The sequence below is a fragment of the Vicugna pacos genome, chromosome 31 (genome assembly GCF_048564905.1).
Source record: "Vicugna pacos chromosome 31, VicPac4, whole genome shotgun sequence".
Lineage (NCBI taxonomy): Eukaryota > Metazoa > Chordata > Mammalia > Artiodactyla > Camelidae > Vicugna > Vicugna pacos.
This window is the reverse complement of record NC_133017.1, coordinates 22550519-22622157: the sequence shown is the minus strand read 5'-3', so window position 1 is coordinate 22622157 and position 71639 is coordinate 22550519. Positions and strand designations below refer to the sequence as shown.

The following is a 71639-nucleotide window of genomic DNA, read 5'->3' as shown; positions in this document are numbered from 1 at the left end:
TTCAGAAAAGTACCTTGTCTTCTTCGGGTTTATGTCCCCAGCAGCTAACACAGTGACCATCACAGGACAGGCTTCGACAGTTTCTTGAAAGAGTAAGGCAACTGGCAGCGAGGGTCCCCACAAGTGTCCCTTTTCCTCTTGGGTATCCTCCTGTTCAGGCTGAGAACTGGGCTCCAGGGATAGGTTAAAAGGAAGAGTGCTGCACATGCACCTACACTTTTTGGATGCTCCGTCCCTTTTCTGGCAACTGCCTCACCCTGCACTCCAGGGGGCATGGACCTGGGTGGCCAGCTTATAGCAGGGATCCGATCCATCCTTGTCACAGGCAATAGACCAGGTTCAGGGGTGGCTCATCCCTAACCAGTGGGAATGTGAGCTAACGTGGCCCAGGTCCATGGTTAGTCTGTACGTGGCTCTAGGGTAAGCGGTCTGCAATGGGAACCAAAGCAAGTCAACATGAGGGGAGCATCGGTGTGCCAGGGCCGCCCCAACAAAGCGCTCCCAATCAGGGGGCTTCACGTCAGTGTATTGTCTCACTGTTCAGTCAAGGTGTCAGCGGGGCCAGTTCCTCCTGAGGGCTGTGAGGGGGAGCCTGCCCCTGCCCTGCCCTCTCCTCTAGCTTCTGGTGGCTTCTGGGCCAGCTTTGACATTCCTGGGCTTGTAGAAGGGTGGCCCCAATTTCTTGCTTCATCTTCACCTCGTGTTCTTCCTGTGTGTGTGTCGGTGCCCAAGATTCCCCTATTTTATAAGGACACCAGTCCCATAAGTTTAGGGTCCACTAAAATGACCACTTAATTAATTGTACTTAATAATCTTGCCTTCAGATAAGGTCGCCTTCTGAAGTACTGGACGTGAGGACTTCAACAATGTTTGTTGTTTTTTGTTTTGGAGGGGTGGGGAGTTATGATTCAACCCTTGACAAGAAGGGAGAAGAAACTATAACTAATCAAGGGGGGTGGGTGGCTGGTGAGAAATGGGACAGACGTGTCGAGAGAGAGGAAGGCCCAGAGACACTGCAGCCTCAGAGGAGACAACGTGACAGAGAGAGAGGGAGAAGTGGGGTCTTGATTCCCAGCTCTCCACGAGATTCCTCTGAACCCTCCAGGAACCCTTTGCACTTGACCTGTTCCTAGTGTCAGAACGGCTGCCCTAGGGCACGGGGCATGCAGAAGCTCAGCTTTCACATCCTGTGTGTTCATCCTCACGTGGTGACTTAGGAAGAACCACAGTTCTCCTCCAAACAATAGGAAGAAAGGGACAGAACTAGGGAGCCAGGAAAAAGCAGCAGGCAAAGATCACAAATCTCCGAGTCTACTGGGCAGGACTCCCAAAGCCCCTCCTTCCTCTTTTCTGCCCCCACAAACTCACTTTGATCCCTTTTTCATCACCACCCCCCCTCCATTGACCTGGCTGGCCCCCCTTCTCCCTGCTTACTCTGCACTTCCCACTGGAATTCCATGGAGGCCCTGCTCCCCTCCAGGGCCCTCCAAGACCGCCCACCGGGGGTCTGTTATCTGGGCCAGACACTTGACTTGCAACTTATTTGATGAGAAATTATTTCCAAAGGCTTTCAACTGTGCTGGCATCTCGTTTACCCAGCAAGACTGCAGATTCCTTTAGGGTAGAAGACCTACGCTCCATGAAGCCCTGTAAACATTAAAGGAATAACAAAATGATTGCACACTGTCTTCTTTAAAAAACAGGTAATTTACCATGGTGCCAGATTCAAGAGGCGGATGAGAACACCTGCTATAAAGCTGCCCGCCCATCCCTGTTTCTAAGCTACCACGTTGTTCTCCCTGGAGGCAAGTTTCCAGAGATACTTTCTGCATCCGCAAGCAAAGACCTTGATTGTTCTTTGTCCTCTTGTTACGTATGTTAATAGCCTGCCATACAACTGCCCTGTGCTTTGTTTGTTTGTTTGTTTGGCTTTTTGTTTTGTTTTGTTTTGGCTTAGGAATCTGTCTTGGCGCGGTGATTGTAAAGATGTATCCGCTGATTCTCTGATACTTGCCTTCTCAAGAGGTGGAGGCGAACTCCCCTCCGCTGAGCTGTGGGCTGGAATTGGTGACTTGCTTCTACTGAACAAATGCAGCAGAAGTGATGGGGCCTCACTTCCCAGAGTAGCTTATAAACGAACAGCCTCTTTTGTCTGGGGAGCTCTCCCTCTCGCTTCCTCTCTCTGTTGACTCACTTATCTGGGGGAGCCAGCTTTCTTATTCTGGGGACACCCAAGCAGCCTAGGAGAGATCTTGAGCTGAGGGACTGAGTCCTGCCCGGGGAGCGTGCAAGCTGCTCTACTGAGACCTGCCGGCAGTGATGGGACTAGACGAGGAAGCAGGTCCTGGATCCTCCCTAGTCAAGTCTTGAGATGAGCCCAGCCGCAGTCAAGAGCTTGACTCCAGCCTCGTGGGGGACGCTGAGCCAGAAGCACGCAGCTAAGCCGCTTCCGAATTCCTGCCCATGGAAACTGTGAGATAGTAGATGTTGCTTTAGGCTGACAAATTTTTTACGCAGCAATAGATAATACACTAGGAGGTCCTTCCAGAAGAGGACGCAGAGGGCGTGCCTATGACTTTTCACAGCTGTTTTGTATTCCATTGTTTGCATACAGCATCGTTTATTTTATTTTATTTTATATTTTATTTTATTTATTTAAATAAAATCCACCCCCCAAATGACATATTTTTAACAACTTCCTAACACATTTCATTAATGCTCCTTTCCGTGTCGTTTATTTTAACCAGTCCCCTATGGATGGACGGTTCGGTTATTTCCAAAGTGTGTTTTTTAAACAATGCTGCAATGAGAAATTTGATAAATATACCGTTTTACGTGTATGTGATTATATCTGTGTCATAAATTTCTAGAAATGGACAAGCCATGCCAAAGGATTCACATGTTTGTTATTTAGGTGAGTTCTGCCACATTGCCTTCATTGAGGCTGCACCAGTTTAGCCCCGTTACTGGCCACACCCCCTTACTGGTTTGCCCACATCCCCACCATCGTCTGTGGCTCCTCTGGAATAAGGCACAGAGGACAGGTTTAATGTTTTTGGTGACTGACTATCTTCTCCATCTCACCAGGAAATGAATCAGGTACCGCTGGTTTCTTTAGGATCCTGGCGCTTCTCCGGCCTCACCCAGCAAATTCAGCCTCTGCAGTGAGCATGAATAGCGGTAAAAGCAGCATGAGGCAATGGCAGCAGCCTGGCATGTTGAAAAAAAAAAATACAAAACCGGACCAAGCCTTGTCTGTTTCAGTTCCTGCTCCAAATAAGAACGGAAACACCCAGGGGCCTGGAAATCTGCGCTGTGGCGCTGCAAAGGGAGATCGGTAGGTCTGCAGGTGTCTGGTGACCCTCGAGTCCTCGTAGGGAGTGTGGGAAGGGTGCTGCCGGCCACCTCTGAACCTGGCCGGGCGGCAGGGCCTTCAAACACTTCCGCCCCAGCTCTTCTCTCTGAGCCTCCGGCCACCAGGGGCTCACGCAGCGGGCGGTGCCGTCTCCCGGCTGCAGGAGGGCGCCTGCGAAGCCAGCTCAGAGCTGCCTGAAGCTGCAGGCGCTGGCTGTCACTCGCGAGCCCCCCACGTCTGCTGGCTCTTGGCTGTTTGGCACCGGGGTCTTCTCCCAGCCCTGGGCAGGCCTCCCTTTCCTTGACCTAGGAGGGTGGAAGAGAAAAGAGAAGGGGAGCAGCTTCTCAAAATTCTGAGGGAAAGAGAACTTCCTGGGTGCAGAGTTTTCAGGAAAGCGGGAACTCTATATCCAACGGGAAGTGGGTGGCTTCCTCTAATAGACTCTTTCGTGCACTCACTCACTCAGCCACTATGTCCTGAGCATCTACTGTGTGCAATGCACTTGCCAGGTGCAAATCTCCAATCTCTAGCTCTCTTGGGAGGTAATCCCACCCAGAACCTGGGATCTGGGTCCATCGCTAGATGCCAAGTGCAATCCTCTGTGTGCCCATCGTTGTAGAAGGAAGCCCCCACCATAGCCCTCCCTCCCCTGCTCTCCATCATTCTTAAAACATGTCCAAGCTCCCCCACCTGCCACTGCCTCCACCTGAATGGGTGGCTCTCATCTCCCTCGCCAGCTTCCTGTCTGGTCACTTTTTGCCTGCAGATCTGCAATCTAGCTACATCGAAGCTGTTGCTTTTTGTTCATTCATACATTCAGTCATTTAGTCATCCACTTTTATCACGTACAATACGTCAGGCACAGTGTTCTGTGCTACAGGTAAATCCACGAAAAAGTGGTAGGGTCCCTGCCCTCAGGTAATGGGGAAGAAGAAAGCTGACTCCATACAAGACCTGCTCCTTTGGCTCTAACCCAGCGCTCTGTGTCCTGGGCTCAGTCATGCCGGTTCTGCACCTTCTGTAAAAGAATGTTGCCGATAGCCTGAAACAGACAGGAGAGCCCCTTCTCAAGACTCTAACCTTTAAGGATTTAACATTTATATAGAGATACAAAGTTGCAGAATGGAGCATAACACTTGTTTTGTTAGAGGTTTACAGGAACATCATGAGCTGACCCACGTGGACAGCTGCAAGAACAAAGGATTCTGAGCCAAGAAGTTTGCAACAATCACACCCCCTCCCCCTTTTTGTATAAAAGGAGCCTAAATTCTGACTTAGGTAAGATGGTTCTCCAGGCCATTAGTCTGCCATCTTCTCTGTCTACTGGCTTTCTGAGTAAACATCGCTATTCTTTGCCCCAACACATTGTCTCCAGATTTATTGGCCTGTTGTGCGGCGAGCAGAACGAGTTTGGACGCAGAAACAGAAGGAAGACACTAACTGAGCGAGTGGTACCCACTGCAGGTTGTGAGGATGACTTGAAGGGAACAAAGTAGGCTGATGGATAGAGAAGGGTGGATGAAGTCTGGCCAGGGAATGTCTTTCCAAAGAGGTGATATTTAAGCTAAGGTCTGAGGACTGGATCTTGGGGACCTGCCTCTGAGCAAAGGGAGCAGTGGGCAAAGGTAAAGACTGTGGTCTTTGTACCCCAAGACTTTATTTTTTGCTGCTTTTCTACTCTGGCGCCCTCCCCAGGCTGAATCCTGCTCATTCTGTGCAGATGCCTCTTCCTCCAGGAAGCCTTCCCTGGTCACCACACTCTGAGTAAACTGCTTATTCTTGTGTTCCACTCATAGGCCATACTTCCTCTCCCATCCTACATGGTACTTGTTACACTGAACGTACCTGCCTGTTTACTTAGTAAACTCTGGACTGGCCAGAAGCCTGTGTGAGTCATTTGTTGTCGGAACCTGTTGTGGGTTGACTTGTGTGTCCAAAATGACATGTTAAAGTCCTGATCCTAATCCCTGGTGTCCGTGAATGTGACCTTATTTGGAAATAGGGCTTTTCAGATGCAACTTAAGATGAGGTCAGACTGGATTAGGGTGGGCCAGCAATTCAACACCCTGATTTCAGACTTCCAGACTCCGGAACTGTGAAGATAAAATCCTGTTATTTTAAGCTACCCAGATTATGGTAATTTATTACAGCAGCCACAGGAAACTCATACAGAACCCAGGCCCAGGAGGCTCCTGGTCTAGCACGTTGCTCGGGTCAGTGGATGAGCATCCTAATTTCCCGTCACCTCCTGTGTCCAGTGTGACCTCCGAGTCCACTGTGTTCAGCCAGGGGCCGCCAGGCAGGAGGGAGGCCACATGCCTGCCTTGTGTATTCCACAAGTCCTTTCTGGCATGTCTCGGGGAGATTTGTGTCTTTGTTTTTTCAAAAATTTTCTTTCCTTCAACTCTTTTTTGAAATTCATTTTATTTTTTGAATGTCTTTAAAAATTTTTTTTAATGGACGTACTGGGAACTGAACCCAGGACCTTGTGCATGCTAAGCGTGCTCCCTACCACTGAGCCATATCCTTCTGCAAGATTCGTGTTTTTGAATCCTGAATCCTGAGAACAATTAGTCGAGAAATCAGGAAAATGGTAAAAAGTGTTATAAGTCTTTGCAAGAAGTAAAGCTTACAATCAACATATAGACCTCACAGCTTGGAAGGAATCCACTGAGCCTGAGTGGAAAGGATGAGCAGGAAGCCCCGAGGTGCGGAGTTAAGGGTTAAGGTGGACATTCCCGGGGGCTGGGATGGAGCAGGCGGAAGAGATGATGGGGTCACGCTCCGTAGTCACTGCCAAGCTGAAGTGTGTGTTGATGGTCCTGTCTGCTGCTAACGGTGAGTCACCCGTGCAAATAAAATCCATATCACTCAGTTTAGGTAGCTTGTATACAGATACTCTGAATGGTGTTCCAATAAATAACAACTTTGGGGAGCAAAATAAGTCCTCAAATTGGCAATTTGACACATGATTGTGTGTGATGCCGTTAGCCTGGCTGGGAGACCTGGACATCACATTATTCACAAATGGTCTCTGGTGTTTTCTGGCAACTGGATGTTCCCTATAAGTTACAGTTCTTTGCAAATACTGTTAAACTGAATGTTTCTTGTTTATTAAAAAGTTGTCTTAAGAAATATATTCCTAATAATAAGAGTATGAAGAATGTTGGAAATATTTTAAAAATAACATGATTTAGGGAATTCTGATCTGTTGCTTCCAAAGCTGGAAAATTAAGATCTGTTGGGAATTTGGAAATCCGATCAGTCCCATCTTAGAAGTAGCTTATTTACCTTGAGTAAATGTTGGCTCAATCTCACGCCCTCACAGTCCTTTTCTTTGGGCTGCAAATGGGGCTATGGTGGGGTCCAGTCTACGTGATGGAGCGGGAGGCCGGCTGTGTGCCCTTGGGCAGATCAGGTCATCTCTGCGGGCAGTTTCCTCATCCCCCTCTGTACACCTGCACACCTGGCCGCATGGTCTTGTAGGTTTGTCCAGGCCCTGCAATCTCTGATCTAAACCCTCAATTTAGGCTACATTCCCAAGTGAAAGTACTCTGTAACCTGCTTCCAGCTCAGCTGGCGGCTGGGCAGGCTTTTCCTTGTGTCCAGGGAGTGTGGATTAGAGAGGATTTATTCGCTGCCTGACACTGTGCACGCCCCTTGTGTGTGTTACGCAGCTTCGTCCCCATCACGACCCTAGGAGGGAAGCTTAATCCTATTTTACAGATGATACAGTGAAGTCTCAGAGTGGTCACGATTTTGCCCAAGGTCACACAGCTGGTAAGTGGTGGGTCACGGAGAAGGGGGATGGGGTGGTCCTGTGAAATGCCCTCTGGCCCCGGGTGGAAACAGGTTGAGCAGGGAGCCCTTTTCCTCCCCTTTGCTTTGTTTGCCTTTCTTGCCGCCTGCAGAGAGGAAGTCTCCTATGGAAGGCACTGTGGACCAGAGAGAATGTTACATCATGTTGGAAATGCTGGCTGCTCTGACACTAACAAAATCTTGGTCTCAGATCTGAGGAGAGAAAAATCTTTTGGTGCAGATTAAAGCATGGGGTGAGGGTATGGGCTGCTGTGTCCTCTTCCCACTCTGTAGGGGCTTGGTGAAGGGGCCTCGTGGGCCCGCCGTGTGATGAGGGAGGCAGGTGAGGGCGTGGTCCCCTGGCAGTGCTGGGTGTGGCTGGAGGACCGCTGAGGTCTGTGGAAACATCTCTCCCACTCTTGTGCCTCAGTGTCCTCATCTATAAAATGAGATGTGGGGGATGGCAGTTCCTTCCTGATTTGTATTTCCCAGATGTCTGATCAAAATAAAGCTGTCTTTATGCTCCCACTTTTAAAAAGTGCTTAATGCCACACATTCAAAGCTATAGAGCAAATGGCTATGATACGTACATTACAAACTGATTCTTCACTTGGCCAGAGGATCAAGGCAGGTATCTTTGCGGGAGGAAGCGTCCTTCTGTTTTGGACTGAATTAGGTCCCCACCCTCCTCCACCCCACCCAGTTCACAAGCTGAAGCCCTGACCCTCAAGGGGACTGTACTGGAGACGGGGCTTTTAGGAGATAATTCAGGTTAACTGAGGTCATAAGGGCGGGGCTGTAATCCCACAGGATTGGTGGCCTTATAAGAAGAGAGAGAAACCTCTTTTGCACCCAGATACCAAGGAAGCCTCCTGAAAAACAGCAGGAAGGCAGCCGTCTGCAACCCGAGGGGAGAGGTCTCACCAGACACCAACCCTTCTGACACCTGGATCTCGGAAAACGAATTTCAGGATTCAAACCACCCAGCCTGGCAACCTAATGCCCTGAGTCCGTCTGGACCACCGTAGCAAGATACCGTAGCCTGGGTGGCTTACTGAAAGCAGAACTTTATTTCTCACAGCTCTGGAAGCTGGGAGTCCAAGGTCCGGATGCCAGCGTGGTCGGGTGATGGCCCACTTGCTGGCTCGGAGCCGGGGCCCTCACGTGGTGAAGGGGGCTGGGGGGCTCTCTGGGTCCTCGTTTATAAGGGGACTAATCCCACTGGTGATCACGTGGCCTCACCACTTCCCACAGGCCCCACCTCCAAACACCTTCAAATTTTGAGAGGTTAAGATTTCAACATATGAGCTTAGGGGGACACAGACATTCAGACAACAGTGTACGCTCTCCTTGTCCCAGCAGCACGTAGATGTGCTTTCTCTTTGTAATGATTAATATGAAGCAAAGGTGTGTGTGTCTGTGTAGAGGGGTGTGTGTAGCTGTGTATGCATGTAGGTGTGTGTGCAGGGTTGTGTGTGTGTAGGGGTGTGTGTATGTGTGCACGTACATTCTGCCACTGTAGACACTCTGAGAAACACATCAGGTAACGAGTGAGAGGCTCCTCTCTGACAGCAAGAGGCCCCCTTGTCTGTGAGGTAAGGTTCTCACCACGGAGGACCCCCCATCTGAGACCCTGACGGTATCTGAGATGAGACCTGGAGGCGACGAGCTCCGTTTCCTGGCCCTCCCTGCCCTGTTCCCCCGCCCCAACGTGGACAGGCAATGGTCGGGTCCAGCTTTATCTCTGTCTCCTAGCAACCGCGCTCGGGAGATGGAAAGCGCATGGCGAGGTCTGGAGCCTGGGCTGGGTTAGGAGGGCAGGCGGGAGAGCAGGGACCTGGGTGCTTCTCCGGGAAGCCTGTGTCCTCGGCCTAGACAGATGCTTTCCTGCTGGTGTCGCTAGCGGTGGGGTGGAGCGGCGGTCATTATTTGACTGTATAATTTGTGTTGACAGAATGGATACAAATGTTTCATCAAGCAGTTACACAAAGGAGTCTGACTTGTTCCAACACACAAAGGCGACAGCCGGCAAAAATTAATGTGCACGTGCGCTGATGCTTAAGTGTGTACCGCCTCACTGAGTGAGGGAGACACCCCCTCTCCCTGCAAACTGAGCACAGTTCAAGCAAGAAGCACCTTCTCCCTCGATCACTCACCCCAGGAAGTGTCCCCTGGGGTCCTGGCCGAACCACATGCCCTGGGAGCCTCTTACTTCAGCTGCCTCCAGTAGAGTTGGGCTCAGACAATCATACCCTGCTTCTCTCTGCCTTTGATGTTCATCTTAACTGGAGGTCACATGGATGAAGATAAAGGTCCTTGGACAAAAAACAATGTCACAAAAAGCTGCCTGCATCTGAGGGTGGAAGGAGCAGGTGGGGCTTGGAGAAAGGATGTCCTCTTGTCTGCTTTGCCTAAGTCATAGGAGGAACCCTTCTCACTTTCTTTTCTGTTCTCTCTGCTTCCCTTTAGTGTCCTCCCCTGGCCCCCCATCACCTTCTTCTCTTCTCTTTTTTGAAGAAAGGTTTGGGGAGGGAGGCTCAGTGATCACATGCAAGTTCATGGACACGAGCAGCTGCAAATGAGAGAGACAGACCTGTAGGGGGGAAAGGAGCAGGACCGGGAATCCACCGGCCAGGGCTTCTATTCCTGGCTTTGCCACTAGATCGCCGTGCATTCCTGAGCAGCTGGGTCTCAGCGGGCTCATGTCTAAAGCACGGGGGTTGGACCAGATGGCGTTCAGGGCCCCTCGCAGTCCTAACTTTCCAGGACACCCCCCGGCTGTTCCATGCAAACCTCAAGCTTTGGTGCCGTGGGCCTCCCAGAGTGACCGCCTGGCACCATCGCAGCGCCGGGAATGGGGAGAAGGCGGCGGCAGGGCTGACGCGTGGCTCAGGCTCTCCCCTCGGACTGTTGGAAAACGCAGGACCAAGTGCAGGACTCACTCTTCTCCTGGATCCCTCATCCCTGTGCATTTTCCCCAAATGAAAACATCTTTATTATTGGTATTTTTACTGGATGACTAGAATCCATATACCTGTTACAAAAAGAAATTCAATTAGAGACATAGTCCAGATGAAACCCCGCCCCCATAGCCAGATTCACCCCCGATGTTTATGTTCCCAGAAGTTTTCAAAACACAAGTTGATATGTGATCTATGTGTCTTGATTAGTGGAATTTTGATTCTTGCTTTGATTTTCTGATCTGTGGACTGCCAACATGGTGGGCGGTCATAGCAAGAGGAGGGAAGGAATCAGTGGCTTCCGAGGGGAGGCAGAGAGGCCAGTGGTCCCCAGTGGTGAGCTAAGGCCTGTCCTCTGGGCACCAGGAGTCTCCCCGCTCTCTCCCAAGGTAGGTTGTGTGTGTGCAAGGTTCAACCTGGAGGAGCTTCAGACTTTGTGATGGTTAATTTTACGTGTCTGGGCTAAGGGATGCCCAGGTAACTGGTAAAGCATCATTTCCGTGGGTGGACCTCATTTAATATGTCAGCGGCCTGAATAGGACAAAAAGCTGGAGGAAGGATGAATTCATCCTCCTTGCTTGAGCTGAGACATCCGTCTTCTCCTGCCCTTGGAGATCAATGATACTGTTTCTTGGGCTCTTGAACTTGGGCTCAATTACATCACTGGCTTTCTCGGTTTTCCAGCTTGTAGACAGATGGTGGACTGTGGGACTTCTTGGACTCCATAATCATGTGAGCCAGTTTCTGAAATAAATCTTCCTGTATCTACCCTATTGGCTCTGTTCTCTGGAGAACCCTAGCACAGACCTGGATACATTTCCACAAAAGCATAGGTGAGAAGCTTCTTAATCTTCGCAAGGCAAGTGTAAGGCCATCTTGTTGTTAGAACAATGGCAGAACCTCCAGGGACGGCTGTTTCTTTCTCTCTTTCTTTAAGAAACTTAAATTACAAAATATATGCTTTTTATTGTGAAAAAGCTAGAAAACAGGTACCTACAGGAAAAAAAAAATCACAGTGTTCCTTTAAGGACGTAGTAAGTATTTTTATCAAAGAATATATACACTTTTTGCACCCATGTATTTAAGCAGCCTTTCCAGTTGGCTTGATTGCTTGCTATTTGGAGACAGCCTGAGGGATATGACTCAGGGACCTAGACACGGAAGTCACACTTGGTCAACCAGGCCCTTGGAACACAGAGATGAGCATAGTCTGGGTTCGTGCTCTGAAAGTTCTCACACTGTGTCAGGAGAATAGAGGGGGGCCCCCTTCCCACCCTCACTCACTGTGGCGGGCTGCGGTGCCCGCTAACATTTAGAGATAACACTAGGCACCACGGGAGCAGAGAGGAAGAAGTTGCTAATTGAAGAGATGTGTCTGTGAATTTCAAGGCCATTGAGGTAGTTTAGAACATCTTCTTACTCAGACGTTAACCCTATTTACTCCCCTTATGAGGGAGCTTCAGGGGTGCTGGCGGGTGGATTTGTGCAGAGGGGGCTCCAGCTTTTCCTTTCAGCTGTGTGAGGCAGAGATGTGGGCGGTAACATTTTATTTTCTCTCTGCAGAAGCCCTGCGTTGCTTGCCCTCCACCATCTAAGCCTGCAGTCTTCCATATGGTGGGCGGGCGCATATGCATCTCATAGTCTAGGGCAGCAACACGGGCTTCATTTTTAGAGCCTGCCAGACTGCAAGCCTTGTGATTCTACCGAGCTGGAACAGACTTCCCTGTAAGTTCTTAGAAATCTGTGTGAGACTAGCCCTCAGTCAATTCTCAGTCATTCTGGAGGAAAAGCGTGGGATGGGTCAGGGCGTTCATCATGCCGTTACGGGAAAGTGAACTTGATGTCTCTTCAAAACCACGAATGATATGTACTGACTTAGGTTGAGTTAACTGGAAACAGATCTTGAGACAGAGAATTGTATATGGAAGAAGAAGGAGGAGGAGGAGGGGGAGGGAGAAGAGGAAGAGGAAGAGGAGGAAGAGGAAGAGGAATAAGAAGAAAGAGAAAGGGAAGGGGAAGGGGAAGGAGAAGGAGAAGATTTCTTGTAGATTGTTCTTAGAAGATACACTCGTAAGAGAATGAGGACTGGATTAAGCAGTGGAAGAAATTAACTGATCAGCAATGCTGCTGTAACTGAGGTTTCAGCTGATCCTGCAGACAGAGTTGCCCAAGTGGAGGCAAGGGTGTGGTGGTTGTACCCTCACATCAGCCCATCACTGGCCATAGGCTCCCTCCTGGAGGAAAGAGGAACTTTGGATGGACCAGTTTTCTGCTAGCCAAGGGTGCTTCCCGTGGAGGGACACAGCTATAAACTGTCAGCGGTGATATTCCCAGGAGCAGAAGCACGGATGTTGGGAGAAATGGGGACCTAGGGGGACACCAACAGTATCCAGTACAGTCCATTTTTTTGTGACACTCAGATCTACTTACTTCTTATATCCCAACTGGAAGCAGGTCCTTCAGGATTCAGATTGGTCTCATTTCCTAGGGATTTATAGGCCAAGGACTGGCCAGCTCATGTAGCTTTCTTGCAGACCAGGGGTCCTACCCATGCCCCACCCCAGATGTACTTCTTCCAGCTTCCAAAGCTTCATGCTGGGTTGGCCTAACTTTATGACTTGGTGGGTATGACCGAATTCAGCTCACGAGGGACAGGGCTGGCCACACAGCCGCTGGGTGCTCACGCTCACATCGTCCGTCTTTCCTCGGGCTGCGTGGCATACCAGGTCCTGCCTTTCAGATGGACTGTCTACTGCAGATGGCATCATCTTGTTCCCAAACCCTAAGGGTCAAATTGTGATGCTTATTAGGGCTTGCCATCAACTTTATTTGATGTCTTTTCCAAACACAGACACATCTAACACTTGTGCACACCTCCTGCCTCCTCCTCTCCCTCCTCCCACCCACAGCTGGACGCATTCCACATCTGAACACCAATGTCCTTGGCGGTGCCCTTTACATTTTCCTGCACACCAGTAATGGCTCTCCAGCTAGATTGTGAGCTGCTTGAGGGGACAGAATGCCATATTCTTCTTTATCCTGGTAGAGCCTCTAACACAGAAATGGGCAATGCCCTCTGCTCTCCAGGTGTTTGTTCAGTAAATTAATAAATGAAGGTTTACAATTCTCAGTGGCATAGAGAAGGTTCCACTTTGCAGGTGGAGACCTGTTAGAGTCATGACATCAATTTTGGAGGCTGTGACGTGAAAATGAAGCTAGCATGTGTAAGTAGTGTTTGGGGAAACTTCTTTTTTGAATACATGTTATGGGCTGGATTGTGGTGTAAAAACATAGTTCTTACTATACACCATGGTAGGAAAAAAAAAAAAAAGGAAAGAAAAGATGAAAGAAAAGAAAAGACAAACACCGGCAGAATGCCTGTCGCAAGGTTCCTTGTGCGGGTGCTGATGCCCGTGTGGACAGAACCAAAGGAGACACTGGGTGCTTGGACCTCTGAGTGGGAGAGGCAGTGACTGGGTTCAGAAAGGCTCTGCTGGGATTGGTGAAGACTAGAGAAGATGGCAGTCAAAGGAGGGAGCTCTCAGGGTCCCCAGCACAGTCACTCAAACTTGTTTTTGCCTGAGGAACAAACAGGCACCCCAGGTGCACTTGAAAACCTCAAGTGCGTTTCCTTCAGAAAGACACAAAGCACTTAATACCGTGTAATTGCTCAAGATTTCCTCCGGGATCCCTGTTTCCTCTAGAGCTTTCGGATTGTAATAGAAACATTATCGCCTCCATTCTCTCCCTACTTATTAACCCAAAAAGGTAGCCGAAAATCGTTGCCCTCCAGAGATTTGGTGATTCGCTTCTTGATGCAAAATTTGTCCACACAGCTTGACAATTATTGAGGGGACCACAGGACCACATCCTGGAAAGTGAAATGATGCAGGGAATTCTAGGACAGATGGCCTCCCGGTCCCTAGGAGCTTTGGGATTGAATTCAGAGTGTCCTTGGCCCAGGCACCCTCCGGAGTAGGAAGCATCGTACTCGTGGGAATGTGCAGCCTTGCCCCTTCCCGAGTCTGCAGTGACGCAGCTGGGATTCTGTGCTTTATTCTGCACAAATCCTTCCCACCTCTCTTCCTGGAGTCCAGGCCTAATGCCTGGCTGGTTGCTATTTGTACTCTGAAAAGTGCTTTAGTTGGGAAGGTAAAACACAATATCAAATGCCTTTTTTTGTGTGTGCCTTGTGAAAGGCCTCTAAAGCTTAGCTTAACTCAAAGAGCTTAAATCAATAGCCCCGGCCCACTTTCTAATCACAGAGAATTCAATAATGATCAGAAAGGCCACTGTCAGTCTGATCTGTGGGAGCGCTAGGACTTTAACTCTTGGAAAACAGCTCCCTGTCAAACTTACATACTGTTATCATATTAAATGCCACTCAGAAGGGCATTAAAATCCTGCTTTGGTGAGAAAGCTTTACAGGGGTTCTATCAAAATTACTCTGTGTGCTGATGAGCTGGCTGCTGGGGAGAGAGCTAAGACAAGCCCGGACGTGGAAAGAAGGGAATTGTTCCTTTACCAGAATACAGCAGAGTCAGGAAGGGAGGGGCTGCGTGTCTGTGTCTCTGGTTCTGGAAGCCCCTTGGGATGCCTCAGCCCAGGTGCTAGGAAGTTTACTCTCATCCTGTGAAGCCTGGGAAACTCCTTGAGGCCCGGAACGGGGGGAGCAGCTCCTGGAGTGTCAGCAAGCGCATGCCTGGACCCCCAGAGAAACCTAAGACCCACCGGCTCCAGCAACGTAAGCTCGTTCATTGTCAAGGTCTGGGCCATGTGCATTCTGGAAATGCTGCAGAGGGTTCCAACTCCGACCACCCATGAGAGAGTGGGGCCTTTTGTGAATGGAACCTGGTGCTCCCAGGAGTCCGGGGTCTTTCCCAGGCCACTGCCACCAAGGCCAGCAGAGGACCCGCAGTGAAACAGCCGCACAGCCTGCACCCTGCGGCAGCAGCTCTGGGGATGGCATGCCCACTTGACACAAATGGAGACCCCATCTCCACTTTGCTTGCTTTAAGTCACTGAGAGTAGCACTTCACAGATTTTAACCTCTTCCAGCTCTTTGAAGGCTTAAGCCTTCTAATAAACTTTTAACCCATGTAGCACAGAGGCCAAACCACCGATTTGATAAATTTAGAAACTCAGACCTTGAGGTGGTATGTGAACCCAGCTGCGGCAGCCTGTGGTCAGGAGGCTGGTCTGGGGCCTCCTCGCAGCCTGTGTGCTGTCTGTACAACCTGCCTGGGCCTGCAGGGGAGCAAAATGCAGCACCCTAAAATGTCTCTTTGGCATGCAATTGTTTAGAACTGAAAAGAATCAAGACCCAAAATGCTCAGAAGGAAAACTCTGACTTTCCCATTCAGTTGCCTGTAGAATTTAGACAGAGAACCTGTTCTCAGAACAGAGCTATCACCAGAGTTGCCTGCAGAGAATATGGGCTAGGCAGGGAGGTACTGCACAGCACAGGGAGATACAGCCAGTCTTTTGTAATAACTTTAAATGGAGTACGACCTACAAAAGTATTGAATCACTATGTTATACACCTGAAACGACTATAAAATTATAAATCAATATACTTCAATAGAATGTAGGCTAGGTGTGGTGTGGGAAACTTGAGTAGGGCCTAGGGATTGAAGTCCACTCTGTGCTCCATTGTCTCTGCCTGGCCCAGCAAACATTTGTTTGCTTTTTCATCATCATGTAAGTTGCCTTCCTCCCCTTTGAAGTCTCAAACCACTACCCCCAACATCCTCTTTTGTCTTTAGCTGAAGATGGTATTTTAGGGGAGGACGTCAGCCATTTTGGTGAGTTACTCAGTTTTCCTGGGTCTTTCCCATGTATAAATGTTGTTAAACTTTTATTTGACTTTCTTCTGTTAACTTGTCTTATGTCCATTTAATTCTTAGAGCAGCTAGAAGAATCCAGAAGAGCAGAGGAAAATTTCTTCCTCACTGATGTATCCATGTGCAAAGTCAAGCCTCTGGTTCAAGCTTTGTCACCTACAAACTAGTGGTGACCCAATGTCACCATCCCTCTGATCCTTTTTCCTTCTGTAAGATGAGGATAATCATGTCTAATTTAAGCCTTCAATGTATGTCATGTTCCTAGCACGAGATCTGGCACATTACATATTCAGTGAAACTGTAGTTTTCCTGAAAAACTACAAGAAAAAAATGGATCTGGAAAGAAAATTGGGAACACAAAGGAACAAGGAAATACGAGCCAGGTTGGAATGTTGGGCTCTTATGCAGACAGATGCTCGGGAGCATCAGGGCTCTCGCCCCTCAGAGCTGCTCACGCGCATGGCAATGGTACCTAGGTGGACAGGCCAGTGATAGAGGTACAACACTTACTATATATAGAAAGGTCCAACCTTAAGCAAAACCTAGGTTAGAGTTGACTGCAGATGGCCTAAGCCTTCCTCAGCCCCAGGGGCAACACACAGCCTTGAAATAGCAAGTTATCAATGAGGGCAAAAAGTTTGTAACCTACTATATCAATGTTGATGAGAGGCAGCAGAGGTATTGATAATTCAAAGTAACAATCAACCAAAATACATTGTCTACTGTCCATCTCCTCCCCCAGATAAAAGCTTGGGAGGGGCTCTGTCTGTCCCCTTCTCTGCTGTAGCCCCAGAACCAGAGTGCCCGTCACATGGTAGGTACCCAGTGAACATTCGTTAAGTGGACCAGTGTTGAATGAATTCATGAAGTAGACCGGGTAGGGCTCATCAAGATTTGCTTACTTGATATTGAATGTGTTGACTAACCTTGCAGTCTTAGGGTCCTAAAGACACGTGCACGTTTAGTCTGTTCTAGAACATTCCGTCTGTAGTCTGTACATGCTTCTAGGTCATCACCTAGCTCCTCTCTTATTGCTCATTGGCTGCCTGATTTTTTTGCCCACTTTATTTGTTTGCAACTTATTGCCATGGCCAAGCAGAGTCCAGTCAAAGCCAAGCAATGATGTGAAGTCCTGACTATTTATTTATTTATTTTTTATGTTTGGGGGGGGGTGTCCTTGATTCTTTATGTTATTTTATGTTTTTACTTTTACTTTTAATAGAGGTACTGGGGATTGAACCCAGGACCTCATGCATGCTAAGCACGTGCTCTGTCATTGAGCAATACCAACACCCCGCGAGTCTTCACTCTAGAATGAGTTGGGATGATGGAGCACGTGGGGTTTGAGGTGGTTTGTATCTGGCCTTCTAATTGTTTTCCTGGGTTCTCACAGCCCTTGTAAAATTGAAGAAGGGAGCAGCAACCCCTCTTTCCTCAGAACCTTCCATGAATTGAGAGCGCTGGCAATCTGTCTAGGGCCAGAGTAATTGAAATTAATTGGATTTTAGAGATAATAACATTTATGCTAATATGAGTATTGAGAGGAGACAATAAGTCCGGGAGATAAGTACCTTGCAGAGGGTGGGCGGGAGAATCTGCAGTCCCAGCAGGAGAGATGAGGAATCCTGGCCCGGGAGCTGCTGAGGGTGGGTGGGATGAGGGACTTGACAATTGTAAAGAAACTGGGAGGTTTTAGGGAAGCAAGAGAGAGGAACAAGGGGTGAAGAGCAATAGAAGAACCTTTCTGAATAAGGGCGATAGTCATATAAATAGTGTCAGACGCCCCTTATCAAGTTCTTTCTACGCGAGTGTCTTACATTTATGACATCATTTTATCCTCACAAAAGGCTCCTGCGTTGGTACTATCTTGTTTTCCTTATTTTAAAGAAGAGGCGTAGAGGGGTTTAAAATAACTTATCCCAGGTTGCTCGGCTGAGGGGTCTGCAAGATGAGCGCTCTTAACCTCCTCTCAACACCACCTCTCATTTGTCCAGAGCAGGAAACAAAGGGCAAAGGGGACCAGGAGAGGTGAGGTTCTGGAACAGCTCTGAAGAGCGTGGTTTTGACAGGGGCCTGAAGGGAAGACCTGGGGCCTGAGAGAGTGAAGATCTGATCCAGGCAGTCAGCCCTTCACAAGAAAGGACCCTGGCTTTTAGGCTTCCCTGGCCCTTGCGTCACCGTGGTCTGTCTGTCGGGCTTTCCACGAGTGAGTGGTCCGTGAACAGAAGTTGGGCTGCAGGGCTGCGTGGCCAGCTGATCCTGCTAATAAAGCAGGTGCTGCTGTGTAGGACCGTGAAAACCACCGCGCCATCCTGGTCTGTATGCCGATAACCAGGGTGACTGACTTCTGCAAACCTCATCGACACCAGGACTTTCACACTCCGAGAAAACGCCTGTGAACTTTGAATGCTTAACTGTCTTGAGCTGGGAGGGGCATAGTGAAGAAGACAGAGACAGAGAGAGAGGGGCTGGAGAGAATGGGATCTTGGAAGAGAGACCCCAGATCAATGAGGGATGGCAATGCGAGGGAGAAGCCTCACTGTGAGTGCTCTGCCTGGAGTATGAGTAAGCGAGTTAGTCAAGTGTCCTCGAAGTTTAGGTAGCGGGATAATCAGCCACCTTGGAGAGAGACACCTGGGCCCTTGGGCACATGCTGGCACTGCTTTGTGTGTGGTAGCGTGATGGGTATGGAGAAATTTTGGAGACAGGGCTGAACTCAGTTGCAAACTTAAGCATCCACTAGCTGAGTGGTCCTTAGGTAAGGTCCTCTACCTCTCTGAACTCTGGGATGCTCAAATGCCAAGTAGGGTACCAATACCTGGCTCCCGGAGTTTTTTTTTTTTTTTTTTTTTTTTTTGGCATTTCCAAATAGTGATTCAAACCCCTGGCCCATCGCAGACATGCCGTGAACAGCGTTTTTGTGCATGCGTTTATCCTTTGACCTGGTTGGGGAAGTGAACCTGGTTTTCAGCATTCGTTTCTGTATTATCAAGTCCCCTGAGATATGAACGTTGACTTCTCAACGCTATTTCACTCAGATTTAAGTCCGCATTGAACTTTGTTTTTCCCAAATAGAAGTCTATTTCATTATTAATCCATTTGGTCATTTCTTTCCTCCTATTTTGAGCCTTTTTTTAGTTGCTTATGCTTGAAAAGGTCTGAAATGTACCTTTAATCTCCTTGTCATACAGCAAACTGCCACTTCCAGCTTTCTTTTTATAATGTAAGGATTCTTTATTCAGTATAGTTTTATGCTATGGCAATATGCAAATAGTTTTTTTTTTGTTATCTAGGTCGAATCATGAGAGAAAGATGACATATTTGCATATTTGAGAGAGATGACAAAATTAGAATTGTAGTGAAATTAACAAACACACTCAACCTACCAGATCTAGTCTCAGGCTGAGTGACGTGTAAACCGATTCCAAAGTCATAGAACGTTTAAAAGGCATGAAGTCTTCTTGGCTTGACTCCCAGGTTATTAGGGAAGCCATTCAGCTCCCTACTAATCAGTCTCAGAAGTCTGGAAACGCCAGCACAAATGCCTGCCGTGCCCTGCACCCCAGCACCACGCCACCACCCCCTTCTCCTATTTCTCCTGGTCTTTGTTTCTGGGACACTTAACACAGGCCTTGTACATCTCATTTGACCTTTCTGAAGCATAAACACAGCACCGTAATGACGGTCAATTAAATAAAAAGGCTGTCTCTCCCGACATTGTGGTGCCCTGAAAACAGCGAAGACTACAAGTCACTTAGAAGCAATGAAAAGCATCAAACTGGGTAGAAATCGCAGTGCTGCTCTTAAGTTCAATTTCCCTTGCTGCTCAATTTCCTAGCTTTACACTTTCCTGGGAAAATCACATTAATAGAGGAGGAGGGGGGCGTGGGGAGATCAGTGGCAGAGAGGCAGACGGTCCTTTGGAGTAAGAGCATCTCATCCTGAGCCACGGGGGACAGGAAACAGGCACTCTTGACAAGCATGCATTCAGCGGTGTGAGAGTCATTTACATAAGAAGCAGGAGTAGAGGTCTTCCGCTGGCAAGGAGTGTCTTCATTATTGCTGTCCTGGTGCCCGCTAACTATCCCCCATCTATCATTTGTTGAGTACCTCCATGAAATTAGCCAACTGCATGTTACAGCAGAGCTCTGATGTGCCAGTCTCCCTGGAAAGCATTAAGCTGTCTTCTGTTATGCATTCTGCCCACCCTCTACCCCTTTTTACTGCCCATTAATGAACTTTCATTTGCATCATGAAACAATGAAATCCTTTGGCCAATTATGTGAAATTACAGGTGCTCTGTAAGCGCCCTTTGTCACCCGTTTGCCATCTTTGTTGAAGAAGTGGGCTGGAGTGGATTTATATTTCAAACATTACTTGACTTCTGCCCATTTCTGGATGGAAGCAGTACACTGGTAGCTGGCACAATGAGCCTCGGCTTTTGGCTTAATAAACTGGCTTGTGCCCAACTTGGATGAAACTACAAAGTCAGTCTTGACAGATCCCTTTAAGGGATCCTTTCAGCTCATAGATTATAAGGGGAGCAGGACATCTTGGAACATAACAAACTTGCCCTTTCTCTCCCAGGAGACTCTGCTGTAGCACATCCCGAGATTACTTTTGGCATGCCTCCTCTGGGATGCTTCTCTTACCACAGAACTATTATTCCAATTGTTTGGATTCAGGACAAAATGTTAGCTTGTACTTTTGAGCTATCATCTAAGAACTGACATACAAAAGTAGGGGAAACCAACACTTACAGAACATTTATTATCAGTCAGGTGCAGCGCTACATGCCTTTATGTCAATTCTCAGTTCAACCCTGTAAAACAGGTATGAAATCTGGTTTTACAAATGTGAAGGCTGAAGCTTTGACAGGTTAAGAAAATAATCCAAAATCGAAAGTACAAAACTATTCCTTTCCTATTGCCCCTAGTGCTTAGCAAACTGAAAGGCATGCACTCAGGTCCGGGCTCTGCCGCTGGTTAGCTGAGTCACCACTGGAAAACCATCTAGCCTCTCTGTGCCCCTAATTTATCATCTGTATAATAAGGAGAGGAATACTGTTCAGCTCTAGGATTGTTATGGGATTAAATTAGACATTATAACAGCCTTAGGCCCAAGGAGGGTACTCAGCGATTGTTACGATGTTTCTTTCCTTTCACGTGTGCTACTCAGGGAGAAAGTTGAAAAAAAAAAAATCTCAAGAGAGAAGATGAGATATACTCCTGTGGAAAAAAAAAAGTGAGATCATAAAAGCACTAAATTTCACAACACCATTTATTGGTATTATATCCATTTAAGTAGTTTGGTATAACACTTAGTAGAAAAACGTATCATTAAGGCAGTACACGGGTATCACCAAATGCTAAAAACCAGAAGAGTTGGGTGATGGAGAGATAATGCTAAAGTCCTAAAGAATCGTCTTTCTAAGATAGCTTTGATTTTAAAAAATCTTCTTAAAAATAGGCAATACATTTACAATGGCTCAAATATTAAAACACCTAAAAGCTAACTGGAGGAAGTCTTTCCCCACACCTCTAACTTTCAGTCCCCCAATATTCCTCCATAGAGGCCACCAGTGTTGTCGGCTTCTTATCCTGCAGAAGCACAGTGTGTGTTTATAAGCAAATTGATGTAAATAATCTCCCTTATCCCTTGTTGTATTCGTCCAGGGCTATTATTTACATCATTATTTCACTTAAAAGATATTTTAGAGATGATTATATATCAGTATATAGAGAGCTTTGTTTTTATACCAGCATAACATTCTATTGTAATGCATACATTTAATTTATTAAATCTCCATCGATGGATATTAATTTCATTTCCAATCTTTTTTTCCACCAGTAAAAATGTAATCATAGGTGTATATCATTTCACATGCATGTGTATGAGACTATCTATAAGATAAACTCCTAGAACTCAGCTTCTGGGTCAGAGAGTTTGTGCATTTGTAAAATTGATAGACATTGTCAAATCTTCTTCTGCAGAAGTTGTAATTTTCCCTCCTTCAACATCTTATAAGGGTATTTGTTTCCCTGTAGCTTTCCCATCCTAATATTATACCCAAATTCTGGATTTTTATCAATCTGATAGGTGAAAATAGGTACCTCAGTGTAACTTAAACATGTATTTTTCATTAATGAAGGAAGTTGAGCATGCTTAAGAGTTATTATATTTTCTTTTCTAGAAAATGCCTGTTGTAAAAACTTTCCCTCTTTTCTATTGTATTGTTTATGTTTCTTTTATATGTGCTTCAATTATATTTTCCACTTTGTCATTTGTCTTTCAGCTCTGCATATTGTATGTCTCCCCTCTCCCTCCAGGCAGGTGTCTTTGTTTTTTACAGTAAAGTTTTAAATCTTTCAAACGTGGCTTTAAAAATTTTTTTGAATTGATTTAGAATTTTTATTCCAGTGTGATTGGTTTGGATCCTTGGTTTCCTTCCACATCCCTCCCAATTCTGTGTGGAAGAAAGTCCTGGAGTGACTTTTCTGTTGTTCCATGACTCTGTTACAGAGCCTGAGGTCAGACCCATCCACTCCTTTGTATACATTTTGCTTAATCCTAGGAGCTTAATAAATGTTAAATGGATGAGTGGAAGAGTGGATAAAAGGATGAAGGAAATGCTGAATTGCTGAATTCAGGCCCTGACAATGATATGTGGGTCTACAGAGCAAGCAGACTAGATGGTTTTGGATTCAGTGCGTTTATTCATTGATGAGTGAGTTAACAATGCAGTACACAACATCATTCACTTTGTGAGTGGCCATTAAATGTTAATAGTTATGTGCAACAGGTAGAATAAACGGAGGAAAGAAAAAAAAGAAGGGTTGGGACAAAAACAGCAAAAAAAGGCTTCAGAACCTTGGACAGCAGCAGAGCAGCCATGCTTAGACAAATCTTGAGTAAAGGGATTCGTTTTGGGGGCATTAGGACTTCTCCTTTTAGCCTGAGGTATAATATCACTTACCTTTTATAGACCTGGGTGTTGGGTTTTCAACACACCCTCCCCTTAACAGTGGTTGATCCTGGCCTGCTCTTTGCAGATAGCTGTCCTTTTGCTCTGGGCCAACTTTTCAGGGCTGATCATTTTATATAGAACATGCTTTGTCTCATCTTGAAGACACAGGTCTTATTCTTGGCTGCTTGACATTGGAAAGTGATCTGATGAACAACCATGCTAAATCAGGCTAACATATATAAATTATTACTAATTTATATATGTTGCCGTTTAAGCCCAAAGAATACATCTCTTCTAAGAAGGTTTTATATACTAAATCTGACAGTTGATGCATTTTGAGCCTGAAATTTTTTTTTTCAAGTTCCTGGGATATCTGGCTCTAGTAAACAGCATTTTCATTTGTAATTATTGTACATGGATGAGTTGTGCATGGATCTTTAAGCAGAAGAGAAAATGAAAGAAGTGCCATTATAATAACGTCCTTGTGTAATTGCATTGCCGTGAGGAGTTTGGGAATGGGGAGAGTGTGCCAGGAGTCAGAGCCACCAGACCCCTGAGAATGTCTCTCTGATATCCCTGACAGCATCCCTAGAGCTCCTGCTCTCTCAATTCTTGAGACCCGCCAGCAATGGATAGCTCAAAAGGCATACTAATTCTGTGTTTTATTTAATCTAATCCCCTTTCAGCACCCTTGACCACATGTATAGGTTTTCTTTTCCATTCTGGTCCCTCAGGCTGGGAGGAAGAATTTAAGTCTGCCTCGCCACCTTCATCTTCAACAGCCAGGTGAGATGTGTGTATTTAAGTTGCAAAATGCTTACCCGCGTGGAAACCATTGCCTTGCTTCTGCACGACAGCGTGCTGTTTACTCCTGCTCAGTGCATGACACCGGGGGGGAGGGGATGTCTGAGGGCTTCACCAGAAAGTGAGAAGAACTTCCCAGGAGGAGCAGATGATCTTGATGCTGGCAAATAAGTACATATGCATTTATATGTTTCTCTTAGATGATTCCAAGAGAGGGGGTGGAAAGTGAGGGAGTGTCAGTGTGCCACAGCCAGGCTGTCAGAAGTGCTAAGACAAAGTTCTTCACGGTGCTTTGATACTTCAAGTGGTTTAACTGTTGAAAGAAAGACTGATGATTGTAGAATCTCAAAAAAAAAAAAAGAAAAAAAAAAGAAAAAAAGATGGGGGGGAGTGGGAAGAGAGAGGATCCCCCCCCCACCGAAAGGACCCTGAGGGTGGAAAGGAGAAACTAACATCTATGCTCAATACCACATACTGTGCTAATCGTTTCATATATTTTAACATAAATAAGCCTCACACACCATGATTTAAGCGTTAAAAAAAACATTATATTTGAGGGAACTGAGGTTCTGGGAGATGAAGCAATTTTTCCTGAAGTCTCAGTGTTACTACACAGTAGACTAAATTAGTCTCATTCCAAAACTCATCCTGCTCCCTCTCCCCCGTTATACCCTCCTGTCTGAAAGGTGGGCAAACTTAGAGCCAGGAAAAAGAAGTGTCTTCTTCCCATTTCTCAGTCCAGAGCAGCAAGAAGCCAAAGAGGAGGAAAGGGGAATCCTTTCATCTTCTTCCTTTTGTCTTTCATGTCTTTAATGATGTGTTTTGATCACCACGGAGAGCTTGCTGTTAATGTAGCTGCAATCCCTTTCCTGACAGGCTCGTTTAAGTGATATACACTTAATAAGTTGATAAAGTGGTTGCAATTTGGAGCTCAGACAGCTGTACAAGGCACAGAGGGCAAGCGTCTTCCTGTAACTCATAACTCAGCGTGCCAGCCAGTGTGCAGGGACTGGGACTGGGACCCACGCATGCATGTATGCTTGTGTGTGAATGTCCAGAGACCGAGTGTGAGTGATGCTTTTTCCTTTCTTTGTCTGTCAATTGATTCCCACCGGCTCGACCACTCTGTGCATCTTAGAAAGCTTAAGGAAGTTAGTGGCCCATGAATCATCCACTAAGTCCCGAGATGAGGTGCTCTCTCTTGGAAATGGTAACAGCAACTCTATCAAGAGTATATTAGGGTTGTGGCTTCATCATTGTTGTCATAACATCTTTCGAGTCAAGTCATGCTCTTTGCACTTGCTGTCAAAAGCTGGTGTTTGGAGATAAGCTTGTGCTATGTGTCATCAAGTCAGAAACTTGGAATGCAGAAAAGGAGATGTGCTTTCCAGCATGACTAGCATGAGGATAACAGGGAAACCTAAAGCTGAACTGCTCTGGCAGAGCCCAGGTCCCCCTCGTGAACTCCAAGGGGTAAGATTCCTGTGGTCCAGCCACTCTTGGACTAGGGTTGCCCAGGGGAAAATAAAGGCTTCATGAAGAGAAGGACTTCTCAGTAAAAATCAGCAGCAGTGATTAAAGGCGGTGTGAGAGAAATGGTTTTGCACGCTTAGGCAGGAAACTGTTGTTACAATCCTGGTCGTGACTGAGCCAGCAGTGCACTGTATGACCTTAGGTGAATGACATCACCTGTCTGGACCAGCATTTTCCCATCTGTGAAATGGAAATAATGATAGCTGGTTTACCTGTTATAGGTTTGCTTCAAGGATCAAAGGAGCTTATACGCATGAAATTGCTTTAAAATATTAATGGACCTCTGTGTCCACAAGATATTCTAATTATCAGGGCCAGGGTTGCACTCTCCCTATTCAGCCAGCAAAGTTCTGTTGATTCTTTATTCCTTATAACTCTCCCTTTGGGGTCTGAAGGGTTAATGAGATGGCCCGCAAGATTCCTGCTCCTGGTGCACGAGCCCAGTGTGACCCTCTTTCCCTGAGTGTGGGTGGGGATTATGATTATGATGAGATGATCATTGCTGTGATTATGTTAGCTTATATGACACTCCACCGTAACAGCCTGGAGTGGGGAGTCTCCTGCTGGCCTTGAAGATGTAGCCTTCATGAGCTCTACACCTGCAAGGAAATGGATTCTGCCAACAACTGAGCGAGACTGGGAGAAGACTTCAAGCCTCAGATGAGACCCCAGCCCCAGCTGACAACTTCCTTTTATCCCTGTGATAGTCTGAGCAGAGGACCCCGCTCAGTTCTGTCCAGACTTCTGATTTACAGAACTGGGAGATAATAAACACAGGTTGTATTAAGCCGCTAAGTTTGTCATTGTTACACAGCTATAGAAAATGAATACACCCACCTCTTCCTTTCTTCCCCCACTCCCATTGCCGTCAGATGAATTCCAAGGGTCTTCTTTTGTTCTTTCATCTGCTCTCTTTCCACAGTCTTCCTGGAGTCAGTCTCTTTTTTTCCCCACCTCATCTCCTGGTAATCTATTCCACACAAAGACGTGTGCCTTCAGTATACTCTATATTGTTGATTCTATTGGTAAACTTTTTTTTTCTTCTCATTTTCACATTTCTGAAATAGGACTGTGTCTCATGCTGGATGTGTACATTTATTTCAGTGCTTGTTTTCTTCCCCCGAAGCTCTTATTCAATTGATGATGTATCTTGCCAATTAATATATGCCTAAGAATTGAGGAAGTCTGGTAGTTCAGTCTTAAATATGACTGTGCAGCACTAAACGACTTCCAGTAAGAGCCTTCCGATGCCTTCCAGGAGGAGAAAAGTAGGTTCCCTTCTCATGAGCCTCTTCAACATCACTGGTCGCAAAATGTGCTGATGCTCAGTCCTTGCTCTGTGAAGAGGACCATGCAGGCAACCATGGGATCTGGCATATTTGCATTTATTTCCACCTCCTCACGGCTCCAGGAATCCCTGGATTCCTTCGTCACCCCTCTGCCTTTTCAACACCAGTGACCTGCATCTCTGATACAGACTATTCCCTGATTCCCACGCAATATCACAGATGGTGACACATTCATTTTGATTTGCAGAATCTATCCTGGGTCTGGCCTATCAGAGTGACCATCTGGGGTCTCTTCCCAGGGCAATCCCAGGCATTCCCATCCATTCCCTTACTTAAGCTCTAATTGGGTTTATTGCAGGTGGAGAAAGAGAGACAGAGCTCTGGGCCGGAAGGCTCAGGTATCATTCATTAGCTGCATGACCTTGGAAAAGTCACTCCTTCCTCCCCTGGTCTCAACTTTCCCATCTGTACAGTGAGGTGTTTTCTAAGATTCTTTCTTCTATTCTCTAAGTCCAGGCTGATCTATTGCTTCTTCATTTCAAACCTCTCCCAAAGCCATAGTGGAGGTGGGGGGTTACTAACTACAATGGAGACAGTCCATGCCATCGAGGGCTTGCAGAATTCCTTGGCATCCCAGGAGCGGGTGGGGAGAAGCCTGGGCCCCTGTTCATCCCACTGTTCTCAGCAGGTGTCAGAGCCATCATCCAGATTTGCCACAGCACATTCTCCTGCCCAACCAGACTAACCGACATCCTCCTGTCTCCAAGTTCATTCCTGCAGATGTTTCCAGTCCTCATCACTTATCATAATTGTTATGATAAGCATTTCTGCCAAAATGGTAGTAAAAACTCAATTTTCCTGAGCAAAATTAACAACAAAAAGAGTGTTCATGGCTCCTGCAACCTGGTTATCAAGCTGTAGCAGGAATTGACTGCAGCTGTGGAATAAGATACAATTAAAATCTGGGGCCCTTCACCACGTGTCTGGTTGGTGCATTTGCAGTGTTGTAGATACATGAATTACTGGGGCTGACCAGCTTGAGCTGTCAATTGGGAACCTGTCCAGTGGAATTATATCTATCGGAATGTCAGAGAGAGAGAGAAAGAGGGAGAGAGAGTGAGAGGCGAGTACACACATTCAGGAAAGTACACAGAGCAACTGGGTAAACAGGTAAGGCAGGGGGGTAGAGGGAATGGATGCCCACCATGCACCCCAGTTTAAAGTTGTCATCAGCCATGTGGTCCTGAATGAGTCACTCATCCCTTAGATTCTTAGCATGCTCTGGTAGTACCAGGAGAAGGCAGTGTACTTTATTCATAGGATGCTTCGCTCTGACATTACGGGCTGCTATTCTGCTCATTCAAGGCAGAAAGGACAGGTCTAGCGTGAGCAAGTCAGAGTCACAAAAGTAAAAACCTCACAGATTCACTAGCGAAAGACAAGACCGGTGAGGATGAAGCCAGGAATCAGGAGAAGTGATTTGGTTACTCTGGTTGGTCTCTTGATTTTCAATTTATGTGGACATTATTATCTCATTAACAGTTTTGTTTTCCTAAATGATCGTGTTTTTATTAAACTCATATATGAAACTCTATCTTTTGAAGTCCTTGGTCGGGCTATTCATTATAAGAGTCAAGGGATTTTGGGGGGCTGATCTCTGCTTGGCCCCTCCCCCCTCTGGCCATCCCTAGACACAGCTGTACCTCCATCTTTCACACTCATTTCAAATAAAATGTTTGTGGGTGTCACATGTACTACGGGTCTCAGAATCTTAATAGACATTTGTAGTTTTGACTTCATTTATATACTTTAGGGCTATGGGAACAAGCTAGCGCTAAGTGAGAATTTTTTTTTTAATGCCTGGTTATTCATGTGGGTTTCAAAATAGCCTGATCTTCCTACCTTGGATTGCTCTGAGGCCATGGGCAGTAGGTCATGGATGGGCTCTGCTCTGGGGCTGTGGCGTAGGACAGAAAGGCAGTGGTCAGCAGGGTGCCTGGAACCCAAACATCTGTCACGTCGGTTACCCTGTTAGAGGACGCTGTCCTGCGCAATGACGGTTGGCTGATGACTCATGGGCTCGGTCTGCCTGTCGTGGAGATAGCTCCTGGGTGCTCTCAGAAGCTTCACCATATGCTCATTAGTGTATCTTCTAAAATCCCAGAGGGAGTCCATCCTCCATCTCCCCTCTTGTCTCCACGGGGACCACGTTAAGAGCCCCCCAAACCCTGTGTTGGTGTGACTTTCTTCACTACCAAACAAGCTGTCGGGGGCAGTGCGAGCTGCTGGTTTCCTCCGGGCCTTTGTCTCCCAAGCCGGTGACTGTGAGGACGGACAAGAGAGCCCCCAAGGTGTCTTCCCATCACGGCCTGTCGCGCTTCTTACAAGGCGTAAACGGCTGTGGCTGGAGTCTAACAGGACTGCAGTCAAGCGTCTTAGGCTAGTTGGCTTACAACCATTTAATTCAGATTTTCACAGACTGAAGTTAAGATCAAAGCCCCCTCAAGATAAAAGCAGGCAAATCTGATCAGGGACAATTAAGGGAAAGGGGAAAGGGCCACTAAAATACATCCAACACCAGGGGCCTGGCCCTGAGCAGGGTGCTGCCCCCAACATTGTATCATCCTGGGGCACATTAAGTACACAGGAGTCCAGGCTCTAGGCTCCGACTGCCTGGCATGGAACCCTGGCTCCAATACAAAGTATCCGCATGGCGCTGACTAAGTTATCTAATAACTGCACCTCAGTCACCTGATCTGTAAAATGGGTACAAGAAGACTTTCTTTATGGAGTTATTGTCAGAAGTTAAATGTGTTTGTACGTGCAAAGGGCATAGAAAAGAAACTGACACATCATAAATGCTAAATAAGTTAGTTATTATTACTACTATTCAATCTTAACTACACATACGCTTTACAAATAGGGAAACTGAGGCTCAGAGAAGGTTAAGTAGCCTGTTTGGACTCACCCAGCCACTTAGTGGCAGGGTTGGGATTTAAAGTCACGTTTATCTGGCTTCAAAGCCCGTATTTTCTTTTCCACTTTAAAGAGCTTCAGAGACGAGGGTCTACAAGAATTGTCTTCCCTGTCAACTTTGGCTTACAGAGCATCACCGTGAAAACCTATTGAAGAAAACTGCGGCTCACGGTTCATGCCCCACTTAGACTCTTGTTCAGGAAGGTGGCCATCATGCCAAGACTTCAACACTTTGAGCACATGACGAAGCCGAACCCGGTCCTGAAGCCAGGCTGGCGCCGAAACGGTGCCACGTGGCTTCAGAAGGGCCCTTTCGGCTGGCTAGTGTGAGGGAGAGGTAGGAAGCATGCCTCCTTCTGAGCCCAACATTTTTCATGGAAACAGGCAACTTCGCCTCCATCAGGACTGGTTTTCACGTCTAGGAACAGGAGCCTGGGCCGCATGACTCAGAGTCGTGGCCGGGGTGGCGTGACACCGCTCCTGCTAGTTTTTTGGACCATGATGCAGGAAATCTCAGCTCATCTCCACTTTCTTTCTCCCTTCCCCTTTCTTTCTCCTGCTGCTACTTGAGCTGATAATTCTTCCCAACGATCTGAAACAAGGTATCTGTGATCTTCCAACCACTGCTGTAGTTTTACATATGAAAATAAAAGCCTATTGAGGAATGTAATGGCTCAGGGATTTCCCTCCTTGAAGCCTGAGCAACAAGAGTCTCTCCAGATTCTCTCAGACCGTTTCTGATGTTAACATTTTAATAACACATTCAGAGTGTTTTGTTTTATGAATCCCAATATAGATGGAAGTTCTGCCCAAGAGATGTTTTTAAAGGAGATGTTTTTAAAGCAGGTGTTCTTAAGTGAATATCCACATACATATTTCTGTAATTTAAAGTCATTTCTTTTCCCTCCAGATGTCAAATTGCTTCAGTTTCCAGGCAGCTCCAAGGAGGTCACCTGTCTTTAACGTTTCTTTGCCTTTTTCCGAGGAGGTGACTGCACTCTGAAAGCCCTGTGTGTGTGCGCGTGTTTTGTGTGAGTGTTCATGTGTGTGCACGTTGGGTTGTTCACCCAGGAAAATTTGTCCACAGCTTAATGTCAATCTCCTCTCTCACACTGGTTCGAGAAAGCAGCTGTGGTATCTATGAAAATCTCTTTAAGAGAATGTCTTACTAGGTAACAATTTATGTGCTGATTCTGTTGAACTTAACTGTCTCCTTCTGGCCGTAAAGCGTAGGAAATGCCTAGTCTGGGGGAAGCTTCTGGTCTTAACTCCATACAAAGGGCATGTGCCTTTGGCGTCTGGGCTTCTAGAATGGCACATAATTGCTGGAACCACACTGTTTATTAGGGACAGGAGCTGCAGGAAGGGAGGCAACCACTGGGGTGAGATGTGATCCTACCAGAATTCCCAAACTGTTGTACCTAAAGGACCCTCCCTGTGGGAGATGTTAATAGGGATTCGTCCAAAGTTAGGGTCACAAAATCTTGGGTCACTCTCCCAGCTCCTTCTCAAGTGTCAGGGTGCCTATTTATAGATGAAGGACTCAGGGTCCTGCAATTAGAAGTACTGCCTTCTCTCTAACCAGAATTTCCCAAAGTTATTTCAACAAGGAGTGCATTTCTAGCTGCCTGCGTAGTAACATGCCGTGGAATGCTGCTCTGCAGGGCATCAGTCGTGAAGTGTTGATAGAAATGGGAGAATCTTCTGGAAAGGACCCTGGAAATTAGAGTCATCCCTTTTGGAGAAGTTAGAAAGCAATGTACTCCTGACCTATGAGATCACAGTGCTGGAAAGAATAGAGCATAAGAGAAGGACCTGGACAGCTAGCCCATCCACCCCAGCTTGCTTGGTGGGGAAAGCAGTCTTGCTCAAGGCCCTTGAAGTCACAGTAGCAGAATGGTGATGACAAACCCCGTCTCCCTTCCACTGCATGCAGCGGTGCAAGATGCCAAGCCCACTGCTCTCGGCCAGAAATGTGGGACAGGGGGAGGGAGAAGGACTGAAAACGCAGAAGCAGAGACGCAGAAGAGACAAAGGAAGCATTTTTGGAGGCTGATCCTTACACGGGATGACTGGGGGTGGCGGGGGAATGGCGGAGACACACGCAGAGCAGAGCAGATTTAACAAGCTTCTGGCAGGAGTTATAAAAAGTATCAGAGTAGAAGAAACTGTGTCTGCCTCGGAAAAGAGGGTGGAGAGAAGGGGATGCGGCACCTGTGGGAAGCTCTCAACATTCCCCAGAGAACAACTTTTGGAGTCATTTGGCAGAGGTTAGAGAAAAGAAAAAGTGGTCATGCTCCAGTTACAAAGAGAAGACATATGGGGGTTTAGATTATAAACAGGTGGAAGAGGAGGGACGAGGGTTTTTTTTTTTTTTTTGAGACAAAGCTGCGTGGGGACAGAAGCCAGGCGGAGATGTGTAAGTTGGCAGTAGTGCTGGATCCCTTTCCTTTTTAGCACTTTACAGTTTACAATGCACTTTGACCTGGATGGTGTCATGCGCCCTCAGCAGCTCAGCGACGTTCTTACATAACGGGAGCTGGGAGAAAAAAACTCTGGGTAAAGCTGACTATTCAAAGTGGAGGGCAAGGTGGGAGGGAGGCAAAGAACGACCATTTGGCTTCTTTAGTTTATGAAAAAAACCCAGAGAGGCAATTTACACAGAAGAGCAATTCAGCACACAGATGCCGGAAGTGAACTGCTCGCGCTCAAATCTTAGCTCTACCACCGGAAGGCTGTGTGACTCTGGGCAAACTGTTTCACCTCTCCATGCCTCAGTTTCCTTATATGTAAAATGGGGATGATTGCAGTACCCACTTCTAGAAGTTTTACGATGACATATTTTTATATTGTGCAGAAAAGTGTCTGACAGAGCTAAATAAATGCTTGAAAAAGAGGTAAGAAAGCCCCTTTTAGAGAACAAATTCCCTCATGGCAGTTACTATGTATTTTTAAAATAGCATTTGTTGAGACAATACTTATTCAGTGTTTAATCTTTCTGGGGGGAATGTGCTTTTGGAGTTGCTAACATAAGTGTATGTACATGCAGAGTCAGCAAAGGGAATAATTAAACAGGTGGTTCATCCTGAAGACCGAAAAATGCCTTCAAGATGCAGAAAACTTGCTAAGTTTTCAGTCTCTGGGGAAATGGGGGGATCCGTGGGCCCCACGGCTGGCACCTACCACAGAACGTCACCTGCCTGTGTGTGCCTCGTGATGCCAATGGTCTCGGAATACAAGCAGTGCCCACCTGGGCCAGAAAGGGCTCTCTCACTGGCCCCCTGTGCGTAGTCTCAGGGCAGGACGTGAGTGGGTCGGGAGTCCTCTGCTCCTCCTCACCGCCCCCTCATCCACATTTAGTGGCTCACAGTTCCCCAAGTTCAATGACAGCCAGAGGCCCCCCCCCCTCCAGTGGACGTCACTCACCTTGTTCACTTCTTAAATTCCTGCAGGAGATGCTGTGTGGTCTTAGCTTAACTAAGTGCTTGGGGTAGGGAGTGGACTCAGGAAATGGCAGATTTTATTATTGTGGCTTCTAGTACGTGCTCTCCCAAAGGGTAAGGCACAGACTGCTGACTTAGACACTGCAGACCAAGGAGGGTGATGCGACCCTGGGATCCCTCCCTGAGGCCCGGTGCACCGGGAGCATCTGGACAGCGACGTCTCTCCTCCACTTTCAGCAGCTCGGCTTCAGGAGAGGCAAGCGAGGAGGACGCGTGAGTGACAGTAAGTCCTCAGAGCTCCTTGAGAAGGGCTAAGTACTGTAATTTGCCGTAATGACTCAAATTTAAAACAATAACCCAGAGGCATAATCGCACGGGCCAAGAATACCGACTGCATGTGATGGGCTGTTAATGGGAGACGGACAGTTTGATTTGCTAACAGAGGATCCTCAAATGGCTTTCACTCTGGATGTGTACTCTCAGTGTGGAGAGCTCAGTTTTCTATCAGGGTTAATTTGGACCACTTCCTCTCTGCCTGCCGAGAGCCATTCGCCTGACGGAGGCCCCTTTACTGCTCCACTTTCCCCACAACTTAGAGCAAATTTCCAGCGCTTCACTTGTGTGCCCCTTCCCGCTCTCCTCTCTCCATCTCCCTTTCAGAGAAGCCGCTATTCAGGGGCACTTTCCTAAGTGAGTGATGGAGATTAAGCACACTGTAACCACAGGACCTGCCCCTGGCCAGGTGGACAGGTATGAGACACTGTCTGGAAATCCGCCCACACCCGGGAGACACCTTGCGGATCACACCCACGGCTCTTCTTTCTCTGCTGGGAAGACAGTCCAGGGAGGCAAGGGACTCCTTTAAGTTCTCCCTCCTGCCAAGCAGAAGGGCTGGGACTGGAAGCCCTGCTTGGCCCCCCTGAACCCTCTCCCTGGAGGTCTTCCCACCTCTCTCTCCTGCCCACACCACCCCCACCTCTTACCACATTGACGTAGGAGCCTGGCACAACTCACTGCCACTACCATATCTCAGGAAGACCGGGTTCAGAGCACCTCACGTTTGAAAGGGATTTCGGAATATTAGAAGTCACTGAGCCTGACCCCTCACCCGGGAAAATAGGTCTCCACCTCTTTGCCTTAGATCTCATTCCTTCTTCCTGGTGCTACCGCCCGAGTACCTACCGCAGACCCCCTCAGGCTCCATCACCAGGACAGAACTCTACATACCAGCAAATTTCCTGTGCGTTCCCTAGCCCGTTTGCCACCCCCTCAGTGCCCTTCACTTTTACTCAAGTTCACTGCGGGTGGCAGTTAACTTAATGGCTAGACTCTTAGAAGACTGCCCAAGGAATTAATCTCTAAGGGTGGAATTCTGCATGATGGGAGGCTACAAGGAGCACATAAACGCACATACACAGACACACACAGACAAATATTTTTGTGGGAGACTGTCACATCTCATCACCAAGAAGACTGGCCCCACTTATGATTCCTTGGAAGAAAATAACTCCTTTAGAGGATAAACACATTCAGTTCAATTCAGCAAATAGTCCCATAGTAGGTTGAATTGCATCTTTCAAGAAGACATGTTGAGGTGCTCACCCCAGTACCTGTGAATGTCACTTTATCTAGAAATCAGGTCTTTGAGATGTAATCATGTAAAGATGAGGTCATACCAGACCCTCACCCATGACTGCTGTCCTTCTGATAAGAGGAGAGAACACACAGAGATACATACAAGGAGAACGCCACGTGACAACAGAGGCAGAGATTGGAGTGACACACCTACAAGCCAAGGGACACCAAGGATTGCTGGAAGCTGGGAAGAGGCTAGGAAGGATGCTTTCCCAGAGCCTTCAGAAGGAGTCTGGCTCTGCTGACACCTTGACTTTAAATTCTGGCCTCCAGAACTGAGAGACAACACATTTCTGTCGTTAAGCCATCAGGTCTGTTGTAACAAAAAACAAAAAACAAAACCCAGTGCAATCCCTAAGTGCTCATTAAGGGCCAGGATCTCTTCCAGATTTGGCAGTGGGTGAGGCCAATGTGGCCCCGTGCTCAGGGAGCTTACCAAGGTCTCGTTGAGGGGGCTTGGGGTGGGAGGGCCCAGCCATGGGTGGGGAGGCGTCCCCTCTCGCTTCCTCGGTGCATCCTGCGTTGGCTTCCCTTGGCTTTCCTTCAGTTCCACACTAGGCGGTGGATCCCTGCACATCCAGCATTGGGTTTAGAGCTGGTTGGATGTGGCAAAATCCTGTCTTCAGATGCTGACTTCTTCAACCTTTCCCTTCACTCACGGAGTTTGGGGAAATACTTGCCTTTGGTGTTAAATGGACCTAGTTTTGAATCCTCACTCCATCACTTAGCAGTTAAAACTTCCATTTCCTCGTGTGTAAAGGGGAATACTTGGATGTTATGAGGACTCTGGGAGGAAGATCCCAGGGTAAAGCACAGAGTCAGACAGACAGATGGACCCAAGTCCTATTATCTCTCGTTCACCCACCACTTGCTAAGGTTGTGATCTTAAGCAAATCACTTAGTTTTCTGGGTCAGCCTCAATTTCCTCATCTATAACATGAGATCAGTAGCAGCATTAATCTCACCGTGGGGCTGTGCGCATAGACTAAGTTAACATCCGTAAGAAGCGTGTAAGTTTCTGGTAAATAGAAGACGGTCAATAAAGAGTAGTTGATATTATCATTTTACTGGTGAGGATCAGAGTCGCAGAGGGGTGACACGATCTGTCCAAGGACAGTCCGAGGCTGAGCCGGTCCTGGTACCATCCTCAGACTTACGGGCTCTCTGAATAACCGCTACGTCATTCATTTGAGGGGCTGTGCCTGTTCCAAGTTCCAACTCTGGAATTAGAGAGACATAAATGCAGTTTTAAGCCTGATTAATTACTAGCTGTGTGAACTTGCTCCTTAATGCCCGAGGGCTTCGCTTTTTTTCTACCTATGCAACATAGGAATCAGCCTCACTGGGTTGTCGTGTGGGTGAGATTAGAATGAACACAAATGCGTAACCACGTGCTGTAAGTATTCATGAGTGTTTCCGGCTGTTACCTGCATGTGTTAGAAGTAAGTTCAGTCATATCTAACTACATAATAGGGGCTGTAAAGCCCTCTGGTTCACCTTTTCCTGTAAGAGGGGTGAGAGGACTGCAGTCCAAGAATAACACGGCAGCGCCAGAAAGTCACCGGGAACCCAGGCTCCGCCCTGACAGCCTCAATTTATCCCTTCCACTCTCAAGGTTGCATCATAATCCAACGTAACCGCGGGAGCTCTCACTATTACGTCCGTATTCCGAATGGCACGAGTGTGCGCGAGCACGTGCGCGTGCGAGCACGTGTGCCCGAGGCGGGGCTGGGAGGTGGCGGCAGAGACAGAAAAGGTCCCCTCTCAGCTGAGTCGGCGCCCTTTAAGGAACCTTTTCTCAAGTCAACACTGTCCTTGCATTTTATTGGCTGGAGCTTAACCACGTGATCCCGCCCAGCTGCAAGGGAGGCTGGGAAATGTAGTCTCGTAGCTGTTCTCAGTGCGCTCTGCTACCAACGTAAAGGGGGCACGGATACCGGGAAGGCAACCAGCAGCCTCTGCCAGGTGGTTGTTACCGTCCTTACAGTTGTGCTTGCTGCGTGTCAGGACCCTGCCTTCTAGGAATCTGCAGGTCTCCATGCAGTGCCGTGAGCGTTGTGGACGCCGTGCCCAGCGCTGTGAGGGGACTTAGGAAGGAGAGGTGAAGGCATCAAGATGGCGACACAGAAGAAGTGAAGCTGGAGTGGTCCGCGGGGGCGCCAGTCGGGGAAGGGAAATCCTGGCGGAAAGAACAGCGCACACGCAGTCTAGTTACGGTGCCAGCCTGGCCCTTGACTGCTTGGAATTGAACTGTTGGAAGTTGTGCTGGGGGTGGGGAGGCGGAGGGGCGGGCTGTGTGGACGGGGGGACTGCTTTTATCCAGACAGCCCCAGGGCAGATGGCGAGGGGTGCTGAGCCCTGCTATTCATGAGGCTCTCCCGATTCCCCATTCTGGTTTCACCAGACAGCAATCTATTTGTTAAATAAAACCAGCTGGTTATTGAAAGAAACATATTTATTGGGAATTAACTGCCATGTGCAAAATGGGTATTTACTATCTGCTTGTCAAACATCAGGGGATTTGTGTTTAATAATCATTTTTTTTCAATTAACTCACAAAAAAATACATCCCATTAATTCTGAATTAAATTCATATTTGCAAAACTAATTCACAACGTAATGAAATGATCTCTTTCCAGCCTGTTTCTGATGGTTACATATTGGTGAAAGAGAGCAAATTTGCTTGTACCCACATGCAGTTGCAACTTGGACTAGAGGATAATGTTACAAGTAGACCATTTTTCCTGCCTCCTTCATGTGCTATAGCCCCCCAGACGGTATTTGGATGATCTAAATGGGTGGTTTAATCTTGACCTCTGTCTTTAACCCCAGTGGTAGAGGGCCTTGGAGAATCTGCTAAATAAATCTTTGACTGTGGTGCAGGGAAAGACTGCTTGACTGGGAGTCAAGGGACCTGGGTTTTAATTCTGAATTTTGTTATGTGACCTTGGGTGAGTCATTTTCTTCCTTAAAGCATTTGCATCAGCAAAAAGTTAAGCAGGACTTCCTCCCTGCAGCATTTCTTAGAGATACTACTATGTTAATGTGCACAGAGAGTCTCCAGCTGGAGAACACTTACAATTTTCTTTTTCCAAAACTCCTTTGACTACCAAATTCTTCTTCTTTTTTTTTTTTTTTTTTTCTTCTTCTTTTCTTTTCACGAAGCATCTGGGTGGATTGATGATACAAGGAAAACATTTTGGCAAAGCCTGTTCAGGATGGTTTCCAGGATTATCTGACTCTAACGTTTCAGGCTTTTGTTTTATTTTTAAAGTCCAGAAACCTGGACTGAGCTTCTGAAGGATGACCTGGTAATAGGGACCTTTGTCCACCTGACACCCTGATTTCTGCCTCCAACTCTGGCCAGATTAGAAGGCATGAGCAGGCATGGCATGTGTCCTTGGAAGCCCTGCCTCTTGTGAGTCTGCCAGACAAGGAAAACAATGGCGTGATCTCTGGAGCCCAGCTACTCCCTGCTGCATCCAGCTGCATTTAGCATTCGGCCCCTGCCTTCCCCTCTCTTGGCAATTACATGCTCAGCATGCACCTTGGAAATGTTTAAGTGGTGACAAGTGCCCTCAGGGTTTATTATCATCCAGCGGTGCAGACGGCCCCTGCACGGGGCATGGGGCACCTTACAGGAGGCGGTGATTCCTTTTCTCTTTTGCTGAGCCATGTGGCTAAGCATATGCCGGCATTGCAGGGGGAGGGGCCAGCCCAGCCCACTTGCCTTGGCACACTGCCACTGCCGCTGCACAAAGCTGGCTGCGGTCCTCCCCTCCACACACTTCAGCAGGACTGCAGGCCATGGCTGGGAACTGAGCGGCCCCCACCTCATGAAGAGGAGACTTCTCAATGTGACTCACGCTCAATGGGGAAATGTTCACACAGTGCCCAGAGGGGTGAGCTGTCAGATGTCCCTGGCCCCCTCCCTTCCCTGTTACTAAGACAATGGCTCTAATGTCTCAGTACCCCTGTATATTCTTAGAAATGATTGAGGACCCCAATATCTGTCAGTATTGACTATATTAGAAATTAAAATGGAGTCAGAAAAATACTTACTAATGCATTTTTAAAATAACAATAATAGATCATTTGTATGTTAACATAAATAACACACTTTTTTTCCCCATGAGAAATAAGCCTATTTTCCAAAGCAAAGAATAAATGTGGCGAGAAGAGTGGCTTTGTTTCACATTTTTGCCAATTTCTGTAATGTCTGGCTTTAATAGAAGACAGCAGGACTCTTGTGTCTCCTTCCACAGGCAATCTGTTGTGCTGTGTTGCCTTTGTTGAAGCATATGAGGAAGACCCGGCCCCACACAGTTATGTATTTGCGAAAAAGATGACCTTGCAGCATCTCCTGAAAGAGTCTAGGGGATGCTCAGGGGTCCCTGGACCACGTTTTCAGAACTACTGACCACATCGGGAGGTAAGTTCTATTGGTGCAAGGACTCTGACATATTCGATGCTCTATTTCCAATGCCTGTATACACAGAGAGGAGATGTGGTGGAGCAGTGTTGGATGCAGATGGTCTACGCAGCAGAGAAGTAGCCACTTCTCAGATCACATGGGCTGCTTTTGCCTGGGCTGTTGCTCTGGCCTCCCAGCTTGTCTCCTGAATTCTATTCATGTTCCTCTGTAAGCTTCCTCCCCACAGAAGCCAAATGAGCTTTTAGAGGTAACTTTGTATCCTGCCCTTGATCCCAGACTCCTGCTTGCTTCCCATCACTGGTAGACTGAGACGGAGCTCCCGGACCTGTGTGCGAGAAGAGTGGCTTTGGTTCACGTTTTGGCAAATCTCTGTAATGTCTGGCTTAATAGAAGACAGCGGGATTCTCATCGCTACATCCACAGGCAGTCTTTCCTTTTTTAAAAAAATTTTTCACTAAAAACTTTTTCTTCCTGCTTTTTACATTCTGTTTACCTTTTGTTATTAGTGTTTGTATGGTTATTTTTTTTTGAAAAAACAAAACAAAACACGTGCTGTCTCTAGAAGCATCAGGGTCATAGGTGGAAATCCATAAGAAATAAGCTAGAAGCAGGGAAAGACTCAGCCACATTTGAAGTACAGACTGAAGATAAAGGCACACGTAGCAACACTGCTCAAATCTCCTACCTCATTTCTTAGTTCTCATTCCCTTGTTTGCTTTGTCCCAGCATCACTGGCCCTTTTTGCCCCTGTGAACATATAAAAGTCCTGGTTTAGGGTTCTTGTGCTGTTTCCTCTCCCTGGTGCATCCTTCTTGGCATAACTGGCTTGTCTTGCCATTTAGATTTCAGATTAAATGCCACTCGCATCGGAAAGAAAAATGTTTTCTTCATAGTCTTTATCACTATCTGCAATTGTTTTAATTATTTCGTTTACTTCTTTATAATCTGTCTTCCCACATGAGGAGATAAGTTCTACTGATGCAAGCGTAAGGACATTTTATCATATTCAGTGCTGTATTTCCAATGCTTAGAACAGCATCTGGTGTGTGGTAGACGTGCAGTAAATCTTCTTGGTTGCATTAATGAAAGAATAACTGCATAAAAGAATATTTGAACTAGAAATCAGACCTGGTTTTGGTTTCCAGCTATGTTGCTTGCTAGCTCTGTGGGCTTGGACAAGTAAAATGCTAATAAAATCTACCTGTCTTGGTCAGTTTGGGCTGCTACAACAAAAATGCTCTTAAAGAAAAAACTCATTCTTCCCCCTGGACTTCTCCTTTACTCTCACGTTACTACCATGTTCAGAACACTGTGACATCAGATGTGTGAGTGCTGGTTTTTTTTTTTTTTCTTTTCTTTCCCACACCAAGCAGTTCTGCAATACCAGCTGGGTGTCCTACAATTTAACTCAATTCTGACACTGTCTACCTGGAGATGTCATCCGATACCTCAGGCTAAAATTTCAGCTCCATGAGACTGTCCCTTACTTCCGACGGCAATCACAAGTAGGAGGTCAGTCTGTAGCACTATTGTATAGGGTTGTTGTGAGATTAGATGAGATAATGAGTGTAAAACACTTGTCACATAAAGAAAAAAATTCTTTAATTAGCTCCTTCTTCCTTCCCTCTCCTTCGCCTGCCTTGCCAACAACAGCCCTGGCTCTGGTAATGATGCCTATGGCTGTCTGGAGTGGGATGCTGGTGCCCAGGCTCTGGTCTGGTAAGAGCTGGAAAGGACCTCAGAGACACTCAGCCTTGTCATGAATTTCACCCGAAGAGGGAAGACAAACAGCTCACCTTGGGACCCATCCTTCTGGGGTCTTGCCCTTGCTCGCGCCCCCTGCTGGTAGTGTGGCTGAATGGAGACTCATACTCCTAACAGCAGGCAGTACACTCTCCACTGCCTACTCCTGAACACCGTGAAACTCAGGGGCTCCTCAGACACCTGGTCAGAATTAACTGGAACATTGATGGAGGTGCTGGTTTTGGCCTCATGCCAGACCTACTCAAATCACGAGGAGGACAGGACTCAGAAAACAAGTTTTCTAGGAGAGCCTACTGCAAGTTAAATTTTGGAGAAAACTGAAATGGGAAGCAAGAAGAAGGTGCAAAAGAGAGATTCTTTCATTCTTCTCACCACTTTTTCTGTGACTTCTCACATATTTATACCGTAGCCCGGCCTGCTAAGAGGACGCCAGCACTCAGAGGGCTCTGCCCAGGGAGGGAGCCGCTCCAGGGCAGTGGGGCATCCTTGGGTGTTGCTCGCAGCCTCGTCCTTTTTCCCCCTGGACAGAGGAGATGCAACAGAGTGCTCAAACAATCCGTAGCAGTGAACATAGCGTGGCGTCTCCGGGCAGGGCCTGAAAAATCTGTTTGAATAACAGCCCCAGCAGCACATGCCAAATTCTCAGGATCCACTAGAAAAACAGAACAGTGCTTTTCCATCATCCCATAAATCATTCCACGGAGAGCCGTCACAGTGCAGCCAGAAAAGACATTTTCACTAGCAGCTCGGCTAGAAGACATACACTCTGGCCCACTCAGCTCTTTTCCCTTGAGAACCCAAAGCAAGATCCTGGGAAGAGGGTGTTAAGTTTACTTGGAGCAAGCTGTCACTCTCCATCAAGCACAGTGCCTTGGGTTCCAAGTACGGCTGTACCTGGCTTTCCTCAGGGCTGGATGGTTTGATCTGAGAAGCAAACACTCTTCTGGAACATCCCTTTTATGGACAGAAGTTAGTGCCACCCCTAGTCCGCTGATCGTGGGGGGATTTGCAGAGACAGACGGGATGGGGCTGAACCCCAGTCCCCTGCTCATTAGCTTTGAGACTTTGGACAAGTCATTTGACAGCCTTGAGCTTCCGGTGTTCAAAAGTGATAATAGAGCTCACGGCATAGTGAGTAGCAGATGGGACGGGACAGGACAGGTGATGTCCCTGCTCGTGCCCAGTCCCCTGCATTAGCAGTTGCTCGATGAACACCAGCCCTTTTCATACTCTTGGCCAGTAGTGAAGCCCCGCATGTTCCTCTCCCTCGTGTTGGAGGCAATAGACCAGTGGCAGGCTCAGCCTTGTCTTGGAATTGCTGTGTGACCTTGGAGAAACCACTCTCCCTTTCTGAACCTCAGCATTCTCTCCTGGAAAACAAGGAGCCTTCCTCCACTCTATCCTCTGGCTTTGGGATTTCAGGATCGGACAGACCAGACCCAACACCGTGACTGGCTCTCCTCCTGGGCGGTCTGGCCCGCGGGCTCTGTGAATATTTCCTATGGAGGTCTGTGGGCAACTCTGCAAAATGGGAGCGATGACATCCTTCGTGCTTCGTCCGCAGGGTTGTGGTGAAGCTTTAGGTGTACAGGGACTTCAGGGCAGCCCCTAAAAATGTAAGAAACACCACACAAACAAGGCAGTGTAGGAGTTTTTGTCTCTTGGGCTTGGGGTCTCCCGGCCTGGGGCTGGGTGCTGGGCAGGGTGTTGGGGGCTGCCAGATAAGCCAGGGCTGAGGGCTGGATGCAGACCCTGGGCACTTTTGGCCCTCCAGGTGTGGTGGCTCTGCTCTGCTCCCCTCTTGGGGCAATTCTGGGGACCCTGTGAGGGGCAGGAGGCAGAGGTACAAGAAGCCAAGTGGCAAGAAGGGATTTGAATGGAGGAAGGGGGGGAAGAGTTGAGAGGAAACAGTTCTCATTGCTCACTCTTCATTTTGCCTGGACCTCAGCAAGACCGTCACGAGCAGATCAGAACTCCTCACTCCGACCTCTTAGCTTGAGTTAAAAAATAATTCCAAGCCAAACCGCGGTGCCTAAATCTATCGCAAATGTCAGCAGCCGGGCCTGAAGCCAGAGCTGTGATCTTGCCCATGTCAATAAATCCTTGAAGTTCCCTCTCCCTTGGAAGCCCGGGTTTCTTCTGATCCTACCGCTTTCTACCCCAGGCTGCCCTTTCATGAGTAATTTCTTTTAACCCGAGGATCACAGCTGCGAGCCATAATGAAAACATGTCTTTTGGACGGAGATGGCAAAGAAAGCCGCTGCACCGACAGAAAAACAGCTGGGAAAACCACAATTCAAGCCAATGCTCTAGTAAGGGTTGGTGGAGGCAGCGCAGTGAGCAGGACTGCAAACATGGCGGGGAGAAGAGCGGTTGCCGTGGACACAAGAGGTGACACTCGGATGAGAAGTCTGCCCCAAGCTGTATCCGTGGCCTTGGGGCTCAGGAGAAGGCAGGGCTCTGGGCCGGCCCCTCCGCCTCCCCGCCACGCTCAGCTCAGGGGCAGGAAACAGAGGCGGGTTGTGCACAAGAAATTTGGACACCGCCCCATCTCATCTTTCCCTGGAGAGGCAAAGCTCTCTTGGACACCGTGGATTTCTGGCACCGTTCCTTGTTTTGACAACGTGTGCCGCACATGGGGAGGGAGTCTAGTTCAGCTGGGAATGAGCACTCCACGTTGGGTGCTGGGGCCACACTCCTGCCTCCGTGCTTGGGGTTCAAGCTGACCTCATCCCTGCGAGGACGTGCCTTCCGGCTCCAAAGGTTAGGAATACTGCTGGGGTTTATCTGAGTTATTTGCAAATGAGATTTCTTTTCTTTTTTTTTTTTAATTCTTTTTTTTTCTTGTAATAAGACTCCATCCATTCAGATTGGGTTAATACCCTTTGAATATGTTTTGGGGCACTTTTCAGCAACACAGATGAAAATTCACTTTGGTTCTGCAATTGAACTCACTCCAGAGATGCTCTTCTGGGTTTAGTTACGCAGCTCCGTACTTGCCCATGTAATAACGTATTCTTGAAAGGTGGTATAAAATTTGAATTTTGGTAAATAGGATCATATTTTAATGTAATGGAAGTGTTTGTTGCTTAAGGGAATTCTGTGGTGAATCATTTTATAAAGCAGAGAGTCCTTTTGTAACAAATAGCCATTCCCAAGTTATCTTTTTCTCCTTTCATGTGGTTTTTCATAAATCAGATTTGCTGAATAGAGCCACTCCTGTGGATGCTGACAGCCAGCTTCCCCCAGTTCTTAAACAGCAAGGGTGGAAAGGTGGTGAGTTAGTCGCTGGCGTGGGGGTGACCTGTCCCAGGTGTGTGCTGTCTTAGAAAGAGCCTTCCTTGGGCAGGGACCGTGAGCACCTTGGTGCTGGGTTCTGAGTCTCTTTTTTGGTGACCATCACCAATTAGCAGTGTGACCCTGAAAAAGTGGCCAGCTAGAGTCCAGATTTCTGAATTAGAAAGCTCAGAGTTAGAATGTATATCAAATGGAAAATCCCTTGGACATCGTTTTAAAACCTCTGAATGTCCGGTGTTGCCTTCCTTATGCAGGCTGGGGGAACCGAAGCCTCAGAAAGAAGCCAGGAGGAACGCTCCCGCATCAGAGCTCTGAGCGGACTGCTTCTTTGCAGCCTCTCTTTCCTGTCGCAGCCTGAGCAGGTATTAATGGACTGCAGTGTCAGGGGTGAGGGATGGGCCCCTCTCACTCGGGAGCTCAGCCCAGCTCTAGGAGGCTTGAGCATCCTGCCGGCACTTGGCTTTTCAAGGCGTGGACGTGTGTGTGCGTGCACACACATGCTCAGGAGCTCCTCTTCCCTGCGAGAGCAGCATTTAATTATACCAAATCTTCTTTAGCAGAATGCTTGAATTCTGGTCAAAGGTCTTCTTTAAAGTCACCCTCTTAATTTGCAGATTTACCCTTAAGCCGGGTAACCCTGAAGCTGCCAAAACCTAATAGAATCTGTCGTGATGAAACAGAGGTGGCAGGCATGAGAGGGGGTGTATACAGGGATGCTGGCTGTAAAGGATGTTTATCACCTGGCGTTTATTTGAAACATTGTGGATTTATTGAGTGTTTCTAGTAAATAAGAAGAAAAAGCCCAACCATACTTGTGAAAACAGTGAGACGGAGCGAAGCGAAGGCTTTCCAGCCAGAGCTAGTGGGAAGGAGCCATGAAGATGACAGAAGAAGGTGGAAAGGCCTGGGGGGTGGGGAGAGCAGCGTGGACAGGATGAAGCAAAGCAGGTCCTCGGAGCCAGGGAAGGAGGGTGGGGATGCGGGCAAGAGGGAGGTGAGGAGGGGCTGGGGCGGCGGTTGGATGGGGGTCACAGGTTAAAGGGAAATGTCATGTCACAGACGCTTGAGGAACTGAGGCTGGGGATTTAGGAGATGGACTGAAGGGAGAGGCCTTGCCCAACTCCTGAGTCACAAGTGGCTAATTTGGTCACGACAAGAAAAAAGTCATTCAGACCCAGAGGGTAAGATGTTTCCTTTATCTTCTCAACAACGCCCACCAGGTAAGGCTTTGCTGTTGGAGGTGCAGAAGCGGCTCAGCCCTCCCTGTGGCTTTGTCCAGGCAGTCACAGCCAGAGAGGCCAGGCTCCTGAGGGTAGGACGGTCCTGGTTGTACCTGGGTGTCACCACGTGTAGACCCGGGTTTCGTAAGTGGCAGTTCCACTTGCGCCTGTAGCCGCAGGTCCTGGAAGGGCTGCTGGTGGGAGCAGAGGGACTCACTGCCCCTCCCTGGTTGGTGTCACCCAGACAGAGAGACCTTCTGTTTTGTCTGAAGGAGGTGGGGGAGGGGGAAGTCGATCTTTTTGGAAGAGGAGAGAGGAAAAGAGAAACATGATGGCTGCTTCCTACTCCACTTGAAGGAAATAGCAGAAGGCCCCTAGGAAGAAAAGGGTCAGGGCAGGAAGCAAGAAGATGCTTCAGGAGCGACTCTGGGGGCAATGCGGGAGGAGACGGGGGTGAGGTCGGGGTGGGGGTGCGGCTCTCGGATGCAGTGATGGGGATGCTGTAACGTGGATTTTCCAAGAGCCTTCTTCCGTCGAAGGGGATAAAGAACATGGTGGACGCTCTTTGTTGACCGTGCCCCTGACATAGCTCTCTGAGCAAAGGCGAATCTGGGGCCTGGAAATTCTTCAGGGTGGGTGTGATGTGAGGGAATCCTTGAACTTCCTGTTGGAATAGAAGAGCAAAAATGCCAAGATACTGATTTTTTGTGTGTGCCTTTATTTCTGGCTGCACGTTGATGAGACCTTGGTGACATTTGAACGACACATTCACCTGGCAGCAAGCCTCTTGAAAATTCACAAGTTGTGACTTTTGATCTGCAAGCGTACCCTCCTTTCCAAGGTTGGTCTTTGACTAAGGAGGAATTTATGCTTTTGTTATGGGCCTTGAATGCTTCTTGTGTTTCCCTGCAGGTGTCGAGGTGTCCACATCCTCTACATCACCCCGGGGAGCCCTGCCCTCTCTGCTCAAAGCCAAAGAGCTAATGAACACGGTGTCTTAACCAACTGACAATGAGAAGGAAACATACACCAAAGCACCACCGACGAATGGATGGATTCTCCCAAGCCGCGGACCTTCGGCAGCTACTGTTGGAAGTTTAACAACATAAGTAGTCATAAATGTGAATGCATACATTTACACATATTTACTAAGCCTTTACTGTATCCAGGACTCGGTGAGGCTCTACAGAAAAGCATACAAGATACGAAATATTGTCCCTGACCTCAAACTATGCTAATGCAACTTAATTTTGTTAAAGGAGAGCTTTAAAAAATCCCCTATTTGTGGATATGACAAGCACTGACACCTACTATGTAATTTATATATATATATATTTTTTTCCCCACATGGGAATTATATGGTACCAACAAACTCTATTGTCTCTTTTTCTCAAATTGTTCTCAATAAGATCCATGGAGCCCTTCCCCAAGAATATATATATTCCAGCCCCCTAGTACTGATAATAGAGACTTTATTTAAATTATTGTATTTTTACAGCACACTGCATGTTTGTCACAACGCAACTGCACAACTCGGATCTGTGGCCACATCATGTCACTAATACCCACGACAGCTCTAAACGGAGTATTGAATGAGTTCATCTGAGCTGAGAGCCCAGAGTCTCTGTCCAAGGCCATGTGGCATGTTCACTGATGGCCCTGACCCTTACAACCGTCACACAAAGTAGACATATACCAGTCTCCTCAAACGTTGCCAAGTTCACTCCACCTGCAAAGGGCAGAGTGAAGTGTGAAAAAGTCAAGTTAATTAAAAAGCAATTCACAACGGACAGTAAATTTTAATGACTGAAAAAAGTGCTTAGAAGAACTTTGCATAGCTGAGACAGAAGTAGTTCATTATTTTTTCAGTAATCTCAGGAATTTCCCAGACACAAGATCTCCATCATCCAACCCCATTTAAATGAATATGTGTATAAATGACACAAGGAGAAAGAACATGCAAGGTTTGCAAAGTTCCTGAGAGAAGTCCTTTTCTCCCCGGATAATTCTTAACTTCCTTCTTAGTGTTTCTGTTGGAGAATACAGACCATTTTGTGCCTCAGACAGTCTAAGAGCGTTGGTGGTTGGTCGTTTCCTTGGGCCCATGGCTTTTGTCCCAAGGAGAGAAGGATGGAGCTCCAGACTTTCAACCCCTTTGAAACTGTTGACCTCTCATGCTCAGGGGACTTGGTTTTGGAGTGTGAGCAAGTTTCTTTGAAATACTTCAACTTCAGATGACTTGATTTAAAGCACAGTAACCTCCCCCCCACCTTAACCGAGGAAATGCACTCCAAGACCCCCAGCAGTTGCCTGAAACCAAGGATAGTACCAAGTTGTATGTATAATAAGTTTTTTCCTATATATGTGGTTAAGTTTCATTCCTAAATTAGGCACAGTAAGAGATGAACAGCAATAACTAATATCAAATTAGAACAATTATAACAGTATATTGTAATAAAAGTTAAGTGAATGTGGTATCTCTTCCCTCTTTCCCTCTCTCTCAAAATATCTTATTGTACAAATTTAATGCCTTTTTTATTGTAACTAAGCACTTATCACACACTGTGGCATTACCTTTTGCAGTTTGAGGTGTGACAGCAAAGCTAGAACAAATTTGTTTTTCTTTCTTCACTATTTCATGACTTTGCCTAACTTACTTCACTGAGTAATAATTTCTAGGTCCATCATGTTGCTGTAAATGGCACTATTTTATCCATTTTTATGGCTGAGTAGTATTCCATCGTACAGATATACCACAACTTCTTTATCCAGTCATCTGTCTATGGGCATTTAGGTTGCTTCCATGTCTAGGCTATTGTAAACAGTGCTGCTATGAATATTGGGGTGCATGTATCTTTTAGAATTAGAGTTCTCTCCAGATATATGCCCAGGAGTGGGATTGCTGGATCATAGGTTAAGTCTATTTTCAGTTTTTTAAGGAATCTCCATACTGTTTCCCACAGTGGCTGCACCAAACTACATTCCCACCAGCAGTGTAGGAGGATTCCCTTTTCTCCACATCCTCTCCAGCATTTATCATTTGTGGACATTTTAATGATGGCCATTCTGACTGGTGTGAAGTGATACCTCATTTAGGTATGATTTGCATTTCTCTGATAATTAGTGATTTTGAACATCTTTTCATGTACCTATTGGCCATCTGTATGTCTTTATTGGAGAAATGTCTGTTTAGGTCTTCTGCCCATTTTTTGATTGTTTTTGTTTGTTTGCTATTGAGTTGTTTGGGCTGTTTGTATATTCTGGAATGAAGCCCTCGCCAGTTGCATCATTTGCAAGCATTTTCTTTCAGTCTATAGACTTGTTGTCTTTTCGTTTTGCTTATGGTTGATTTCATTTGCTGCACAAAGCTTGTAAGTTTAATTAGATCCCATTTGTTTATTTTTGCTTTTATTTCTATTGCCTTGGTAGGCTGACCTAGGAAAACACTGGTATGATTTATTTTATTCTCTTCTTATTGTTTTAATTTTCTCTTTGACATAAGTTTGGCTAATTCAGTTAATTGCTGTAAAACATTCAGCATAGTGCCTGGCATGTAGTAAATCCTGTCTAATTCTTTGTTAAACAGATGCCTTTTCCTGGTTCCCCAGAATCTGATCATGGAATTAATGACGACTGAACACAGACTTTCGCCTTTGCTGTTCGAGTTCGCAGGCATTGGGCTGGGACCGGCACCCGAGGTCGAGCTACAGCTTTGTGTTGCCTGGGAGGGGCTGCGATCTTCTTGGTTAATTGCTGCATGTGGATCCTTGCGCTTTCCGCCTCGTTTATTTATAGAATGAGAGAAGCCCTTCCTTTTTCCTAAATGATAAGTGTGCTTGAGGCATTGTCCTGCTGTTTTTGGTTAAATAGACGGGCAGAAGTTTTAGTAATATAAAGGAACAATGAAAGCTAGTCTATATACATATTCAGCCTTTACTACATAAAGGGAACTGTGCTAAGTGCTTCGTATTTGTGACTTTGTTTGATACACCCAGTAACCTTACATGCAAGGCCATATTGTGTACATGCTACATAATGGAAACTAAGCTTGGGGAGCACCAAATCACTTGATGAAATTAAGATCCAGGCTTTCTTATGCTGATTGCCGTGCTCTTCGGCTGCACCTGCCTCGTTAATAAGTAAGCTATCTCTGGTGGACAGGAGCGCCGGGCTGTGTATCCGGCAACCCCAGCTCCTGCTCCAGCTTAACCGATCACTGGCTGGTTCAACTCGGGAAGTTACCTCTTTGGGGATTTTCCATCTGTATTCTATGAGCTCAGATGATCTCTACCATTCCTTCTATCTCTAACATGATGAGATTTTAATATTTCTATGATTGTCATCTTGCACTACCCATATTTTTAGAGTATCTAGGTCAGGGCCTCCCTAGGCGACAAGGTGATGACAGATTAAATCAGGACAGAGCTGGAGGCAGCTGTAGATTGGACGGAACTACCACCTATTGCTTCTCTTTCGGTGGCCTTCCAGTGGGTTACCAGCAGCACTAGCTGAAGCTGCCCCAGCCTCAGCTCCAGGACGAGACACAGGAAAACCCTGCAAGGTCCAAGCTGCAGCCTCCCAGAACACTTGTCCAAGGGTCTGACGGGCTGGATTTAGTGCCTGGTATTTATCATCTTTGCAGAGCCTTGGCCGGGAGCCCGGGCAAGCGGGGTGAGTGATTAGACATGGGGATCTCATGCATCTAGCTTAAAAAAAGTCTCAGTTGCATCAGAAAGAAGGTTCTGGTAACAGATGGGGTCCTGGGGACAATAGTGTAAATAACAAACAAGCGCACCTGCCATGATGCATCACTGGTCCCAGGGAGCTCATGGCGCTGGTGTCTGGGCCTGCTCTCCAGCGGGAGCGCCCAGAGACAGAAAGTCCAGGAGGTGGCAGCACTCACAAGCTGTACAGCATGCACCTCTGGGCTTCCTCTCACACGGCTGGCTGGCTTGTGAGCCTGGGGGGGCAGGTTCTGGCATCTCACAGGGGCTGGCCAAGAAGTGCTTTGTGAAACAGATTGTTAGAATTGGGAAATGAGTGCACATCCAGATTCCTGGAGATGCAGGGATGGAGTGGAGGAGGTACTGAACAGAGTAACTCTGTTTGATTTGGCAGTGTCCCACAGAAGGCATAAATCTCTAACAAGGGACACTTTTAATTGAAAGGGGATCTTAGAGATCTTTAATTCAACCATGCTATTTGCAGACTAAGAATCTCAGGCCAGGGCAGGGGGAGAGGCTGCTTTCCTAAGGTCACCCGGTTGGTTGGTGGCAGGCCCAGGATTGGTTTTCTCAGTGTCCTGGCTCCTAGATCCCTTCTCCATTTTCTTCTCCATTTCTTGACTCAGGACAGCTTCCCAAAGTGACCTGCCATGTTTGTAAACAAGAATGTGACCTCTTACCTTTGTGGCCGCTTCTGTGGTTTCATAACTCAACAAGTGATATGCATCAGGTCCTATGTGGGTGATGATGAGAAAGCAAATGGGAGGTAAGAGGGAAGCTAACCATGTGTGTGTACATGTGAGACAAGGAGAGAATGGTTCTCTGACATGGGCTGCAGGTCAGGCCAGGAAGACTGCAGAGCAATGTGCCCAGGAGGTCCAGTGGCGTGAGGAGCCATGGAGTCCTGCAGAAAGACATGACTCCTGGAATCAAATAAAGGCTGGAATCTCAGCTCTGCCACTTCTGGACACATGACCTAGAGCCAGACACCCGACTTCTCTGAGGCTCTTTTGTAGGCAGGAGCTAGATGCTGGAAAAAACTTAATGGAATACCAAACGTGAGGCGGCTTTATGTAACTGGTAAGAACAATGTGAATGAGAAATATTCTGATTTTAATGAAGGGAGGGAACGTTGCTATTGGCTGGACTTAGGGATGGGATAGTGTGCAAAATTGTCTTGTCCAGGTCCTCAGAGTGGAGGGGCTTAGCAAAAAAAAGGAGGTAAAGAGGCAGGAATAAAGGCTAGGCTCTACACTCAATATGATGTGTGGAGGGGCAAAGAGGGGACCAGCCTGCTGGGAGTAGCAGGAGTCAGAGATGGACTTGGAGAAAGAAGGTTGTCAGCAGGCATCCCAAAGATGGGTTTGAGAGGTTCAGATTTATTTGCAAAATGAGGAGTCACTTGAATCCTCTTGAGTGGAATAATATGACAAACGCATCATTTTGGAAGAGCCAAAGACATAGATTCATTTATCCACTCCAAGTTATTTATTGGGTATCCTGCACTGTGTCCCAATGCTGGGGACACAATAGCCTGTAAACCCAGATGAGGTCCCTGGTTCATGGTGCCTCACATCTAGGGATGAACCAAGGAGGCAGGAGGTGGCAAGTCACTGGTGACTGGGGAGCTTTCCAGGGTCCTGCAGTATTGAAGTTGAGTCCCCATTACAGTCGAGCCGAATCACCAAGAGAAGGGTAGTGGGCATCTTGTAATAGGCTCTTCCTAAGAAGATGGACATCCCAGCCAGGGTTATTAAAGATACCATTCCTGATGTCAGAGCAGATCCCCATCTAGTTGTAAAGCCCTAGGTTTCCATGGAGAGCCCATCGTGACAGAATCCAAGGTAAGGCAGATCTCCAATGGATGGTTTGCAGTTGGTCATCTTTAAATGGGTGTTACCTCTTGATGCCCCAAGATTCTGGACTTGGAGTTCACTGCCAGAAGTCACCTTCTCGAGGACCATTGGCTTTACTCTTTTATTTCTCTCAACAGTTCTTTTCAGTTCATACCAGTGCACAGCTTTTGAGCATCATCTCTGTGCCAGGTTAGAGCTATTTCTCTCAGCTCCGGGTCACTGAGGATGGCTGAGTCTGCTGTTTGTTTACCAAATATTCAACCTCTCTTTCACTTCCAAATAGCAGGACCCTGGTTTTTAGCTAGACATATTCCCAGGCGGAAATAGCTAGAAAGCACAGAGACAGCAGTTCTCAGCTTCCTGGCAGCCAGGTGTGGGGATGTGACTAAGTTCTGGCCAAAGAGATGGAAAATTGACGTGTTGTACTGAGGCGGGAAGTCCCATGACAAGACTGGCAGGACCCCCAGTCAGAGCCACTACTTTCTCCCTGGCACATCCAGTTCCCTGGCCTGGCAGCATTATCTTGCTTTTGTGCTTCTGTAAAACGGCTAGCTTCTAGGAGAATGAAACTTCCCACTAAGATTCTATTGGTTCTCAAAACTCACTCCTGATTGGTCCATTTCTAACACCTTATTTGCATATGGCACGAACCTGGTTCACACCTGATTGGACTGCCCATGTCACTTTGTTACACCTACTCTGCATATGATGTTGGGAAATCTTGACTAGTAACCTATAAAAGCCTGTGTCAACCTACAAACAGGGTCCAGAGCTTGGAGTGTTAACTCCTCTGGGCCTGCCGGCGTGATAAACCTGAGTTCTCCAACCCTCTGAGTGTCGCTTCGTCTCTCCCTAGGATCCAGGTTGATGTAACACTTTGCTGTAACATTTTGGGACTTCTCAAAAGACTCCTTCCTTCTCTCATCATCCGTACAGACCAATATCACTGATGAACATAGATGCAAAAATCCTCAATGAAATATTAGCAAACAGAATCCAACAGCACATCCTGCTGCTGGTGACAGGGTGCTCAGGCAGCACTCCTGGACCGCTAAGGTGGGGCCACAGCTAAGGATGGTGAGCAAAGAGCTGGAAGAAGCCTGGGTTCCTGATGATCGCAGAGCACCTGTATGAGACCAGACTACCTACCTCTGCAGTTCGTTTCCTGGAGAAAGACAGACGTTTCTATCCCATTTATAGGACTATTTTCCAGGTCTTCCATTGCTGCTAAACTTAACCTTAACTTATATATCAGGTTACAAGGATTTTCCCCAGTCTTTGGGTTCAAAATTCATTCTCTGATCCCAGGCTTGACAGGTTCCTGGGTCTGTAACTCTTCTTTCCCTCCTCTGGGTACAAAGCCTGGGAGATATCTGAGGTATTTCTGCTCTAAAACGCTTTTTGTTGAGGTTAGAGATGAAGAAACTTAGCACAAAGCATATGTGACAGTGATTAGCACAGAGCTCGTCACATAATAGCTACTGAATAAATGTTACTTGAGACTAATTTTTTGAAGAATTCTTCCCATTTTCAGCTGACACATGTCTTCTTCTCCCATTGTAAATGTCCCCCTTTCTTCTGAACTAACAGCTTCTCAAAAAGTTGTACAATTCCTTACAATTTAATCTTTATAGCTTTACTTCTGGAGAATCTATCTATCTATCTATCTATCTATCTATCTATCTATCTATCTATCTTCTCTATCTATCTGTCCATCTGTCTATCTATCTTTGTCTGTCTATCCGTCTATCTATCATCTATTATCTATCTATCTATCTATCTATCTATCTATCTATCTATCTATCTATCTATCTATCTATCTTCTCTATCTATCTGTCTATCTGTCCATCCGTCTATCTATCTTTGTCTATCCGTCTGTCTGTCTATCTATCATCTCTCTCTCTCTCTCTCTATCTATCATCCAAAACCTCAATGTTATAGGCCAATTCTCTTCTAAAACATAGTCCCTCTGTTTTCTCAGTACAAACATGGACCATATGTAGCAATAGTTAGAAAATTATTATGACTGCTCTGTTCTGACAGATTGATTAAATCACATATGAGTCTGTGAAAGGGTTTTGCTGCCGAAACTCTGCCGCTTTCTTTCCCAGTCATATGACATGGGAATCCATGCTGGTTCGCGGATGTTTGCCTCTTCTTAGCCTCCTGGTGCTGTGCACATTTTCACAGAGGCACAGTGGGCATCGTGGTTTCACATGGTGGAGGGCACTCTGGGCGCCTCTGCAGGCTGGTGGAGGAGCTGTTTACAGACTGTGGGCTGCTTGGCACTTCCTAAATCACACAGCCCAGGGGCAGGCACACTCAGCCCAGGACAAGGACTCCCCGCAATTCCAATTAGGAACAGCTGGGTCTTTTCCGTGCTGGTATTGACTTTCCACGGCATTATCTGATTTCAGAAGTGATATTGAAAATGAAAATGAGCTGGAGAATGCACTTCAGCCACATAAATCATAGACCTGGGAAGGATTTCAGTCCTTTTTTTTTTTTTTTAAATTAACCCATACAACATACAAACTTTTTTTTTTGCATAAAGAAACCCTCAGACACAAGAGCCAAAATGAAAACATCACTCCACTAGCACTCCCCACGCCCCACCCAGAGGGAATTATGGTTGGAATTTTTGTGTATTCTTTGGAGATTTTTCCATAATGTGCGTGTGCATGCTTGTGTCCACCTGTCCTAAACGGGGCCCCGCTGCTCTTCGTGCTGTAACTCGCTTTTTGCATGCAGTAACGCACCTTTCCATGCTGCTACATTCACATCTGCCTTAGTCCTCTACGTGTACAGGTTCATAGAACAATTCTCATAATGGTGGTAATTTAGATTCTTTACAGACCAATGTTTTTCAAATTGTGCTTGGAGAGGGTCTTAGGGATTCATAGAGGTCCCTCAGGGGTGTTCAAGGGGAAGGTAGAGAAAGAAACAGCACTTGGGCTGGGGCCTCAGACCCCACGAATAATATTAACCAGAGAAACTTCAGTTTTACTGTTTTATATTTTGGGCTTCCACAAATTTTTTTTTGGTAATAGGAATTGTGGGTTTGAATATCTTCTTGAAGCCAGTGATACAGTCAAGTGCTCTCACATGACTGTGGTGGAAATGCAGGCGCAGAAAGCTGAAGTGACTGCCCCAGGATCATAGAGACAGTGCAGGATGGAGCCAGGCTCGAACCCACGGTCTCTGGGCTGGATTTCAGTAAATTTTCTGCTCTCCCTCTAGGGATATTCTCTTTTCTTCCAAGCTCTAGACACAGCAGTCACCCATTAAAAGGAATTACCTTGTCCTGACCCTGAAATGAGGGAGAAGTTTTGTTATGATCAACCCCCAGATCAGCTCACATGGGCGTGGCCGGCTTAAAGGCACACGGTTTAGTCAGAGGTGGGAGGAAGGCGTGGAGCTGTCATGCTGTGTACAGTGGGCGGTTAAGGGCCAAGCCCGGGGCTTCCATCCAGGTGGGAAGGGGGTCCAGCTTGCTTACTGCTTGCATCCAGACTGCTGTTTCTTTCATTTCCTTCACTGAGCACCTATTTTGTTATGGATACTGTGTTTTTACATACATCATCCTATTAAAATCATAAATTCCTTATGAGATGGATTTCTACTTCAATAATGCAGAACTGAAGACACAGGAGGACAGGATGACTAGCCGGAGGTGCAGTGCAAGTTTGAACCCACAGCCATCTCCCAGGCCAGTGCTCTTTCTTCCCTGCAAAGTGCTCCCTCCTCGGCTTGGTCAGAACAGTGTGCATCAGGTCACGCGTGCAGCTGCGTTCTGCTCCGCGGGCCGCCGGGCTGCAGGACGCGCATCCCTGGCCTCTGCATTAAGAAGGAATCCCGTGATCAGGTGCCAGCACCTTACTTTATCACCCTCATCACTGGCCTCCAGGCCGTACCAGCAGCTGCACGGAGGCTGCCAAGAGCTGTCTTTTTTCCCTCTGGCTTCTTTCTTACTTATTTATTTTTTTAGAGCCCACTGGGCAGGACTAATATGCAGTAAAACTGATTTGTGCACTTTCCAGCCCTAGCTGAGAACAACAGCCCTGTGCATGAGTTGGGAGGTACTTAATGGATGATTCATAAGATATTGAAGATAAAACTTGAAAGATACATGGGTAGCGCCGAGGTGCAACATTCTTGAGGAACAGAGAACATTAGGTGCTTGATTGGCTGAGATGATTTAGAGGGCAGCCCGGGGCGGCCGCCCAGCCATCCTGACACTGTTCCGGCAGCTTCTCTCCCGACAGTGGCAGCCCCTGATGTGGGTCTGGTCTGAGGCAGAGATGGGCTGAGCAGTGGATCACTTCTGCTTTATCTGTGACCAGGGCCTGAGGGCTTTCCTTCCCACAACTCTCTTGGGGATGCGGCTTGCATCTCTAGAACAGCGTACAGTCTGCTGAAGGTGCGATGCTTCCTGGGGAATGGCCTCTACCAGGTAAATCCGTCTTGCTCTTGAATAGAGAAATTCAGTTCAAGAGTTCGGTGCAGTTCACCTAAACCCAGCTGGGTGCCTGATGTGTTCCGGGCACAGCGTTAGGTCTGGGGAAGATGAGGTGAGTCAGGTGGACAAGGTCCCTGAATGCAGACAACTCATGGTCCTCCCTTCTTGGTATCTTCCAAGCAAAAAAAAAAAAAAAAAAAAAAAAAAAAAAAGGCAATGTGGTCTAATAGAAAACATGAATTTGGAACTATCTAGAAAAATCTGGCTGATTACTGACTCCTAACACAATAAAGAGATCAAGATACCTTTGGTCTGAAAAGTTCTGTTCTTCCCAAATTTACTTTGAATACACATGGTCACTCTTTTTTTTTAGTTTTTAGTTTCTTTTTTTTTTAAATTGAAATATAGTCAGTTTACAATGTTGTGTCAATTTCTGGTGTACAGCATCATGTTTCAGTCATACACCTACATACATATATTCCTTTTCAAATTCTTTTTCATTATAGATGACTACAGGGTACTGAACAGAGTTCCCTGTGCTGTACAGTAGAAACTTGTTGTTTATTTATTTTATGTATAGTACTTGGTATCTGCAAATCTCAAACTCCCAATTTATCCCATCCTACCCCTTCCTCCCCCAGTAACCATAAGTTTGTTTTCTATGTCTGTGAGTCTATACCTGGTCACTCACTCACGGTCCCACTGGGGCCCATCTTACCTTCTAGGCTTACTCATGGCAGAACAATAAAATAGGTAAGTGGTCCCATGCCTCTTCCTTCTCAGAGTCCTTTCTTTCTTTCCTATTCTTGCACCGCCCTCTTCCTCCGAGCAAACAAAATTCACCAGCCCTGCTCTGTCTGGGGTGCCATCTCAAAGTTCCTGGAGCCGCACCATTTCCAGGGCTCTTTGATTTGCATTCACACTCTCAAGGACAAAACAGCCCCGAGACTCAAAAGAATGGCTTCCTTGGTGGTAGAATTTCAATCAGTGACAGCAACAGGCGCTTGGGGAGACAAAGAGGAGAGGATGCTCCCTGGCTTGTCGAATCTCACTGCATGTTTAGACACCAACTTGTGTTCTGATAACCAGGCAGAGCCTGCTTATTCTCTGCCTCTCCCAGACCACTGGAGGGGGCTCAGCCCAGAGACCATGAGCGTCTGCTTTCAGGATGCAACTCACAGGCTTTTGGGTCTACGATCCTGGGCGCATCCCAACCTTGGATTCCGGGAATCCAATCAGAAAGGAGAAGTTATTAACTTTGCTTTAATAAACCTGGTAATGGCAAATGGAAATTGGAACTTACTCGAATGATGAAATGAGGGGGAAAATTGTTCATTATAGGAAAACAAAAACATCTGGCAAGACACTTGCAAGAGTTCAGTAGAGAAGTCGGCTAGTGAATTTAAGGCGGTGGCTATGCGCCAGGTCACGTATGAGCCCATCTATGTGCTCACAACCATTGTACAGATGAGAAAGTTGAGGCCCAGAGAGGTCAAGTGACTGCATAAGGCTTGTCAGTGTCAAGGTCCAGTTGTTCGTTGCTCAAGCTAAGCCAGGTCACCCAGGCTTTTCTGAATGTCTGGAGTAAGACGTCATCTGTGGGGAGGAAGATGCTGCCTGGCCCCCCTCCTGGGACCACATTGTGGCTTCCTGGTTGCCTGCCTTCCCTTCTCACCGTGGTGGCCACTTGTTCATTCTGCACAGCTCAGGTCAATGAAAGAAAGATGCAGCCTAACTAGCCACATTCCTGTCTTATGAGGGGAGACAGCGATCTAATAGTAGCCTCATCTTTGAGAATAATGGCCTCACTCTGGCCTCTCGGGGCCCAGTAGCTCCAAGGTCAGAGTACATTACAGACACCATCGATATCTCCAGCAAACAGCAACTGACCACAGTCAGGGCACCGTGATGGGCTGAAGACAGAGGAAAACATAGGAAGCTCTTGGAGGTTAACTTAATCCAATTTAACTGCAGTAGGCTGAGCTGGACGTGCATTAGATATTATAAAGGATGATGAAAAGATTAGGATGCAAGCTGGATTGAAAGGTCTTCTTGTCTAGTTTGAGATGTAGAATGTACCAATGAAGACTGTATGAAAATACGAGACAGCAAATAAGGAGGGACTGAAGCATTAAAAAGTCAGTCACTGCACTTGACCTCAATAGGCCTGGACTCGACACTCGGCACTGCTCCTAGCTGTGCAGTCTTCAGCAAGTTGCTAAACCTCTCTGAACCCAATATTCCTGTATTATAGAGATGATAATTCTAACCTCACATGGTTATTTTGAGAAATGCATGAAAGATGCAATGAATGTAAAATTAAACTTTATATCTGATATGTAGATAGAGACACAGACTTAGCTATATCAGGGGCTGACCATGCTGGTTAATTTTAAAAAAAAAAATGGCCTAAAGCAACCACCTATTTGGCTCATACATCTGTGGGTTTGTAATTTGGGCCAGACTCAGATGCACAGTCCTTCTGTCGGCCTTGGCTGATCTCTGCTGGGATCTCTGTGTATGTCTGTGGTCAGCTGGCAGGCTGGCTAACAGCTGGACGGCCTAGGACGGCCTCGCTGGTGTCTGGTGACCAGTAGGCTGACGGCAGGGCGATCTAGATGAATGGGGGCATGTTTCTTTCACCATCCAGCAGGCTAGCTCAGGCTTCTTCACATGCTTGGTTGAGTTTGCATCTAAAAGGTTAAAAAAAACAAAAAAGCAAGAATGCCTCAGCTAAATTGGCACCAGGGCGTCTGAGGAAGGGACAGAAAATAACCCATCAGCTTGTATATTTCCTCGCTACGGGGACGGGAGGCAGTCACGGGGGCCGGGACGACATTGTGGCATATTGGTTCAATATTGTTAACTAAACTACCCACTGTATTCAGATTTCACTGTTTTTTTTTTTTTTCCACCAATGTCCTCTTACTAGCTCAGGATCCAGTACAGAAGCGTTTAGTCATCATATCTTCTTATTATCTCCTGGTCAGTTTCTCATTCTATCTTTTGTTTTCAGAAAAGTCAAGGTCATGGGAGAATACTGGAACTTTGTAGCCTGTCCTACAAACTGAGTGTGTGGGATGTGTTTTTGAAGATTAAACTGGGGTTGTGGATTTGGGGGAAGAATATCACCGTGCGGAAGTGCCCTTCTAGCAGAGGGGGTGTGATCAGCATGACTTTGGTTGGAAATGCTGACCGTGTCATCGGTTTAAGGTGGCATCTGCCAGGGGTCTTCACATGACTGTTTTTAACTTTACGTGACCTTCATGTTGCATGACTATTTTTTTTCCTTTTCTATTCTTTGGAAGAAAGACACTTAGTCCAGACCACAGTAAAGGAGAAAGGAATTAATCCTTCTTTGTACGTTAGATCTTTTCTGGTGGTTCTGGTCATCTTTATGGATGGCTATTCTGTAAATGGTAGTAATTTTGGTGTGCTCATCTGGGGAGGTAAGCTCAGGGTCTTTCTTCTCTGCCATCTTGGCCAGTCTCCCAGGGCCCTCGCTTTGAGAGCCACACAGGTGCAGAGCAGGCCTCCTTGGCCACAGGCACTAGAAATTGTTGGATGCAGGGAAGGAACAACTGAGTGTTCCTTAATCTCTTGAGCTGTAGTGGACGGGTCCGGGGCCTGGACTGGAGGACATGGGAAGAATTCAGGGGATTGCTGGAAGAGCAGAAGAGGCAGGGGACCAAGTAATTTGGATAACAAGGCAAGTCTTGGGTCCTTCCACGTCAACAGTTCTTGGCACCAGCCTGCTCACTGTCAGTGATGTCAGTGTGCTTGTGGCGCGGGGGAAAATTGAAGCCGTGGGGAAGGGCTTTCTGATGGTCTTATGGGTCTCTGCCCAGGTGCAGAGTCCATTTTAAGAGTGAATCCTCTGTTCCCCCTGCCCCAGCAGCCTTCCCTAGAGCTTAGCTGGGGACACCCCGTGGAACAGAGGCCCTGCTGTGCCCAGTTACATTGAAAGTGAGGAATCACGTCAGTATGGCCCGCAGTCCCACCTGGTCACCAAGACACTGACAGCTTTTGAAAAATGTCAAATTCTGGTCCTCACCCTAGATGAAAATTTTCAGAAGGGAGATAGGAATCTATATTTTACCAATTCCTCAAATGATTTAATGAGCAGCCAGATCTGAGACCAGTACACAGGGTGATGTTTACCGTTATCCCTGGGGGACGGAGGATGAGGAGAGAGAGGCAGAAAAGTGCCTTTATTTTTATAACCAGTGACTTCATCTGGTGAAATTCGGACGCTTTCTGCATGCTCTTGTTCTCATAATCTCCCCATCAGGCTGGGTGGTAAGAAAAATGCCACACAATTTGCAATCCCTTTGAGATAAGATGAAACACAATTGGAATATTTCCTCTAAATTCCTCCCTTTTCAGAAATATTTAGAAATTATTCATCTGACAAAAAGGCCAGTTGGAAAAAGCACTTCATGGGAAATTTGTTGTTCCCTATGAGAGGCAAACAATGGCCTTTCTCCTTCTTTCACAGCCACATCTTTGAAGACTCCTCTGCTCACCACCTCTACTTAACCTCCCATTGTCTCCTTCATCTGCTTGAGTCTGATGTCCTTTCCCACCACTGCCCTCAAACTGCTAGCATTTACTGAGGTCTACCACGTTCCAGGCATTTATGATACATATTTAGTCATCACATCAGCCCAATGAAATAGGAACTACAGGCATTATTGTACCCATTCGACAGAAGAGCACACTGAGGCACAGAAAGGTTAATTTCCCTAAGTGTCACCACTTATATGTGAAGAGGTCCGTTTCTGATTCCTTCCCCTGCTTCTTCATCCTGTAGCCAAAATTAGATCCTTTCCTGAGCGAGGTTAGATAGGTGGGGAGGATCTGGGGGCTGTAGGTAAGGCGCAAAAGACAAGAGGGGAGGTTGGGACTCAGAGGCACAGGATCGCCCCCTTGACACTGGGTCGGGCTGGACTCAGCACTTCCTTAACTCAGCCCGGAGATTGCAGGAGAATAATAGAGGGAGAAATCGTCCTGACACGTCATGACTGGTTTGATAGCTCCGGTCTCCACCATCGCCTCCGTTAAATCACTGAGTTCGAGAAAGGGAAGGGAAAAAGCGAAAATAACTCTAGGTTTGAGAAATATTTTCTTTAAAGCATGTAGTCAAATGGCCCCACCACCAGACAAGCGGATCACATCCAGATGATTTAGCTGCAATATTGTCGAGTTCATGGAGTGAGGAATTCGCATTCCCATCCCCGAGAAGACTGGAACTAAATAAAGTTGAACTGACTTCTGACAGTGCCATGCTAGTGAATCTATCTGAGTTCCTATTTAAAGGCACATAACCTTATTTTAAATTAGTTTCTCAGGGTTTGGCTAAGACACTCCAAGGTATCAAAATACACATTTTCTTCTACTGTAAAAGCCTTTTTTGCTTAGAAATTTTCTAAATATCTCTGTACCACAGGCTTTTTAACCTATGGGGAAGTGTAAGGCTCTTTTCACAAGCTAAGGCTGGGAGTAATAATAATAATAAAAAAAAATAATAAATAACCATCATCATCATCATCAACTTTTTTTTTCTGCCAGGTACCTTCCTGTGTTCTCTCACTGACTCTTCACAGAATCTTTATGGGGCAGGTGATGTCCTTGTTCCTAGCTTGCAAGAGAGGAGACAGAAACTCAGAGAGGCCATGCCACTTACTGAAAGTCACACAGCTAGCCGGTGGAGATAAATGAGTATTCTTGCCTTCTGGCCAGTCTGTCAATAATGTAGCTGTAAGTTTTTCTACTTCAGGGATAAGTCACCCGGGATATCCAAACTCCAAACTTAGGGATTTAAGGATCTTAACCTCTGCTCGTGGATTCTCTTGGGCCAGGTTCCAATTTGGGCTGGAAGGTGTCATTTCTGGGTGAAGTAATGGGGTGGGGGAGTAGTTCGTATCCAGCCCATGCCTCAGTTTTTCTGTGTGCAGTAAGGATGCAAAGTCTCACACACTGGGCGCTGATATGTCTTGGAGGCCCAATGGTATGTATGTTTAAGGAATCTCGCTGTCAGTGTAAAGGTGGGGACAGGCCCAGTGAGGGTATATTGGCTAGTGCCACGCTTGGAGGAGGGCTGATTGGCAGAGAGAGTGTCCTTTACTCTGCTGGCCTGGCCAGCAGACGTCCTTCCCAACCTGGAGTCTTAATCATGGGGCACAATTACATGAGAACAGAACAACAAATTGGGATCAATACAGAGAGCTGACTGTCTACTGGAAGAAACACGATTTATGACTTGGCTAGATTATGCTTGCCAGCCAAGAATAGCGGTAATTCCAAGCATCCCTACTGGCCAGGATCAATCATGGCATTTTATTACTTTGCTAAACCCTGCTTGCTCTCTAACCTGCCCCACCCCTCGCCCAGCCTCCACCTTATTAGAACCCAATCTCCAAGGAAAATATTGCTCTTGTTATCAAATTTTCGAAAGAGAATTTACGGCAAAGGCAGATTGATTTAAAGCCTTCTTCTAAAAGGGGAGCGGAGGGCGGTGGAAAGGTAAATTTTGCTGCGTCTTTCAGATTGGTTCTTTTGCTTATCTCTCCATTTTATGACATAATCTGTTGTAGCATTACCCAGGGTCCTCTGGGCTGGAGCTTCTTGCCCAGCATTAGATAAAGGGGAGATATTGTCTGGGTGTAAAGTTTAAAGCCCGTGGCAAGGGCTCATTTTTCTCATTTCAGGCAAGGGAGAAAGGATATAAAATAGAAAGGAAGCAATCAATAAAGAAGAAAGATAGAGATCTTCCTAAAAAAAGAAAAAGAAGGAAAAAAATAAAAGAAATCCTCACCTCACTGGCCGCTCTTCTAAGACTTTAACGGGCGGATAATGAGCTCACACGTCGCCCGGTCGGGGAAGGGACTGGAGACCCTCCCCCCCGTCACCAGCATGATCCACTCACAGCCTGCGTGATGAGATGCGACTCCCATTAGGAGCTTCTGGACTTTGTGTGGATAACTCAGCCTTCCTCGTTCCCATCAGTCAATCTTGAAAAGTTATAATCTTCATTATAATGAAGAAGAATATGAAAATGAATATATGTATGTATACATGTGACTGAACTATCATGCTGTACACCAGAAATTAACACAACATTGCAAACTGACTACGCTTCAATTGAAAAAAAAGAAAGTTAGAACAGAATGGTTAATTACTTATCCGGTGATGGGGGTAGGGAATTGTGGTGGCTTGTTCAAATCGGGTAGTAAACACTGTGATTGTATTCTGCTCAGATGGACATGGCTACCCCCCAGTTGCTCATGAGACAATAAAAGAAAAGGTGAAAGTAATCTTTGGTTAATCCTGGAGTTTATGATAGTGTAGTCTGATTTAATGGCCCTAAAGTCATTCTGTTGTTAGAAAATCAATATTTTCCTAAGAAAGAGGAGGAACAGCCATAAATATACTCCCAGTTATATGAACCTTGGCCACAGAACTTACATACTGCAGAGGCCATAATGAGTGGTGAGGCAGCACTGGAGCCGGGAACTCCATAAAGTAGCCCACACCCCTGTTTATGGACTCAGCACCTCGGAGACCAAGAGCGGCTCTCCTGTGACTGCCAGGGAGCCGGGGCTGTTCTGTCACTGGGTTTTTAAAAAATATATTTATTTTTATTGAAGTGTAGTTGATTTACAATGCTGTGTTCGTTTCAGGTGTACAGCACAGTGATTCATGTATACATATACATATATATATTGTTTGTCACTGTTTTTTTTAATACCTTTATTGTGTATGATTCCTGTACGTAAACGACACATATTTCAGATGTACAATTTGATGAATTTTGACAAATGATATACCCATGAAGCCAGCACCACAATCAAGACAGCTAACATTTCCCTCACTCCCCAAGAGGTGCAAATTTGAAACCCACAGTTTATTCCTTCCCAACCCCTTTCTCCTCTGGTAACAGTAAATTTATTCTCTATGCCTGTGATTCTGTTTCTGTTTTGTAGATATGCTCATTTTTTAGATCTCACATATAAGTGATATCATATGGTATTTTTTTTTTCTCTTTCTGGCTCACTTCACTTAAAATGACCATCTCCAGGTCCATCCACGGCATTTTATTCTTTTTTATGGCTGAGTAGTACTCTATTGGATAGATATATTTGTAACCATGTGGTTCCTCCATGTCTGTGTCCCCCATTCTGGAGGAATGGAGGGAGAGTAGAAAGGGAATATACCATTGAGTCCAGATTCTTGCAAGAGTGAGAAAGGAAAATCCCAAAGCAAAGGCAGCAGGGCATCATGGGAGGAACACAAGGCTAGCGATCAGAAGACTGAGTTTAATTCTCCCACTTTTCTGTGTAGGCTGGAGCCAGTCATGCAGGCCCATTTTACAGAGGGGAAAACTGAGGCTCTGAGGGATTTATAACAGCAAACACATTGAGTGGTTTTGAGTTTCAAAGAAGGTATCGGCTGCACATTTGCCATTTATTTCAGCTGTCTGGAATTAAATACCCCTTCCTATGCTCGAGGATTTCCACATCTTATTGAATCTTTGTGGAAGTTAGAGCCCCCTTTCTGACACAGAATTTGAAGATGCCACAGATTTGCTTTTCCTGACTTCTTTGCAGCTGGGGCACCTCCCCCCAGTGCAGACGTGGTCAAACACGTCTGGTGCAGATTTGAATCAGGATTAGTGAGGTAAAGGGTCAGGGGCCGTGGGTCACCTTCTGGCCCTGGTAGAGCTGGGGGACGTGTCCTGATTCTGCGTGCAGCTGTGGTAGTCCTTGTAACCACCGTTCAATGCCAGCAGTGCCAGCAGCAAGGTCATGCCAGCTACAGAGTCTGGGGTTTCCTGCAGGCAACGTGCTGTCCTTACGGCCCTCGTGCGGAGGGATTCTGAGTGCTGTTTCTGGCTGTTGCAGGCTCAGAGCCTCTTTCCTCAGGGGCCCTGTGCACACCGTCGTCTCTTTGGTCGTCAAGTATCACCCTTGGTCTGAGGAACAACAGGGATATTTGTTCCAAAACATCAGATGCTCGGCAAGGTCTCAGAAGGCGGAGCTGGCAAATGCAGTGTGGGCAGAAAGGTGATGCAGTATCCAAAATGTGCATGAAGTCTGTCTACCTGGAATCTGCCTCCTCTGGGCAAAAAGAATCCAGTGTGGTCAACTTATCACCAAGCAGCTGTTTGCTCTCCCTGAGGGACGGCACCTACTTGGGGCTTAGCGTCAGTCTTTGCCGTTAGCAGGTCAGCTGTCTGGAAGGACAGTAGTGATCAGGCTTGGCGAGAAGGAGCCCGTGCTGTCGGGCCCACGCACAGCCGCCTCCTCTGCTGCATGACTGCTCCTTTCACGGGCCCGTTGTGTCACCGAGTCCAAATTCGTTCTGCTCGCCGCACGACAGGCCAGTAAATCAGGAGACGAGGTGTTGGGGCAAAGAATAGCAACTTTATTCAGAAAGCCAGCAGACCGAGAAGATGGGGGACTAATGGCCTAGAAAGTCATCTTACCCAAGTCAGAATTCAGGCTCCTTTCATACTAAAAGGAGAGGAGGGTGTGGTTGGTTGTTGCAAACTTCTTGGTGTCGGAATCCTTTGTTCTTGCAGCTGTCCACGTGGGTCAGGTCATGGTGCCCCTCTAAACCTCCAACCAGACAAATGTTATTTTCCGTTCTGCAACTTTCTATCTCTGTATAAATGGAAAAGTGTTACACCCTTAAAGGTCAGAGCCTTGAGAACGGGCGCTCCTGTCTATTTCCTGTCTTTTACAGAAGGTGCAGAACCAGCATGACTGAGCCCAGGAGACAGCGCCCAGGGTTAGAGCTAAAGGAGCAGATCTAATGTGGAGTCAGGTTTGTCCTTCGCTGCTACAATTGTGCAAGCGAGGCGATGGCTGGGCCGATGGGCTTCTGCTGGGCGAGTCCTGTTCACCTGCTTGCTGAGCGCTTCCCCTGACGTGGGTGTTCTCTTCTCCCCACACGCCATGCCCACGCCCCCGAGTCCACACGCATACTCCCTTCCCGGGCTTCTGTCCCTAACCTTTCAAAATGACTCCTCTCAGGCCCCCCAGCAACCATTTAATTCATTTACCACTGCCTGGGAGCATATGTATGTCCTTAACTCAGGCTGCTTCACCCCCTAAACACGAATTTACTGCTCAACATTCTGCCCACTGGAGGAGTCTGCACTCACCACGATCTTTCGGGAATGTTCCTGGGACGGCTGGTTTGTGGTAGTGGTCTCTTTTATGCCCAAAGCAAAATAGCAAACTGACCCTTCCATGAACCAGGCCTGGGTCCTGTTCTCTCCATTCAGCCGAAGAGGCCAGAGGTATGAGCCGAATGAGAAATTTGATGCAACCGCTGTAGTTGGCACAGGGGTGTCCAGGCCACCCTCCATGGTATAATGATTGCTGCTCTGCCCGTTCAACCTTATAACTTAGTGGGTTTCAAGATACCCAGCTCAGTTTTTGTACCTGCAGTAAGAGTCATTGGCATTCCGATGTCAAGCAGCTTCGTAGCATGGCAGGCACTGCTCTTTAAGAGGTGAGTAATAGTTGTTATAATGCTTTGCTGCTTTTGCTCCAGACCCCTACGGATCTGCACCTCAACTCCGCAATTGTGGCTTTTTGAAATGCCATTGAGCATCCTTATCTACCATGGATATCTGTAAAAGCCCTGAGAGCCAGTGAATCACGTGGGCCAATCATTCAGGCCACTCTTGCCGCAAGTTTTGCAGAGCCCTCGTTTGCTCTGGGCACTACTCAAAACTGACAGCCTTCTAAGTCCCTGGGTAAATGTGTCACGGCAGTGTTCTTTTCTTTTTTAATTTTATTTTATTGAGTTATAGTCATTTGACAATGTGCCAATTTGCAGTGTAGAACACGATTTTTCAGTTATACATGAACATGCATATATTCATTGCCACATTCTTTTTACTCTGTGAGCTACCACAAGATCTTGTATACATTTCCCTGTGCTGTACAGTATAATTTTGTTTATCTGTTCTGCATATGCCTGTCAGTGTCTACAAATTTGAACTCCCCATCTGTCCTCCCCCCCCCCGCCCCCTGGCAACCACAAGTCTGTATTCTATGTCTGTGTGTCTCACAGCAGTATTCCTAAGAGTTGTGTATGCAGTCATCAAAAATCCGAAGGAGACTGCCAGGTGCCAGGCCTTTATCTAAATGCTGGTACAATAACTTAAGCTTTACCTTGAGAGGCTGCTTCGACACGCTGCAGACCATGAGACTCCTAGCGCTTTCACTGACGTAACGGGGCGCCTACCCTTCGCAGGCGACCTCCCAATCACCAGCACGCACGTGCCTTTCCAGAGTATCCAGAGCTCCTTCACTTCTTGCCCATCGGGTCTGATTAATATGAAATTGAAGTGCATCACCCCAGATACCCCTATTCTGGGCCTCAGAACCCCATGCCTTTTCTAACATTAGCACAGGAGACTTGCCAAGCCTGTGAATCCAGCCATATCTAGAATTCTGCGACATTTGAACATCAGTTTGTGGGCCTGATTTTCAGCGGTCCTCTTTCCAACTGTAGAAGATAACGTCTTTCCTATGATTCTGCATTTTATGCAAGTCGTAATGTGTCCTATTTCATCCCCCTTATTATAGTAATGGGGTCCCTGTCATCCGGCCAGCAAAGGGTTTAACATCAGAAACTCATTCCGGGGATATCATTTTTAACATCATTTCTGGTGCCAGTTGACTTAATATGGATTTCACAAGGAGACCCTGAGACAAAGGTACACGTGCAAGTATTTTATTTGAAAGAGATGCCAGTAACATCGGTAGGTGAACGAGAAGTAGACAGTGAAAGGACGGGTGCCAATTAAGATCGTGCTTTCAAGCAAATTTCCACCTCAGGCAACTGGAACATAATTTCACTGGGCAATTCTAGAAGCCAGGGTGGAATATGCAGCTCAAGGTATCCTGCCTGAGAGGTGAGGGAGGAGGGCAATTTGTCTATCAACTTCCATCGGTCATTGGGCTGCCCTAGTGGGGGACGAATTCCCTGACACTTCCAGCTAGAATGAGTTTCAGCAGCCAGGGAGTTTCAGGTCCCAATGGTTGGAATTTGCCCCAAAGTGTACGGAAATGGTAGTGCACTGGTAGGACAGTGTTCCACCATTGGTCAGCTCTCCACGAGCAGGAGCCAGTCAACGAAGGTGAGATATGGAGATGGCAGCGCCCGCTGGAGAACCCAGGGCTGATGGCACTGTGCCTAACTGTGAGGGGAATATGTGCCAAAAAGAACACTTAGGGCCACCTTGCACAGAGGAGGCGTTCTGTAAATGAATGCTGATTATTTGATGCCTGAGGGACATAAAGGAAGCAGGAGGCCAGGTGGGATGTAGCTAACAGACATCATTAGAGAGCTGGCCTGTGTCCCAAATGCTGGGGTAAAGGAGGGTCCATGTGCCGTAGATCAGGGTAGGCATCTTTGGAGCCAGAGCACTGCTGCTCAGTGAACTTTTTAGGAGGAAATGAGTCCATTCTGTCTTTTCTGTCCTATGGCTGGAAGCAGGCAACCCGTCCACAGAGGCTCCCTGGTCACAAGTCTGGTTGAATTGCGCGGCCCAGAGGGCCTCGTTATCTCCTCCAGTCCTTCGCCCAGAGGCTCCTCGATTCACTTCCTGGGGAACAAACCTAGGAAAGAGGAAGGGAGAAAGTGGCTGGGGAAAGAATGAGCAATTACAGATGGCAAGCCCCAGCCCCAAACATGCAGTTACTTTCCCAACAGACTATTTACAACCCAGCAGAGGGACGTCTGCAGGGAGTGGGGAGTGTGCAGCGTGGGAATGGTCAGGGCTCAAAGAAGCAGCACCAGGAGCTTCACTGCTGGCTCTGGGCCATGTGAGGCTGAGAGCCAGAGGCATGGGGGAGCAGGCACTTGGGAGGGAACAGCAAAGGGCAGCCAAGATCCCCTCCCTGATCTCTTGCCCCTCCAGGACGCCTCTCCTCCAGGAGCCCAGCCCCTTGCCACCCTGGTCATGCCCACCATGCGCAGCACCTTTCCAAGCCTCCATCCTCACTGCCCGCTCCTCCCTTGCCTTCCTCCTGGTCCTCATCCCAATGTCCACCACCCCACACAAAACATCCCTCACTGCCCAGTCCACCGTTGCTTTCTGAAATTTTGAAGCCTTTACCCTTTCCCTCTCTCACTTTTCACAGATTTTTTTTTTTTTTGTCAATGCCTATTCTTCCCAACTGGAGTTCAAGTTCACTGACTTCTTGTTTTTCATCTGTGCGTTCTCTCCCGGTCTTAGCCAAGTGAGCAGCACGTGGAAGACGTCTCTCACTTAATCACCAGAAGCCTCAGTTTCCTGTTCACAGCATGGGACTCAAAATAGTACTGTCTTAGCTCTGCAGAGGGGGTGGTGGCAGTCATGGCTAGTTAAGTGCTCAGCCCGCCCTGCGCCCAGTGCGCAGTGGGAACTCCATAATGGTCAGCCCTGTTTGCTATTGAGCTGTTCATAGTTCCCGGGGCTCCAAGAAAACCACAGTGGTCCAGCTGCCCTCTTGTTTCTTACACATTTAGACTCATTTAAGTTAGAGCAGGAAAAATTTAGTTGATATCCAGATGTATTTTAGGATAACTTCTTGCAAGCCTTTTGGCACGGAACTATGTAAATTAGTTCTGCGTAACCAACACTTAGAAGTCTTCCCTTGTGCTCATTTAGAGCGGAATTTGAGAACTGCCTTCTAGGTCCAATTTGGGTGTTTTGGTCAGCCTCACTTTCTAAAGAGATTTTTCACCAGAGCCATTTGTGATCATGAGAGTGAGCAAAATCTTCAAAGGCGTGTCTGTGCTGGGAGAAGCAGCCGGGGCATTGTTGCCAAGCCGGACTGACCGTGCCGGAGATGAGAACACTTGATGGTACCTGTTAGCGATGGCCGCGACAGACAGTGCACCTGCTCCCAGTTTAGGATCGGCTTTGCTTAGCTGGACACGGGACTGGGGCAGCTGTCCTCTCTGAGCCCATCTAGGAAAAACACTCCCCTAGAATCAGATCAGCATTTGGATCTTAGCGGAGACTTGATACAGCATCGTTTGCGTTTGTCCTCCAGACTCGTTCTCCCTGCTCTGTGTCCGGGACACGGACCTCTGAGGGCTGTGTTGATGTATCTTTTTGTCCTCTGGCTTCCACCTGGGCTCGGTCAATGGGAGGCACTGGCAGGAGACCAGTGACTTCAGGAGACTTGTTCCCTTGATTCTCTCCTCCTGGCACGCAGATTGGCAACCTGATTTCTCAATCCCCACAGACCCCACAGGGTTTCCCTCTTCTACAGCTTACTCCAGGTTCCAGGTACCATTCACTCCTTTGCCCCTTCGGGCTGAGGGGTGGGGACATCTGTGCTTGTCCCAGGATATTCCATAATCCCTTGCTGGGTTCCCTTAGCCTTGCTCATCGCTTTGTAAATGACCTCTGCATTAAGCCCTCCAGGATCATTCAGTCTGGCATCTGTGACCACAGTTCAGCAGTTAAGACTGTGGGGTCTGCAGTCAGACTCTCTGGGTTCACACGCGCAGGTACCCTGACCAGATCCTACTTACGCTGCTCGGCTTATCCCTCACTCTCTGCTCTTGGTCTTCTCTGTCTCTGCCTTGGGAGAAGCTATAAGATGTGTTCAACACTGCTGGACCATAAGCCAATCTGGAAGAAAAGGAGAGTTAAACATCCCTTAGGGGCAATTCTTTACTAATGGGGTCAGGAGCCAGGACATGAATATTTTCTCTCCAGATCTTGGGCAGACAATTCTGAAGCGCAGTGTACTTAACTCTTCAGAGATCCCTAGTGGGCCGAGTTCCACTTGTTCCCAGATATTTAGTCTATGCAGCCATGCACTCTTCGATTGACTTTTTCTCCTTCCCCTTCTTACTCTCTCCATTCCCTCCATTCTATTGCCCAGGATCATTTCCCCAAATAAACTAGCTTCTGGCAAGCTGTGGTCAAAAGTTCTGTTTTTCAGGGCGAGGGGAACGCAAGCTAAGACTTTATTTTATTTGGTTTTCTGCTATTAAGTGCATCTTCCTGTTGCATTTTATGTGACTTTAATGAACATAGTTTACATCCTCTTAATAGTACACAAATAGCTGGAAGTGAGCCTTTCATAAATAAGACCACAGTTTTAATGAGGACTTTAAATAGCCGTCGTCTTCAGTGAGTTACACCTTCTAGCAAGTCAGGCATATGCTGAAGCAGGATGGTCCAGGGGAAGCAGCAATACAATAGAAGTTAGCAGTGGTGGCTCTTTGATCCAGCCCTGCCACCATACAATTGTATG

The 71639-nt window shown here is 47.0% G+C and overlaps 2 long non-coding RNA genes across 2 annotated transcripts; one reads left to right on the top strand and one right to left on the bottom strand.

Annotated features, from left to right (window-relative positions):
• Positions 1 to 35650: 35650 nt before the first annotated feature.
• LOC140690704 (uncharacterized) lies at positions 35651 to 36351 on the bottom strand. Its single transcript, XR_012065972.1, has 2 exons — positions 36101 to 36351; positions 35651 to 35823 (listed from the first exon to the last, which is right to left on the bottom strand). It is a non-coding gene; the product is annotated as an uncharacterized lncRNA (long non-coding RNA).
• A 2523-nt stretch (positions 36352 to 38874) lies between these two features.
• LOC140690705 (uncharacterized) lies at positions 38875 to 46618 on the top strand. The gene is made up of 3 exons (XR_012065973.1): positions 38875 to 39035; positions 44354 to 44461; positions 46232 to 46618. It is a non-coding gene; the product is annotated as an uncharacterized lncRNA (long non-coding RNA).
• The last annotated feature ends 25021 nt before the right edge of the window (positions 46619 to 71639 follow it).